A 70,996-nucleotide genomic window follows, 5' to 3' on the forward strand; every position below is an offset into this window, starting at 1 on the left:
GGCCTCACCCTCGACCTCGCGTTGCCTAGGCGAGGTCGAGGATTATAGTGGTCGAGCCTCTAGTGAGCTCGCGGGACCTTGTCTTGACTTGGTAAGGCTTAGGGTAAGGTCCGATGAGCCTGCCAAATGAAGGCCAACGACCGGCCACAAAGGAGGAAGAGGAAGAGAAAATGAAAAAGAAAAAAGAAAAAAGAGAAAAAAAAGAAAAATCTAATAAAAGTACTAAAAAATTAAAAGAAATAATAAAATTTAAGAGTTTTACCAAACACATTTCTATTCAAGCAATAAAAGTTTTGGACAGTTATCAAGTGTCTTTCAAAACTCATAAATTATTTCTAGGAATAAAATAAAAAAATTATTTCTGAGCAAAAATTATTTTCAAAAACAAAATGGCTACTAAACATGTCCTTAGTTTGCTGTACAATAGATTTATTATTTTTAAATAATATTCTCTGATTTTTATATATCGTAATTTTCCTCGGGCAACGGTAAGTTTTATTTATTTATTTGGTCGGCAGCGATAAGATTTTTGGTTTTTTTTTTGGGTCCAATACAGCAATAAGAATTTGTTTTCTCTTAAATCAACGGCTCAGATCGAACGGGTGTCTTTGGTTTTTTAGTTCTTTTTAGGTTCGAAACCCGGGCTGGTTGACTTGACTATTCTTTACAAAACCAGGTCGAGCGAAAATGGGACGACGAGAGAGATTGAGGTAAAGGCGAAGATGAACCCTAAATATGATGTGTTCCTGAGTTCAAGAGGATCCGATGATACTTTTGCATTAGCCAACTACCTGTATCACTTCTTCCGAGCTGACGGACTTAGCGTTTTTAGAGATGACGGAACCCTAAATAGTCCCCAAGAGCTTCCATCATCGATCTACGACTCCAAGATCTACATGCCTATTTTTCGAGAAACTACGCTTATAGCCCTCGGTGCCTTGAGACGCTCGCCCTCATGGTAGAATTCACGTCCAGATCAGGTGGGATGGAAGTTATCCTGCCCGTTTTCTATGATGTGGATCGGTCTGAAGTGAAGCTGGAAACCAGATCAAACTACACAGACCTGCTGGACGGCTACTATGTGAGCTTTAGCAGTGAGAAAGTCGAGCGGTGGAAGAAGGCTCTTGTGGAGGCTGGTCAAGCCAACAGATGGGATAGAAGCTCATATGGGGGGTATATTACGTTTATCTTCTTCTCTGGTATTTTTATTCTGATTTATTTGTTAAATCGATCGAGGTAGTGTCCAGAATGTCGGAGAAGGGAACGCAACAACCTTTTTCCAGCAGAAAATGCAAATATCAATCGACTCCACTGTACCCTTTTTTTTCTTTTTTTGCGCCAAATCCTTCTCACGAATTGACAGCGTTTACTCAACATATCTCAGTTTGTGATTCAATCCCTGCTTAAGTGATATTTACCCCAAAGGCCAACTGTGAAAATAAAATCCACTGCTTTACCTAAATACTTTCTGCAATGGCCTTGTCTCTTGTTCATACAATTACTAAAGATCAGTGTAGTATGTTTAATATATCCTTGCATCGTAAATCTTGTTAAGGGTCAGTGATCTTTTAGCATGATTCAATTTTCGTTTCATTAAGTAGTGCGTTGGGTGCTAGGTTCTCAGATTAAATCTGTTAATGGTTTGGAACTGAAATTTTTCTGCCATGGCAGTGAACATGAACTTGTGAAATTGATCGTTGGAGAAGTTTTTGCTATGCTGAAGAAAAAGCATAGTTATGTACCTGAAGATCTATATATTGGTGCTGAGCCACATATGTACGTTAAAAAGCATAAATATCTACGCGCTGGTGCTAGTTCACTCAAAGCCGACATAGAGCATAAAGTGCCTAAAGATCTATATACTGGAGCTAAGCCATTCAAAACCGATAAAGAGCATGAAGATGTATTCACTGGTGCTGGTCCACTCAAATCCAAAATAGAGCATAATTATGTGCCTGAAGATCCATATACCGGTGCTGATCCATTTGATGCTGAAGGGAAGAGAATCAATGTTCATACGAGTCATTTGCAAATGGTTATCTTCGACTACCTGTCTAATTTAACCTTAATAGCAAGTCTATAACTGACAAGGAATCTGATTGACTTTACCAGGCTCATGCTAAGGCCCGGTTCCAGGGACCCATGTTATCGTGCGTGACCTCGGTATATTTCTTTGCACCTATTCTCCTCTCTTCTTGAGTACTTTCTCCTAAAAATTGTACCTATTGATGAAGGTAGTTTCAGCTTAAGTGTGTTCACGTCAAAAGGATAAGAAGTCAAATCAGCACAAAATATTTTTACATGATTATACATTTGTCCTAAAGTTAGAATATAATGGAAAAATGAAGGCAAACACGTGATTTACAACTATGAGAGAATGCAAGTCATCGTCCAAACTCTGAAGTAGCTTGCATATACTTCAATTTTTCGGTAGCTAATTACCTTTGCAAGAATAAAATCCACAAAGAATCAAGGGACAATTCCGCACTTCATAATTATCAGTTGTTCATATCATAAAAGATCATATCTAGGATCACCGGTTTGATGGTTGATTTGAGTAGAATAGCTAGATTTATAGTAATTCTTTTAGACTGCCACACCAAAATGGTACTGCAGTGGTCCTTTTATTATACAAACTGATGGCAAAGTAGGTGTTAAGTTCACAATATTAGTGATTCAGAAATACCTCCTGCCTCTTATTTGTTAAGGAGCATTGATGCGTCAAAACTGACTTTACTAAAACTTTGCCATCAGAAGTTTTTGTATATTGTCTTTGTTGCTTTTGTATTTCTGGCAAAGAATAACTGACCTGTTTAGTCATGGAAGCATTGTTTGAAATGCGACTATATGGTAGTAACCAAAATCCTGTAATTGCGTTCTGAAACAATGAAGCCACTTTTTTCCTTTATCACCAGAGTCTTATGCAACTTCTAGGGTTGACCCAATTGCACAACATGTGCATGTTACCTTGGTAAGTGTGTTCAGGTTAAACTTAATTGCATTTGTATAATGTATTGGTCAAGCAGTCTATAAAAGTATTGTGTCATGAACTGGTTGATCTCTTTTGATTTGTTTATTACAAACTTAAACTAGACATGCTTAATTAAATGGGTTAACAAATGAGTGTAAGTCGACATATTTACAAACATCTAAACACATATTTGACCAAAAAAAAAAAGAAGGACTTTCCTACGTGAGAGCTGATATCTTAAACATGTTAAACATTTCTTGTTGCGTAAGAGTCTTAATAATTATACCGTATTTGGACTTCGATGTTGGGACTGAATACTGATCTTCTAATGTTTGACTTGGACATGGATTTGACATGATTCATTATGATAATGGCACTATTAAGATAAGAAAACATGTAATATTAGCCCTAGTGGCTGTCACCTTAAGCTTATGTTCTATCAGCTTGTTTACCACTTCTTATAGTTCATTATATTGGAGTACTCTGGTGTTCCAATTTTTTCTTTCTTGGCTGAGCTCTGTACTATGAGATGATTATGTAACACTCTTCAAAGACGTGTGGTGTCTCCATCAAAGGGCAGCTGGGAGCATAGCAGTCATGCACACCTTATTTGTGTAGCTAGAGTTGAGGGCTGTGGGGGTGATGCAGTTTAGTTTGCTGTAACTCATGAATTTGGTTTATCAGAAAACACTTTTACATGGGGTGTGAGAGATTGTCAATTGTTCAATCTTAGTTTGCTTCAGTGCTTTGTTTAAGCCAGGGTCGATGTTGCGTAAGGTACATCTTACGTATCTGACTTCGTATTAAATCTGGTTGGCTGTATCCATGCTTATATGTAATGAATGTGCTCCTTAGTTGCAAGTTGGATGCTCTAACTCAAAGGAGAGTGTTGAGGTATAATTAGTGATATTAGGAAAGAGCTACCTTAAGTAAATGTTAAATAAGACAATTAGGGTTTTGGAGTGTCTGTCAACTCTCAATGCTCTATAATTGGAGCTCTTATGTAATTTTTATGGATTTTGTCCCAGAGCATTTGTTGAGCATTGATTATCAAAGCGTCAATTGTTCATATTATAGGACTGTCAATGTGATGGAAATTGAAATATTCTTATTGGGCTGCTTAACAAATGCCTGGGGAGCACTTTGAACAAAATCTACTATTTATAATTTTTTGAATAAAGATATAGTCTTTGAGTAATGTCTCTGTTCCTCTCTTGAGATCCTAAAATATTTAGTTGTGATGGATGGATAACTAATGTGCAAAGAGGCAATATTGTTATGAGCCCTTGGAGATGATATGTTGAGACCAGAAGCACTTTATAGCTTTAAGCATATTCGAAGTGGCAGTGGGGTATACGAATTTTTTTTGGAAAGATAAATGACATGGAGATCAACCTTTAATTGTCTCCTTTACTGACGTCCTTCAATTGGCAAGACAGAAAGATGCTCCAGTGAAGGAAAATTATAGAATAGCAAATGGAGGACTGGTATGACACATTGACTTCTATAAGAATGCTCAAGATTAAAAGAAAACTTTTTCTTGATGTTTGGCAATGCTTTGTGCCTTTCATGGTTATAATGGGGAAGATAATGCTGTGTTACGGCAGCACAGTAGAACGGTGTGTTCACAGTTACATCAGCACATAGGAGCTATTTCCATGGTCAGAGCTGAAGTTGGGGGCCCTCCTTTTCCACTGAGGACTTTCAGTGAGACTAAAGCAATTGCTAGGTTAAGCTTTCCAATATGGAAGTGCGCTTCTCAGTAAGGAAAATTTGAAGAGAAAAGATTGGATTTTAGCAGTAAGTGGTTTCTTTGCAAGCAGAATGCAGAATTTGTTTCTCTGCTTCTCCTTCATTGCCTAGAGTTTTAAAGACTCTGGAATACTACTTTATTGCTCTTGCACATTAGTTAGGTTGTGGCAGGAACTCTTAGCTTGGTCTAGGCTAAAAATGCTTCTAAGATAGGAAAAGTATTTTGCCTCAATACCATTTTTTCGGTTATTTGAAAGGAAGATAGGTGGGCTTTTAAGAATGAGGAAAGTTCCATAGGCGCTGAAAAGGATAGTTGGCTTTCTACCTTACTCTTTTGGAATAGAAGTGGCAGCTCTTAATTTGCCTAGTTTTTTCTGAATTTTGTCAAAACAAAGTATAAATATTGTGAGAATAGCCATATTACTTTGAATGTTGGCGTTGATATGATTTTGAGGATAGGAGGTATGCAATTCTAAATAAGAATCAATTATGAGCTACCAAAGAAACATCAAATTTTAAATGGTAAAAGTAAAAAGTAGAAGTCCAATTAAGTAAAAGACTACCCCATATAGACATTAAAATTGTCTCTTGGAGTGCTGGGACGTTAAAAGTAGAAGTATAATTAACTAAAATCTTTCTAACAGAATCAAGAAGGGATGTAGTTTGATCACTCCAGAAACAAAACTTGAAGAGTTATTACTTAATATTTAATAAGAAATGGTGGGTGTGAAAACTTAGATTAGAGGATGAGATAAAAAAGTTTTGTTAAATGCTAGCTAAGAAGTGCTATAATATTTTGGCTTAATTCCCTAAAAAACCTAACTATAGGTCCAATTCCAGTTCTATTTCGAATATTTTTGTCTAAAAAAACCCCAAATTGGAGGTCTAATCCCAATTATTCCCCAAATTATTTTTGTCTGAAAAAAAAAAAAAAAAAAACCAACTTTAGGCCCGATCCCAATTCTATCTGAAAAGGAAAAAAAAAACCACTTCTAGGTCCAATCAAAATTCTTCCTCGGACTTGTTTTGTCTTGAAAAAGAACCCCCTTTTTACTCTAGTTTGTAATCTTCGCTGAACTGTTGTTTTTTTCATGGTTTCGAAAAGGGTCACCAACTTTCAATCTAGTCTCAGTCGTCATTAGTTGTTTGAGGTGGCATTTCCATGTTGGTAACAAATTCACATTAGCAAGGTGACGTGGAAAATCATCTTCAAAATGAAACTAATTTTTGATTTGAAAATTAAGGAAATTAGGGACGACTAATGGTTTTTTTGGACGGAGGGCTAATGGGGGAAGATTGGGGATAAAAGTTAAAGTTCGTGATTCTTTTGGAGAAAAAAGGGGAAAATTTGGACTGGTCCTAAAGTTGGGTTCTTTTTATTTACTTGGAATTAGGCCACATAATATTTTCATGAAATTTCATAGACTTTTGTAAAAATTTATTTGGTTTTTGTTATCTGAAGCTTTCTTTTGGCTACTAATATGATAAGATGGAGTAATTAGATTTTATGTAATCATTTCATACTTGGGAGTATGATAATGAATGTACTATTCGATAGATAAGGTTTCTTATCATTTTGTTTTCAAGGATTATGTTGAATAATTGCTTAATTTTTTAAACTAGGACTATGCAAAATGAAATGTATATCTAGACTTATAAATTAACAAAGAAAAACAGAAGCTTAATTGGGGCTTGCATTACTCTGGTGATTGTTATCAACATGGCTAAAGCACCATATTAGATATCAACTTTTTCGATAATGTTAAGAATGTTAATTGCTTTCTAGTTAAATTCTTTATGTGTGAATACATGATAAATAATTCTAAAATATGAGATGCAACTGCACATTTTGTACAATTAGCATTTTGCAACTATATGCGACAAGTAAATGAGAAAACCAAATAAAAATTGGATGGGCAGATTAGCTTGTTGACTGCTTTTATTAATTAGATTGAAGTTGACAACCTTGATAAATTAGTGTAGGAATATTGTTTATATTAAATCAATGTTAGAGTAAGTGGGACTATTAGTCCTTTTCTTTTTTTCATTAATAACGAGAGTAGCAGGAGGGAAAGGAGCTTTGTGATGATATGGATCAACGATAAAGCTCCATTCGATCCACTTTCTGTGTATAGTAGATTCATTTGTTTTTTCATTTCTTCAAAGATCATATCCAGCATGGTTTATTGGAGTATAAATAGCTTGCTGTTTGGTGATCGTGTTTTTACACCACCATAATGGTGATTCTGATTTGTTCTTTTGCTTATACGAAGTAATGGAGATAGTTGTAAATCTCATGATGTCAGTGATTGAGAGTGTCTGTAGCTTTATGTTAAGTGGAGCAGTAAAGCATCAAACTTGACATTTTAATACAGCAATACCTCTAAATATATTCGTCTATTATCATTGTCTCGCCTATATTTACCTGCCAAATGATCATCTTGATGTATTGTAAAACCATCTCTTGAAAATGCAACTATACTTGAGTAGCCCGAATCCTATTATTTCTTCTGAAACAATTAAGTCACCTTTCTGCATCCCCATCACCAGAGACTTATGGGGCTGCCACCTTCGGCTTATGTTCTATCAGCTTCTTTGCCACTTCTAATAGTTCAGCATATTAGAAGACCAGGAAATTTCTCATGCTTCTTCACTTTCTTTTCTTGTTTGGTGGACTCTGGTGTTGAGCTGATTATTCACAATTGTTGATAAAGTGTTGAATTCTTAATAGTAGTCTCAATTCATTGCTTCCAAGACACATAATAGTTGTGGTGCCATGAAGCATATAATCCAGAAAAGAAAACAACAGGTAAGATGATCCAACTCTTATGCTTTGCACTTTGTTTTACGAAGGATTGTTGGTATTAGGTGAAAAACTAAACAAGTAAAATGCTTCAACGAATTACTACAAATGAAGATAGAAATAGCAGGATTGGAGAATCGATAGAGAAATGTTGTCTAAGCAATAAAACCACAAAGAGATGACATGCCAGATTAGAAACTCTCTCTGAAGGACAGGAACCTTGCAAAAGAGCATTTATAACTCATTAGGAATATTGTGGCTCTTGTGTTTCCTTGAAAGTGAAAACTTCTGATTAACTGTCGTGATCGATAGTTTGCACATTGAGAAGGAACTTTGACATATTCACTTCTATTTTCACAGAAAATCTAAAGGATCCCTCTTAACTTCTGGATACTATCTTTAAGTGTTTTAGTGCTTTTACTGTTTACAATAGGCCTGTCATTGATGGGTCAAAAATGTTGACCTGTGGATGGCTGATGATTTTTTGTGCTGGTGTTTTGCAAAAGCAGTGTGAGATGGGATCATTCATATTATGGTTGCGCTTCTTCCTCGTGCTGTGGGACTTTTATGTATTATAGATCTTGCACCTTTAAGGAAGATCTCAAGGGAACCTCTTACTTAATTAATTACTGCAGGCAACATGGAGATGGTCCCTGTTAAGGTCGGTAATTACCTGTCTGCGCTTCCTTGTCAGACTTAAAAGGTTAAGAAAGAGGGTATGTTAGTCAGTAAAGCCTTATGGATGGCTGATGATTTTTGTGCTGGTGTTTTGCAAAAGCAGTGTGAGATGGGATCATTCATATTATGGTTGCGTTTCTTCCTCGTGCTGTGGGACTTTTATGTATTATAGATCTTGCACCTTTAAGGAAGATCTCAAGGGAACCTCTTACTTAATTAATTACTGCAGGTAACATGGAGATGGTCCCTGTTAAGGTCGGTAATTACCTGTCTGCACTTCCTTGTCAGACTTAAAAGGTTGAGAAAGAGGGTATGTTAGTCAGTAAAGCCTTATGGATGGCTGATGATTTTTTGTGCTGGTGTTTTGCAAAAGCAGTGTGAGATGGGATCATTCATATTATGGTTGCGTTTCTTCCTCGTGCTGTGGGACTTTTATGTATTATAGATCTTGCACCTTTAAGGAAGATCTCAAGGGAACCTCTTACTTAATTAATTACTGCAGGCAACATGGAGATGGTCCCTGTTAAGGTCGGTAATTACCTGTCTGCGCTTCCTTGTCAGACTTAAAAGGTTAAGAAAGAGGGTATGTTAGTCAGTAAAGCCTTATGGTGGCACTAACTTTTATTTATTATAGATCTTGCATATTTAAATGAGATCTCCAGGTAAACTGTTAACTGGATTTATTCCTGCAGGCGACTAGCAAATGGTCCCTGATAAGGCCGGTAGTTACCTTTCTGTGCTACCTTTTCAGACTACAAAGGATAAGAAACTGGGTATGTTAGTCAGTTTAGGCTTTTTGATAGCTTAGTAAGCCAGATTTTATGGATTTTTTTCATAATGGAGACAGCAGGTTTACCATCGTGTCTTTAGCTTAGATAGGATGCATGGAGTGAATGATTGCTCTGTCAGCTAAAGATAAGTTACAACATTTCAACTAACGAGGCATGATTGATTGGCAGGCATATCCAAAGCGCATGTTTCACAGAAGGGTGCTATCATCAGAAACTTGCAATACCTCTGTATATTTCTTCACATCTCTTCCCCCCTCTACTAAAGTTACATTCTCCTGAACTTAATTAACTTCATAGGAGCTTGAAGAGGGTCAAGTGTTGCAAATCATTAGGTTATTGGACACAGAAGTAAACGACGTACGAATTGTTGGAATCCTTGGGAGGGATGGCATTGGAAAGACTGCTCTTGCGAAGATCATATACAACAAAATCTCCCTTCACTTTGATGCTTGCAGTTTCCTTGCGGAGATTGAAGAAACGACGCAGCAACCTGGTGGTGTTCAGTGTCTTCAAACCAAGTTGATCTTTGATATTTTGAAAAGAGAGCATGAGGCTGCCTTTGCTTTCAAAGGAGTACGGTTTTTGAAAAAAGTATTTAGAAACATGAAAGTTCTCCTTGTTCTTGACGGTGTGGAAAGTGGATCCCTCCTCGAGGTGTTTGTAGGACCTAGGCTTGATTGGTTTGGTTTGGGAAGTAGAATAATAGTCACCTCAAAACAAGGAAGCGTTCTTCAAGGGTATGTTGATCGAGGGTTGGCTTATACTTACTATGTTAGTCCAATGGATGATAATCGAGCTTTCGACCTTTTCTGGCAGTATGCGATGGGGAAGAGTAATAAATTACATCCTTATGTTGAAATTGCAGACAAAATAGTCAAGGCTGCAGAGGGACTTCCACTACTTGTCAAAGTTTTTGGTTCTTTTTTGCATGGTAAAGGAAAAAATGTATGGATTGAGTTCAAAGATCATGTACAAGAATTTCAGGAAGATTACCAGAAGATTCTGAGCGTAACTTATGAAGCATTAGATCAAAAGCAGAAGCAAATGTATCTTGATATTGCTTGTTTTCTCCCGGATGTGGATTGCAGGATTGCTTCATATATGTGGCATGATTATGATCGTCCTCATGATGAGATCGAGGTCCTTCGTCGTATGTCCCTAATAACAATGGAAAAAAATAAAATAGGCATGCACAGCATCCTTAGGTGTCTTGCCAGGAAGATTATTTCTGTAGGATTTCATGATCCAGGAACATGGCGTAGATTCTACATTCCTGCCATAGCCCAGGAATCAAGGAAGAGGAAAATGGTATGTCTGGGAAAAATAAAGTAGCATACAGGCCCTAATTTGTTTTTCCATTTTCTTTGCATAAGTTTGTGGCTGAAGCTTTTCTTTACCTTGTGGGAGTTTAGGCATTCATACTAATTATTTCATTGTCTGAAGACTTCCTTATGTTTCTCTTCTTGACTTTTGTGGTCCATTGTACAGGGAACTGACCACCTTGACACTGAAGTGGGAGGATTTCATATCCCGCCGAGCACGAAATTTCTCAGCTTGGGTCGCACCAATATTGGTGTAAAATTTGCAGATGCCTTACTGAATGTTCGGTGGCTTCATTGGCAAGGGTGCCCTCGAGATTTTGAAGCAATTGGCATTGATTTAGAGAACCTAGTTATTCTTGATCTTCCATGGAGTAAGGTTACAGAATCCTGGGGTGGTTGGAAAGGAATTAAGGTAATTTATAGCTCAGTTGTTGTTATACATTGAGATTTCTACGCCATCTGAAATTTTTCCTTTTGTTTTGCAGATGGAGCGTTTGAAAGTCTTGAATCTTACAGGTTGTGCAGACTTAATAGTTACTCCCAGCTTCTCTTGTTGCCCAAATTTGGAGATCCTGATTCTTGAGCAATGTTCTCGATTGGTTCATTTAGATCCTTCAATTAATGATCTGAAGCTTTTGGTTACCCTGAATTTGAAGTTTTGCTCCGAACTAAGCGTTTTGCCAGTGGAAATGGATGGGATGAATGCTTTGAGGGAGCTCCTGATTGATGGCACTTTCGTACGAGAACTTCCTGCGTCAATAGGCAAATTGGTTCAACTGCAAATTCTTAGTGCCGCTAATTGCTTCTCATTGGTTCGTGTTCCTGGTTCCGTTTGTGAACTTAAAGCTCTTTCAGTGCTAGCCTTGGATGATGCGAAAATTCTTGAACTCCCGGAGTCAATTGGAGACTTGGGGGAACTCAGATGCTTGTTATTGAGGGATTGTCATGGGCTGGGAGAGCTTCGGAATCCATTGGAAAACTGGAAGAATCTTTAGAAGAGTTGGATATTTCAGGTACGGGTATTTCAGAGCTGCCTGATTCAACTAAAAACCTGCAGAGTTTGAAAGTGCTGAAAATGGATTCTTGTTTTATAAGAGAATTTCCTCGATACATTGGAGAGTTGATAAACCTGGAAGAGGTACATGCGTCCCGGTGTAGGAGCTTGGGGGGAGTGATTCCGAGTGATATTTCGAAACTACATCGTCTCAGAGAACTGAGGCTTCAATGTACTCGTATATCCAGCCTTCCATCAGAAATCCAGTTCATGTCAAGTCTTCAGACTCTGGATTTGCTGCACTGCGACCTTCTCAAAGAGTTGCCTCCCCCCTTCCCTCTAACCTAATTAACCTCTATGTCAATCCCAACTTAATAAAAAAAATGTAAGAATTTTCAAAATTCCGCTGTCGGTGGCATTTATCGTGACATGGCAGGATCATGGGCTAGATTCTGCCCAAATTGACCGCATTTGTACAACATAGCTCAGTTTCGCTCAGTGAACTATCTTTAAAAGGTAATTCCGTTCATCCATGTGATATCGTCATTCTGTAATACAATCTGTGGTTGAACGGTATTTCTATCCGAATGGCCAACTGTGACAATATTATCCATTGGTCAGGCTAAATAGTTGCTGCAATGGCCTTATTTCACGTTCATACAGTCGCTAAGCATCAGTGTAGTAAGCTAAATATATCTTTGCATCCCAATCATCGTTTCTTTATGAAATGCGTTTACCGTTGAGTGGCAGGTACTCAGATTACATCCGTTGATGGTTTGGAACCGATAATTTTTCTGCCGTGGCGGTCCAGTGGAACTTATGGAATGGATCGCTTTCCTACCTTAATTTGGACAACCGATATAGTTATTTATTGCATAAAAGACATTAGGAATAAGCCCTGACCCTTACCAACAAATCAGTAGTTGCATTTGCATATTAATTACATTTTTATGCATTATTAAACCCATAGTATGTATAACTGTTGGACTGGCAATGAATGGACTTAAGTGAGGGAGGTTTTGAGATTAATTGAGTTAATTGGACCTGCAAACATGAAAATTTGGCCAAACCTATTAATTATTTTTTATCAAACTTGGTGAAAATAGAAAATATGAGGGCAGTGCTGTTTTCATTCCCATTTTGGCTGAGACACTCCTTTTTTCGGATGAGCTTACCAAAATACCCTCCTCTTTCCCTCTCTCTCTTCAATTTATCGTTTCTTCTTTGATCAAGCTAACCCATTTCTTTTCTTATTGGGCTAATCCACAAAGCTTCATTTTGATTGAGATTAGATCAATATTCTGACCAATTGTTAATGGGGTGTACACGTGGCCAATTTTTTAGATAGAGCATCCTTGTCACGTAGCAAGTCATAGAATCACTCCGAAATGAGCTAGACTTCCATTAAGATTCACCCATTAAAACGAAAAGTCAGGAGCTTAGAGCATTAGATAATCGATATAATAGATTTCATGTCGATTGTAACTTTGTTCAAATGAAATATTTGAAATATTTGATAATCTGCATCATTATGAATGTCTCATTTAAATTATAATTACAATACATTGAGTTGATGTTTCGAGCGAGGCCAAGTATTGAGTTGAGTCTCATGGAAGGACCAGATCTCAGTGCAAACCCTTTTATGAACTGATATAAATAACTTTGGGCGTGTTTGAATTGACTTTTATCTTTTTAAAGTTTTCGCATAATTTCAACTTGTTAAGTAGCATAATGAATTTTTTCTTTCTTCGATTTTTTAGAATTTGGATTACATTTCAAATTTTGAAGGGAGAGAAGATACTACTTTTAGAGGACAAAAAGGCCATTGCTTAACGCAAAAAAACTTGGCTTGGACGGACATGATCATAGGCAACAAAAAATTTCCACAAACCGTGTGATACTTCCATCGTTCAAATCGAGACTAACGTGTACGTGTAAGATGCAGGAAAAGAAAGAAGAAAGTGAATTGAGAATTCAGAAAAGGCCCTTATAAAAGGAAGATCAGTTGACATGCTTTCTTCTTCTTCTTCTTCTTCTTTTTTTTTATCAGAAGTTGACGTGCTTGATCTGTCACAAATTTCCTTCTGTCTGACCGCCAACTTGATTCGGTTTCTGAATCATCCTCGGCATGCCGATGTGACGTCCGTCAACCTGCAACTGTGTCCTACGCTAGCATCGTTGAACCGATACCGTGCTCCTGCAGTAGTTTTAATTTCTAAGATGGTAACTCCGTCATCTAGTCTGAGGCGTTAGAGATCAGAGCATAGACAATCCATCACGATCGGCCGAGAAATACCGCAGGAAGGAGGATTGGCACTAAGGTGCATGCGTGTGCCAGTGTCAGCGTCTTCCACGCCTCCCAAACGAATTTTTTTTCTGACATATAGGGGTGAGGTTGGAGATGACATGGTCAACATGGAACGTGTGGCTTTTCAAACAAGACAAATTCCATCAGATTTGGCATAGATGCACGCGGTTCTTATTCCTATAGTTCAATTACTACGGACCAATCAGTTTGTGTAATGCGTCCCAAAAGATCATCTCGAAAGGTGCAAGAAAATAGGATTCGGACCGATTCTCAATCAGATTCTGTGTCCTTTCCAAAGTTGGTTCATCATTAGTCAGCATGCTTTTCGCGAAAGCAATTTTTGTGAGGATTCTTTGGCTAAAGCTAGAACATGCACTGAGAGATCGCCATGTTTGGGAAGTTCCTTTGACGGGTCCCTGCCTACTTTTGCAAGCTGGTTTAGTGGGAGTGTGCTATCTTTGCTGATTCATTTTTTATTTTCTTTTTCCTTCTTCAGATGTACATTAAAAAAAAAAATGTACTTAAAAAGGACAAAAAAAAAAAAAAAAAAACAATCGCGAATAAAGCGCAATGAAAAACAAACAAGGGCCGGTGTGGGTATAGCCGAATTTTCCTCTAGCAAAGATTCCCGGTTTGGTGCTTCATGGTAGACAGTGAGTCTTTCCCCCTTCTTAAAAAAATGGGAAAATTACAAAAAATAAAAATAAAAATCCTAAACCTATTCTAACAAACATAACAACTCTAGATAGAGTGTATAGGTGTAACAAATATAACCTATCTTAAATCTTGTTTTTTTTTACTCATTCAATCATAAACTTTTTACAATTATGTTAATTCAGTCAATTCAGCTAATTTTGGCTGGCCAGTGTTGATGTGGATGTGACCGATTTGATGTGGCAATTTTTATATAATTTTTTTATTTTTCCTTTCTTCCTACTTTTCCTCTTCTCTTCCCCCATAGTGGCCGACGAGACTCGTTGCCCACTAGTTGAGGGCCACGGCCCTTGTAGATGATCGGCAGCCCTCACCCAGATTTGGGCAAGGCTTGAGGGCCGTAGGCGACGCGGCTTCGCCCGGATCTGGGCAAGGCCAAGCAAGGGTTGTTGGTTGCTGGCAAGGGCTTCGCAATCCTTGCCCGGTGGTTGGCAAGCCTTGTTAGCCAATGTGGGGGAGAGAAGAAGAAAAGTAGGAAGAAAAGAAAAAATAAAAATAAAAGAAATGAATAAAAAAATTTAAAATTTGAAAAAATATTATTAATAAATTTTTACTTAGCGTTGATCGATTGGTTGGCGTTTACGTTAGCACCAGCTGGCCAAAATTAGTTGAATGGACTGAATTGGTACAATTATAAAATGTTTATGACTTAATGGTTAAAAAAATGGTTTAAGACTAATTTAGAAAAATTGCATTAGGTTTAGGATTTTTCTGGTAATTTTCTCTTAAAAAAACAGCTATGGATAACAAATTTTTAAATGAGAAACCTGTTGTAAAATATTGTGTTGCAAATATATACTAGAGAAGAGATTGAGAAGAGAAAGCAAATAAACACTAGAGATAGTAGAGAAAGCCATATATTTCATTGTATTGTGATTGTTGTTCGATAGTTGTTCTAGTTGTTTTGTACATCAAAACTAAACTCCTATTTATAGGAGAACAAGAATGTACTTATCATTAATATCAATGTATCGATGATAAATGTACTGGATAAGGGAAATGAACGTTCATTGTATAGGGAGATGTACTTAGAATATATGATACAAATGTACCATAATAAGTACATTAAGTAAGATGAATATAATGAATATTCATTCATGTATTCTATTCATTCATGCATTTCATAACACTTCCCCTTGAATATTCATCATATTCATTACGAATGTGCATCGAATGATACTGCTTCATTAAAAACCTTAAGTCGGAAAAACCCAGTGGGATAAAAACCGGACAAAAGGAAAAAAGAGTGCAGAGCACAAATGTTATGATTTCTCCCTTTTATAGATGCATTAATTGCCTTGTTAAAAACTTTAAGCCAGAAAAAACCCTATGGGAAAAAAACTGGACATAAATAAAAAAGAGTGCAATGCATATATAGTTACTCCTGGGGCTAATCATTATTGCATCTTGTGAACTCGCTACATATCAATGCTGCAATGCATAGTTCATAATATCTCCCCCTCAATTGAGCCACATAGCCACTTTTGGGGCTAATCAATCTTGCATCTTATAAACTCGCCGCATACCAATGCCATATATTAATTTCTCAAAACTTGATGTTGGCAATGATTTGGTAAAAAAGATTTGCAAGATTATTTATGGATCGAATCTGTTTAACATCAATTTGTCGACTTTCTTGAAGTTTATGAGTATAGAAAAATTTCGGCGAGATATGCTTGGTCCTATCACCTTTGATATATCCTCCCCTGACTTGTGCAACACAAGTAGCATTATCTTCATAAATTATAATGGGAGAATTTGTAACCGGTATTAAGCAACAAAAATTATGAATATGTGTTATAACGGATCCTAACCAAACACACTCTCTTCCAGCTTCATATAAAGCAATAATCTCAGAGTGGTTAGAAGATGTAGCTACTAGCGATTGCTTCGTAGAACGCCAAGAAATAGCGGTGCCGTTATAACAAAATAAATACCCGGTTGAGCGAGCCTTATGTGGATCGGATCTATATTCAGCATCAGCATATCCAACTAAACCAGAGTTAGTGGAATCCTTGGAATAATATAATCCTAAATCTATGGTTCCTCGGAGATAACGGAAAATATGTTTAACTCCATTCCAATGTCTCCGAGTTGGCTCAGAACTAAAACGTGCCAATAAATTTACCGCAAAAGCGATATCTGGTCTCGTACATTGTGCCAAGTACATCAAAGCCCCAATTGCATTGAGATATGGTACTTCAGGACCAAGTATCTCTTAATCAGATTCTCTAGGATGAAATGGGTCCTTTTGGGAATCTAGAGACCTTACAACCATAGGGGTGCTTAATGGGTGAGCTTTGTTCAAGTTGAAATGTTTAAGTAATCTTTCAACGTATGCTGATTGATGGACGATTATTCCATTTGCTTTATGCTTAAGCTCTAGACCAAGACAAAGTTTGGTTTCACCCAAATCTTTAACTTCAAACTCCCTTTTCAAATATTCAGCAGTTTCAGCTAACTCTTCGGAGTTCCAATTAAATTTATATCGATATAAAGCTTTGCTATAATAGCAAAATCCGGTTTCTGATTTCTTAATAAACACACATGGGCAGATATGATCATTCTTGTACCTTTCCTTAATTAGGTACTCACTTAGGCGTTGATACCACATGCGACTGGATTGCTTTAACCCATTGAGAATAAATTGCGGGGAGTGCATGTTTCAGGCATTTTGAATCCCTCAGGAATTTTCATATAAATATCAGAGTCTAATGAGTCATATAGATATGCCGTCACAACATCCATAAGACGCATTTCCAATCTTTCAAAGATTGCTAGGCTAATGAGAAAACGAAATGTAATCATATCCATCACAGGGCGAATATGTCTCATTATAATCAATCACGGGTCTCTAGGAGAATCATTGGGCAACGAGTCGAGCTTTATACATGACAACCTCGTTTTTTTCATTTTGTTTTCGGATAAATACCTATTTATATCCAACGGGCTTTACATTATCGGGGATACGAGTTACAGGTCTAAAAACCTCTCGTTTAGTTAGAGAAGCTAATTCAGCTTTAATTGCTTCCTCCCACTTAGGCCGATCTTGCCTTTGACGACATTCAATAATAGATTGCGGCTCACAATCATCATCCATAATTTTATGAGCAATTGAGAATGCAAAAGCATCATCAATGATGATTTCATTTCGATCCCAAATTTCATTACAATATGTAATGGAATTCTCAGTATTCCCAGGGCTAGTGCTCCTTTCATGGATTTGCGTCTCTTTAGGGGCAATAAGTTCTTTAGGAGCAAGTACAACGCCAGATTCTTCTGGAGCATATTCTTGATTCTTTCCCCTTTATTTTCGAGGAGTAATATCTTTTGATCCTATGGGTATACCACACTTCAAGTGCGCAAATAAACGTGCAAATGCGATATTGCGGGTAGATAATAGGCAAACATGGGACCATCTACAGGATGCGTCCACTAATACCATAAAATATCGAAATGGTCCACTTGGTGGTTGTATTGGTCTACAAATATCACCATGAATTCTTTGCAAGGATAAAGGAGATTCAAAATTAACTTTTGTTATAGAAGGTTTGATAATTTTTGTGAGCAAGCCTCACAATTATAATTTTTGGACAACAATATCTTTATATCCTTTAAAGGGTGCCTTTTTGTATTTTGAATTATCCTACGCATCATTGAAGCGCCAGGATGACCAAGGCGATCATGCCATAGTCCAAACTGATCAGGGCTTACCAATCTCCAGGATGTGGTAGCGTAGGTTTCAACAACTTTAATCATGACCCAATACAAACCCATAGAAGAAGCTTCTAGCTTCTCATGGATGGTCTTCAAGCCCATCTTATAAGAGGAAATGCCAATATATTCATTATCTTGTTCATAAATAGTCTCAATATGGTATCCATTACGGCGTACATCTTTGAAATTGAGTAGATTCCTTTTTGATCTAATGCTCAGAAACGCATTCTCAATATGTAGGATTGTGCCATTTGGCAAAATAATTGTGGCATTCCCAAAACCATCAATAATCGGAACATGACCTAATATTGTATGGATTTGTGCCTTACGCAATGTCATACTCGAGAAAAAGTGTCTACTACAAAATATAGTATGTGTTGTTGCATTATCAAGCAAACAAACATCTTCTTTTTTCTCGGTATTTTCCATTTGCATTTATATTGACAACTTCAGGTGTCAAGTATCATAAAATTTGCATATAATCCTTGCAAAATCAAATCCTTAAATTAATTAAAAGGATTTCCAAATATCCGTTGCCACTTTAGGAGCAGAAGGATACTTTTAGATTTGAAATTTGGCTTCGGGCCAAGAAAAATAAAAATGAAGAATTGATAGAAGAAGATGAAGTATAAGTTGATTAATAAAAAGAATACTCACCTTGCAAAAATTACTTACTCAATCGGTAGATTCTCGTGCTTGCAAAAATTACTTACTCAGTTGGTAGATCTTCGTACTTGCAAAAGTTACTTACTCAATCGGTAGATCCTCGTGCTGATAACGTGTTGTAAAATATTGTGTTGCGAATATATAATAGAGAAGAGATTGAGAAGAGAAAGCAAATGAACACTAGAGATAGTAGATAAAGCCATATATTTCACTGTATTGTGATTGTTGTTCTGATAGTTGTTCTAGTTGTTTTTGTACATCAAAACTAAACTCCTATTTATAGGAGAACAAGAATGTACTTATCATTAATATCAATGTATCGAATAATAAATGTATTGGATGAGGGAGATAAACGTTCATTGTATAGGGAGATGTACTTAGAATATATGATACAAATGTACCATAATAAGTACATTCAGTAAGATGAATATAATGAATATTCATTCATGTATTCTATTCATTCATGCATTTCATAACAAAACCATGTGCCATGCACTAGATATTATTACATAAATAAAGTCATAAGTTTTCATAATTTTAAAATAGATGTAAATTATATGAAGGATGAATAAATAAGAAGTACATTTACACTTCCAAATAAAGTCGGTTTTTTTATTCAATTTTATATCACTGTAAAGCAATATAAAAAAATGAGGCTACATCAATTGAACGTGGAATTGCTTAGGTCACATGAATCTAAATAACTTACCCATACTATTTCACGCCTAAAAGTATTGGATATATTTATATATTATGTTTTTTTTGTGAAAAATGAATAATTTGAAAAATATTTTTCTAAAAATAATTGCTTATATTGTTTAAAAACATAAACAATTTTTTTTTTTTTCGTTGTCCACAAAAATGTTTAAATATAAATTATTGTCAATAATGGAAACATTTTTTATTGACTTATTATTTTAAGTGATAAAAGCAATCATTTTTAGAAAAATGTTTTCCAAATTTTTCATTTTTTGTGAAAAATGGAGCCTTAGTTGATAAAATTTTCTTTTAAAATACATTTCTTTTTTACTAGTGTTGTAAAATTACCCCTGAAATTGCTAGCGTCTTGTAATTAAGTCAATGCAACATTATTAGAGAAATACACTAGTAACAATAAAGGACACCGTAGATTTACATGATGTGGTTCGAGTGTTAGTATCTACTTCATGTGGAGCGTAGTATCAAATAATCCACTATTAATTTGAGAGTCATAATTATAATTACTCACAAGCTCAAGTATTACACATACTTAGATAAGTCCAAACACATAATGTTTATACATAAATAACTCAATTGAAGTGAAAACCCACTACAAATTAATTTCCGTGTCTTTCTCCTGCGCGTGGCCGAAGAACAAATCTTTCGTGTGTCTAAGAAAGCGTCGTCTGTTCGGCTCGTTGTTAATCCTTCTTAGAGTCCACTGTGCGCCTTAAACAAGAGCTGCCTTTTTCTTTTTTTCTTTCTTGTGCGACTTTTACATTGAACAAGGGAAGAGACGTCCCCTTCTTGGTCAAATACTCAAAACTTGGATAAAAGAAGAAACCAACGAACGTCTTGTGCTGAACCTCGGATTTATATATAATCCACTATAATCCAAGATTATTATTTGTAAAAGACAACATCAGATTTTGAACAAATCGAAATCTTCCAAAATATATGGATGTCGTGTATGACACAAACTTGAGACATGATTTAACAGCCAGTGTTTGAGGATCCCACAGCTAGATAATGATAATATGTCATGCATATATGTGACTCATAATATCACAAGATATGGTCCTAAAATATCTCGTTAAGAAAGGTTAAAAATGTCTTAAAAAGCCAGCATATTAATCATATAGTTGATATTTTCATTGATTATCAGCATTATTAAGGACATTCGTTATAAATCTTGGAGATCAAATAAACTAGTATTTTGTTAGTTAAGTTGGTCACAATACTCTGTCAGAATCAGAAAGTTTTCTCAGTTCTATTGCGCATGTAAGCACAATTTTTCATGTGAGATATTCTTTCGAATGACACAATGTATGTTGAATAGTGAGATTGTAACATATATAGTTTTCATACTATTTAAATTAAATCAATTATTAAGAGAACCAAGCAATAATCATTTTCAATTTTATTTGAAAAAACAATCATCTCCAATTTTTGGTAATATAGGTGCGACAACATTCCCAAACATATTGTACCTTTGAAGAATTTTTGTTCGATGGTCGGATGCATCATCAAATTTTTCGTTCTAGTTTTAAAATTGACAAAAAAAGAACAAGATTTCATTCTTTACTGTTGATTGTTAGGGAAATCCCTTATGATGTTTTGAAGATGACAAAATAAATCAAAGGCTACTAACATGTTTGATGGTTGAGTAATAGACCATGCAGATGTTAGAACATGTAGAGGATATTATCAAAGTCAAGACGGCCGGAAGACTGAACGTAACATGTCCAAAATATATTCTGAAGATTTCCAGACTTCTCGTGTCAAAGTCTGAAGATCGCGACTCAAGACTCAAAGTCCCAAGACCGCCGACTCAAGACTCAAAGTCTGGAAGACTGCTAGACTTTAGTGTCAAAGTCGTTTCTACATCGTAAGTCTGCTCTCTCGATAAATTCCTGCATCAACGTGAAAGCCGAACCAAAAGACAGACTCTATCTTTGAGAAGCCGAACCCAGGTACAGACCCAGATTGTAAAGTCTAGAGACCCAGTTTGTAAAGTCTCAAGACTCATATCGTAAAGTCTCAAGACTTAGACTTTACATCCAGATTCGATGAATCGTAACTCAAGCCCAATCATACAACGGCTAGTGATCTGGTTTGGATTCCACATCAAGATTGATTTGATTGACTCAATCTATTTGATTGACGATTGGATCTTGAAGACAAGAATTTTCTATACGAAGAAGCTTTACTTATGGAAACCAAGATTTCGTTTGTATGGGCGATCGGAATCAATTTGGGATTTTACCTTTGTCACTCAACGGCTACCAAATCTTCTAAGATGAGCTGTCCAATGGGTATATTGGAAGACGATTCTCGGGATGCTGTCCAACGGTAGTTTGGAAGTGGAGGAGTATTTAAGGAGATCATGGACCGATGAGCAAGTAAGAGACGGAGCGTAGAATTTATAATTCCAAAGTCTAAGCGACTTTAGATCATATACTTGTCTCTTGAGAGCTTAAACGTTTGTAATCGTGAGAGAAATACCAAGAGAGTGACTTAGTGAGATAGTGTGATCTACTAAGTGTTTGCACTCGGAGTTGTAATCTCTTGTTGATTGCATAGTGGAATCCAGCCAAGAAGGCTGTTATCGTGGGAGAGTGGACGTAGGCTTGGATTAAACTAACCACTATAAATCTCGTGTTCTTATTCTCTTCCTTAACTCCTTTATTTTGTTCATACTAGCACTCTCATTGATCAGGGAGAGTACTAATGATATGAACAATCAAGAAAGGAACTAAAACTCATGCTTTGACGACCATGCAGTTATCTTGCAGATCAATCAAATAAACCAAGTAATACTTACATTGAGTTATATCCAAAGCTAACATGTAAGCACAAAATTGCAGGAAATTGACATGCGTGCAAGACAATAAAGAGTGCGAGTGTGAAGGCCAAGAAAATTGAAGAAGAATGTAAATCGAAAATTCAAAGTAGAGGCGACAATTCGAATTTGGCTATGCCCCTAACAACCCTTATTGCACGAGGATCAGTTGACATGATTGATGAATTACAAATTTGAATTAACGGGATAGGAGCGCTAACTTCCTCCTTCGCCAAACCTCATCCACCGATGACTCCCTTGCTTCTGTCTGACCGCCACATTGCTACGGTCTCTGACTCATCATCGCATGCTGATATGATGTCCGTCAGCTTTGAACTGTGGTCTAGTCTCACATCTGTTGAACCAATGCCATGCCCTTGGATAGTTCCAATTATCGAGATGGGGACATCGCCATCTAGTTTGAGGTTTTGGGGATTATAGGATTGGCGATCCGTCACAATCAGCCCAGAAATATTAGTGTATTCTAGAAGTAACACCCGCAAAGACGATAATCCCGTAATGTTGCACTCCCCTCCCAAATTTCTGCAGCCCGAGAAATCTATCTCTTCTAAACTCTCTCGATTCTTAATGCCTCCAGGAAATTCTCTTAGATGAGTGCCAGCCATCTTTAGTTCTTTCAAGTTTTGCAAATCCTCGACGGAGGAAGGTATTTCGTCGACTATTGTGGTTGAAAGATCCATGACTTGCAGCTTTTTAAGGTCTCCAATGGAATCTGGCAATTTCCACAAGCTCCTGCAGTTTCTTAGAGATAGCGTCTGGAGACTCTCCAACAATCCGATAGAACAAGGGAGCTCACTCAGTTCAGTCTCGTCCAATGCTAGGTACGAAAGAGATTTCAAGTTACCAATTGAATTGGGTAGAGACAAGGATTTACAGTTGCAAGCACTCAGAATTTTAAGCTTCCCATAGGAACCCTCGGGGATATCAATGGCTTTAATGGAAGTTCCATCGATGTAGAGCTCTTTCAAAGCTTCCAAGGAACCTAGATCTTCTGGCAGCTCTTGAAGAAGCTACAGAACTTGATATTCAAAGAAACTAAATTCCTTAGCTTGCTAATGGACCTCACAACACATGTAGGTAACGTTGAGCAACGCTCCAGGTTTAGTCTCTCTAAGTTTACCGGAGCATGGGAAAATGGAGATTTAGTTAGCCAATGACAATCTCTTAGGATCAAAACTTTCAAGTTTTTGGCCCTCTGCAAAACAAAAGAATAATATAAAAGCCTTGTTTCTGCAAGCCATTGTCAAACTGGATGCAAAAGAAAATGCATAGGTATGTCATCGTACCTTCATAATTTGTTTCCAGCATTGCCAATTGGTGGAGGTACTCCCAGACAAATCAAGAATGATCAATTTTGACATATCTAAAGCAAGTAGATTGGAGATATCGTTGCACCCTTGCCATTCAAGCCACTTTAACCTTCGAAGGAAAAAATCCTCTCTGGAGCTCTTTGCACTCTGCTTATATGCTTTGACAATAGCGTGGTTCATTTTAAGATACCTAAACTTCGAGAAATCACAAAAGAATCTACATTTAGGAAATAAATGGGGTTTGTCGAATGTGGCACTAAGGGCTTCAACTGCAACGTCCTGCCAATCCTGGAAAAATGGTAAAATGAGAAAGTGAAATAGAAGTGCATTCACAATCATCTTTGAAAATAGAATGAGTATTCAAAAGATGCACTTTAATTTAGACTAAAAAAGACACCTTCTTGCCTTCAAAATTTACCTTCCTTTCGTTCAATACTGGTTCGATATCCTCCTGATTCCATAGCCTGCTCCGCTTGAAAGGTTCACTTGGATTTTCCTCCCTGACTATGTCCCTCCCAAGGACTTTTAGTTGATTATTCATCCACAATGTATTGTTTTCTCTAGTTTTGACCAAAGACAAGTCATGAAGCTCGTCAATTCCTCTATAAGGATCATATTTACAAGCTTCCCACATGTAAGAGGGTATTGTTTTGTCTTTTCCCACAAAAAAACACGCTATATCAAGAAATATCTCTCGGGCATTTTTATCTAAATCTTCATATCTACTCTTCAGAATTCTTTTCACTTCCTTAGTGTAAGGCTCTCGGTTCAATCTATCCAATGCCTCCTTCCAAAACTTTATGTCCTTTCCACGTAAAATTGAACCAACAACCTCAATAACCAGAGGAATTCTTCCAGCAGCCAAAATAATTTCACATGCCAAAGAGGAGAATTCCTTTTTAAGAGGTTTTTCTCTAAGAACACTACAAAATAGCTGAAAAGCATGGTCACTATTCATTTGTTTTAGCTCGTATTTTTCAATGATGATGTCATCACAATTGTTAACAGTACTGTTGCTTGTAGAGGTCATAGGCACAAGATTACAGTCGTCAACAAGATTACTTCTCCTAGAGATCACGATGATCCTACTTCCCGGACCGAACCAACTTAGATCTCCAGCTAGTGAATTGACTTGTTTAAAATCACTAACATCATCAAGAATAATAAGAACTCTTAGATCTCCAAATTTGTACTTGATAAAATCGGTACCTTCAGCAGGAGATTTGAATGTGTATGCTCTCTTTTGGAGGCCACCGACTAAATTTTCTTGGAGAGACAGGAGTCTCGTTTGCTCAACCTCTCTAAGGAAACTCTTACCTTCGAAGAGATGATGGATTTTGTTGTAGACAACCGTGGCAAGAGTCGACTTACCAATTCCTGGAAGGCCCGATATCTCAACCACACGTTTTCCTTTCACCGTTTGCCCTCTAATTACTTCTCCATTTTCATGGCCAACACCAAGTTTTCTCATCACCTCTTGCACAGGTTGATCCATCCCCACTAAATGTGCCGTCACATGTAAGTCATCCTTCCTCAACAACCGGCGGACCGTGGAAACAACCTCATTTATAAGTACACGCTGCCTGCCAAAGGGAAAAGAAGGAAGGAGTAAGATGTGAAAAGTAACAACTGCTCGGATAATACACCAGGCAAAAGAACAGATTCATTGACTTTTTTCTTTCTTTAATTTCACACTCGATGACCACTGTTGGAAAAGTCGAAAGAAGCATAGAAATCTTGATTTCGTTTTACCTGTCCTGGAATTTCTCCAATTCCCATCCTCGTCTTCTTGAAACAATCTGCAGAGCCTTCTTCCAGTTGTTTATAGTCGTTAACGGCACCCCCTTGGCCACATGGTCGCGGAAGGACTGCTGATAACTCTCCTTTTGCTCGCCGACCACTGAAGGGGAGACGTCGTAGAAAATGGGCATGATTGTCCTGTCACACTTCACCATTTTCTCTACCTCCTTCAGACAACTCTTACTGGAAGCGAAATCTTTGGAGAAGATGGGAATGCAGATCTGCGTGTGCCCAATCACTTTTAAGATCATACGCATGATATTTTCTCCGATCTCGATCCCACGATGATCGATGAATGCAATTATCCCTGAATCAGCGAGGCCTTCGTAGAGAAATTCAACGAAGCCCCCCCGAACATCTCCTCCTCTGAAACTGAGAAAGGCTTCGTAGCGGCAAACACTGGGCCATTTAGTTGATGGAAGCCCCAAGTGGTTATTGTGGATATCCATGAGTGAGAAGCTCAAGAAAAGGCGTACAGACCAGGTATTTCCTCGGGCGGGGGGACAACTGAAAGATCGCTCGAGGAAGAGAAGAAGCTAACAGACCCGCTCCGGTCGAAGAAGCTTAGGGTGCGCATGGTTTCATTTCTGTTCCTTTTCTGTTCCCAGGAACAGAAACAAAAAAAAGTGTTTCTGTTCCGGGGAACAGTTTCTGAACAAAAGAACGCGTTTGGTAAGTGTAAAAAAAAACTGTTCTTGGAATAAAAAAAGAACAGAAACATGTTTAGTAGCTATCGGTCAATTTCTGTTCTTAGAATAGAAAAAGAACAGAAACACGTTTGGTAAACGACAAAACAATTTGTCTACATTTCGTTTGATTTGTTCATAAGTTGCATTTTCTGCTACAACAAGTACATAATAATGCTACATATAGAATGCACCATGAAATTCAGCCAACACAAGGCAGTATTACCCTTGGTTATACCTTCTTACGATGCCGCACAACCACGCTGCACCCCGACTTCAGCTAAATCTCCCCCTTGGTGGTGAAATCGTCCTTCAACGCCCTCGCCACGTGCTTCACCAGCCTGTCCATTCCACATCACCATGAGCAACAAAATAACAATCGAAGGAAACCACATCACCAGCCTATTCATTCAAAATCACCAGCCCCTGTCCACCTCGCTAGAGCTGCGGCGGCGGCTGGCGCACGAGCAGCTCGAGCGAGCTGCTGCAGCGGCTGCTGCTCGAGCTGCTGCGATTCCGGAGTCGAGCCGCAGCTCGCTCGAGCTCTTGCTCCAGCAGCTGCAACTCGAGCTCGCTCGCCTCGAGGCAAGAACTCGGAGCTCGCAGCGCTCGAGCGAGCGAAGGGAGGCAATGACGAGCTGCAGCTCGAGCGAGCGTTGCTCCCCTTCGGCGCGGCATCTACGAGCAACCCTCACTCAAGCCTTGAGCGAGCAATGCTCGCCAATGCTCGCCCGGATCTGCAATGCGGCGAGATGCAGGCGAGCATGCTCGCAATCTGCGCGATGCGCGGCTGCCGAGCAACGCGCTCCGAGGGACGGCTCGCCGCGCCGAAGGGGGAGCGTGCCGGAGAAGGAGCGCCGAAGGGGGAGCGGCTGACCGGAGGAGGAGGGCCGAACGGAGAGCAACGCTCACCGAAACGTACTGGAGTCGCCGGAGTGAGGAGTCGCGGAGAGTTAGCCGAGTGGGAGCCGGCGGAGAGATGGAAGACACGCCGGAAACGGAAGAAACGAAGCTTCACCGAGAGGAGCGACGATGAGCACGCACAAAGAGTTCTTCTTCGCTTTGTTCCGAATTTGTTCTTTTGTTTCTTTCGTTTTTGTTCTTTTGTTCCGTCGAAAAGTGTTTCTTTTCAAAAGAAACAACTTTTTGTTTCTTTTTTTCTGTTCCTATTTCGTTCCGAAACAAAAAAAAAAAAGGAACAAAAACGCAACCAAACGCGTTTTTCCTTTTTGTTCAGGGAACACTTTCCGTACGAAGTGTTAAACACTTTTTGGAGTGTTACCATGCACGCCCTTACGTTCCAAAGTTATGGAATCTTTCAAAGACAAAGCGAGCTATATGTATTCATTGTCAAATTCATGATATTTAACTAATTTTCTCGATCTTCTTGTAAAATAAGGAAAAGTTGCATTATAATGAAAATAAAAAGAAAAATAAAGAAAATAAATTAAATTAAATTAAAATAAAAAGAAAAAGGAAAAATAATTAAAAAACTCAATTTTAAAAAAAAAAGAAAAAACTAAAAAATGAAAAGAAAAATAAAATGAAAGAAAAAAGTGTTTGGTGAAAGAAAATATGAAAAATATTTTCCTACTTGAAAAAGTGGAATTTTTTTTTTTCCATTAAAGGAAAATATTTTCCTTCCTTGATCAATTCATTTTCCGTAGACTGAATGTTGGAAAATTCACAAAATATTTTGCTAGAAGTTATTTTTTTTTGTGAAATGAATGAAGTAATAACAAGTGATTTACCTCTTGTGTGCTAGAATTTCCTAACTTTTGTGACTTTCTATGGGATACCGTCAACAACTTGAATTTATTATAAATTATTTATTCTTAGTAACTTTACGTCCATCATCGTACCATTGCTCCGTTGTTCGTAAATATGTCGTGTACAGTAATTTTACCCGGGCGACATCTGGTAATGAGTTATTTCTCTTGAATTTTCGTAAATAATTACTTTTTTTTTTGGTGGAATTTGTCTTCTTAAGCAGGGATGGAACGACCGTTAAGGCAAACCCGAACGGTTCACTTGGCCATTCTCTGAAAAACCCAGTTCAGTGAAAACTGGACGACGACAGATTGAGTTGAAGTCGGAATCGAGTATGGCTGATTCCCGAAGCAGAAAACGGAGAGAAGTCGCGCCCAGTTTTGGAGGACAACCATCGCCCCCACATCGAGTAATTTCATCTGACCTCGTCGAAGATAAACCAGCGAGGCTGAATCAAGATGATGTGATCCTGAGTTACCTTGAATACGGTAGTCCCATTGGATTCGTTGGTTCCCTCTGTCGCTGCTTGGAAGCTGACGGAATTCGCGTTTTCAGAGTTTTCGACATCCCATCTTTTCTACCCGAAGAGCTTCGGCTGTCGGTCTCCGGCTCCAACATCTACATACCTATTTTTTCACCAGCCTATGCTTATAGCCCCGGGTGCCTTGAGACGCTCGCACTCATGGCAGAACACACGTCTAGATCAGGAGGGAAGAAAGAGATCCTGCCCTTTTTCTACAATGTGGGACGGTCTGATGTGCAGCTGGACCAAAAATCACGCTACAGAGGCGCCCTGGACGAGCACAAGCAGAGATTCGGCGATGAGAAAGTCAAGCTGTGGGAGAAGGCTATTGTGGGGGCTGGTAAAGTCAAGGGATGGGAACTAAGCTCATATAGAAGGTATGTTGCATTACATCTGTCTTCTTTTCTTGTAGGTTTCTTCTGATTTATTTGCTCAATCGACGGAGCTAATGTCGAGAATGTCAGGAAAAGGAAACTCAACGACACTTTCCCAGCAAAAAAAGCAAATATAGGTCGACTCTGCTGTACTCTAAATTGTTTCGTTCACTTGCTTGGGTTTATGATCGTTACCGAGCCTGTTTCAAAGCTTTATGGGGACAAAACTATAGAAGAAAAGAGGAAATTATTGATGGGAATTGACTGGGTTAGCATTTTCAATTCCCTCTTCTTCCTTTTTCAGGCCAAATCCTTCTCTCGAATTGTCCCCGTTTACACAACACATCTGAGTTTGGCTCAGTGAACTATCTTTAAAACTTCATTCTAATCAGCCACATGATCGTGTAATTCTGTAATTCAACCCGTGGTTGAGTGGTATTTTCACTCGATGGCAAACTGTGAGAATATAATCCATTGTTTGGACCAAATACTTGCTGCAATGGCATTATGCAACGTTCACACAATTACTAAACATCAGTGTGTATGTTTATATCTTTGCATCAGGTAAATTATGTTCTGCATAAAGTTTCAGTGATCTTTTAGCACATTGATTGCCGTTTCATTATGTAGTGCGTTGGGTTAACATTTTTATGAGCCATTTGAAGTTTCAGTGATCTTTTAATGGTTTGGAACTGAGATTTTTTCTGCCTTGGCAGTGAAAAGGAACTTATCACAGCCATCGTTGGAGAAATTTTGTTTAACCTGATGATAGCACACAATCATGTGTCTGAGGATCTATCCACTGGTGATAATCCCATGTTATCTGACAGGACCTCGGTATATTTCTTTGCTCCCATTCTCCTCTCTTCTCGAGTACTCTCCCCTAAAGACTGTAACTGTTGATGAAGTTAGTTTCAGCTTGAGTGTGTTTTACATCAAATAGATAAAAAGTCTAATTACTACAAAATATTTTTACGTCATTTTTACAATCGTTGTAAAGTTAGAATATGATATAAAAAGGAAGGCAAACGCATGAACTGAACCTCCAAGATAATGCAAGTCATCGTCTGAACTCTGAAGTAGCTTGCATATACTTCAATTTTTCAGTAGCTAATTACCCTTGATTTTAGCCATTATGGATCTTGAACATCTAAATGAGATCTCATGGTAAACTCCTGCTTAATTTATCACTGTGGCAACTCGGAGATGCTCTCTGATAAGGCTGGTCATCACCTTTCTGTGCTTCCTTTTGCAAAGGACAAGGGTGTGTGTTAAGCCAGATTAGGCTTTTTTATGTGTAGGAAGCCAGTTTGCTTACTAGATTTTTCCATAATAGAGACAGCACGTATCTTTAGCTTAAATGAGATGCATGTAGTAAATGATTGTGTGGAGGAACTTCAGAGGAGTTTATCTTCAACAACCTGTCTTCTGTGTCAGCTAAATATTAGTTACAACATCTCAACTAGTAAGGCATATAATTGATTGGCAGGCACAATCAAAGCACATGTCTCAGAGAATGGCATTTTCATCTGGAACTTACAGTGCCACATCTGTATATTTCTTCACTTCTCTTCTTATCTAACATTCTCCTAAACTTAAGTACCTTTATAGGAGCTTGAAGACAGTCAAGAATCGATAATAATGGAATTATTGGCACTGGAAGTAGCGACGTGCAATTGTTGGAATCCATGGGAGAGATGGCATCGGAAAGACTGCTCTTGCCAAGATCATATATGATAAAATATCCCTTCGCTTTGATGCTTGCAGTTTTCTTGCTGAGATTGAAGAAACAACGCGGCAACCTGGAGGTGTTCACTATCTTTCAAACCAAGTTGATCCATAATATTTTAAAAAGAGAGCATGAGGTTGCTTCTGCTTTCGAAGGAGTACGATTTTTGAAAAAGATATTTAGGAGTATGAAAGTTCTTATTGTTCTTGATGACGTGGAGAAGGCATCCCTCCTCAAGGAGTTTGTAGGAGCTAAGCTTGATTGGTTTGGTTGTGGAAGTAGAGTAATTGTCACCTCAAAAGAAAGCAGAGTTCTTCAAGGGTTTGTTGCTCAAGGGTTGGCTCATACTTACAATGTTAATCCGATGGATGATAATCGAGCTTTCAACTTTTTCTGGCAGTATGCTGCAAGCGGAAAGAGTGATGAACTACGATCTTATGTTAAAATTGCAATCGAAATAGTGAAGGCTGCGAAGGGACTTCCACTACTTGTCAAAGTTTTTGGTTCTTTTTGCAATATAAAGGACTGGAAGAATGGATTAAATTCAAAGATCTCATGCAACAATTTCAGGAAGATTACCAGAAGATTCTGAGTATAATTTACGATACTTTAGATGAAGATCTAAAGCTGATGTATCTTACTCTTGCAAGTTTTCCCCCGGATGTGGATTGTCGGATTGCCTCACTTGTCTGGTATTGGCTTCCTCTTCCTCCTCCTCGTCTTCGTCTTCATCCTCCTCATTCTCTTCTTTCTCATCTGATCATTTGGCCTCATCATTGTAATCGTCGTGATGAAGTCAGTGTCCTTTGTCGAATGTCCCTAATAGAAATGGACAAAAATAAATTAGGCATGCACAGCATGCTAAGGTGCCTTGCCAGGGAGATTGTCCACGAACGTTTCCACAATCCAGGAACAGGTGCTGGATTGTACGGTCCTGCCATAGCCCAGGACAGGAAGAAGGGGAAAAGGGTACGTTGGGGGAAAAAAAGTAGCATTTGAGCTTCTATATGTTTTTCGATTTTCTTTACCTCATGGGAATTTAGGCATCCATAGTAACTATTTCATTGTCTGATGACTTTCACGTTTCTTTTGTTGACTTTTTGGTCCTTCATACAGAAAAGAGACCACCTGGAAACTAAAGAGGCAGGCTGTGAGATCCTGCCGAGCACGACTTTTCTCAGCTTGGGTCGTGCCAATATTGGTAGACAATTTGCAGGTGCCTTGTTGAACGTCTGGTGGCTTCAGTGGCAAGGGTGCCCTCAAGATGCGATCAGCATGCATTTAGAGAAGAATGAGAACCTAATTATTCTTGATCTTTCCTGGAGTAAGGTTACAGAGTCCTGGGGAGGTTGGAATAGAATAAAGGTGGGTTTATAGCTCATTTGTTGTTGTGTTCGTGTTCTACGTCATATGAACTTTTTTTCCCCTGTTTTGCAGATGGAGCGTTTGAAAGTCTTGAATCTTACAGGTTGTGGGGACTTAGGCGCGTTTGTTTGTGTTTCTTTTTTTTTGTTTTTAAACACTTTTTTCTGTTTTTTGTTCCGGGAACAAAAAAGAAACAGAAACAAGAAACACTTTGAGAAACACTTTTTTTTTTCTTTTTTCTTATTTTCTTGTTCTTTTTCTTTTTTGGCCGGTCGCCGGCCTCGGCCATGGCCGGCGACCGGCCGACGAGGGACGACGGCCTCGCCCAGCCACGGCGAGGCCGAGCTCGCAGTCCCTCGGCGAGGCCGACCTCGCCCGGCGGCCGGCGAGCCTCGGCCTCGCCGGATCTGGGGCGAGTCGGCGGCTCGCCCGCGGTGGCCCGGCGGGCCGCGCCTCGCCCGCCGCTGGGCGGCTCGGCCTCGCCGGATCAAGGCGAGCCGACCCTCGCCCGGGCCGGTCGCCCGGCCAAGGCCTTGGCGGCGGCAGAAAAAAGAAGAAAAAAAAATGAAAAAGAAAAAAAGAAAAAAGGAAAAAATAAGAAAAAATAGAAAAAATAAAAGAAATAAAAAATTATCCAAATTTACCAAACATGTTTCTGTTTATTTTTATTTCCGGAACAAGTTTACCAACGCGTTGTTTTGTTCAAAAATTGTTCTCGGGAGCAAAACACTTTTCTATTTGTTCCAGGAACAATTTTTAAACAAAACACAACCAAAACGCGCTATAATTAGTACCCAGCTTCTCCTGTTGCCCAAATTTGGAGATACTGATTTTTGAGCTGTGTTCTCGTTTGGTTCATTTAGATCCTTCAATTAATTCTCTGAAGTGTTTGGTTACCTTGAATTTGAAGTTCTGCTCTGAACTTAGCATGTTGCCAGCGGAAATGGGTGGGATGAATGCTTTGGAAGAGCTCCTGATTGATGGCACTTCCATACGAGAACTTCCTGCATCGATAGGCAAACTGGTTCAACTGCAAATTCTTAGTGCCACTAATTGCTTGTCATTGGTTCGTTTTCCTAGTTCAGTTTGTGAACTTAAAGCTCTTTCAGAGCTAGCCTTGGATAACACGAAAATTCTTGAACTCCCTGAGTCAATAGGAGACTTGAAACATCTTAGACGCTTGTCTTTGAAGGACTGTCGTGGTTTTGGAAAGCTTCCGGAATCCATTGGCAAATCGGGGCACTCATTAAAAGAGTTGGATATTTCAGGTACAGGTATTTCGAATTTGCCCGATTCAACTAAAAAGCTGTGGAGATTGAAAGTGCTGAAAATGGATTCTTGTTTCGTAAGAGAATTTCCTCGTTATATTGGAACGTTGATTTCCCTGGAAGAAATACATGCCTCCTGGTGCAGGAGTTTGGAGGGATTCTTTGCAAGTGATGTTGTGAGACTATATTCTCTCAGAGAACTGAGGCTTCGAGGTACTCATATATCCGGTCTTCCATCAAATCTCCAGTCCATGCCAAAGCTTCAGACTCTGGATTTGCTACACTGCGACATTCTCAAAGAGTTGCCTCCCCTTCCCCCTAACCTAAGTAGCCTCGATGTCAATCCCGACTTGAAGCAAAAAATGTTAGAATCTTCAAATTTCAGCCGTTGGTGGCATTTATTGCAATAAGTAAGACAGTGTTAGTTTCAGATTGTCGAGCGTTGTCATTTGACGTAGTTCGTAAGATTGATTACTTTATGCTCCTGGCAATTATAGAGTTGTGTCGATCTACTCTTCTCAATTGAATATATTTCCCTCCTGCTTATATTTCTGGTATTCATTTCAATGTGGTGTATATGCATCGACTTAGCATAGTCATCAATTTCTATGACTGTCGGTAATATTTTCATGGCAACTTCGATAATCTAACTATACACATGCATTGAATAAGAGAAAACACTCATGTCATTGCAAATTAACCATAGAGGAATGCTTTGTGCCGTTGGAAATAAGCCGCATTGTATATATTAGTTGTAAATTACTTTCCCAAACTATGACCGCGTTGCCGAATGGCACCGAATTTCGAGAGTTACATATTATCCTCTTGAGATTTGATTTTTGTTTTTGTCACTATTTTCCCCCTCTGCACGGCAAATTAAACGTTCCCTGAATAGGGACTTGCTCATTTTTCTTGACTAGAATAATCTCTACCACATGGTGAATGAAGTTAAGAAAATAGAAATGATGTATGACTAATGAAGTTAACAATAATACGGTTAAGTTTGTGAAGAAAAATAATATAATCCATGCTCAATTAACACACTTAACGGAGATGTAGATTAAAAAAATTAGCCATTGCAGCAAAAATCAAAATTCTAGAGTTAACTTGTAATTTTTCAGAGTCGGGATTTATTGTGCAACGGTATCAGAGTTCCGGTACATTTTCTAATTTGGTAGCTATTGTGAAATAATGCCTAATTATCCCTGATATTATGATTGCTTGGGCCACTAGAAATGGTTCGCCTGTACAAATGTCAGATTGTACATAATACTCCTCGGATCATCATCAAGATGAAAAGTACAAAAATCCAAATGGGTTGGATCTATAAACCTCTTAAACAATAAAGTCAGCGGTAGTTATCTGTCAGAATACTTACCATTAAAGTACTTCTACATTCAACACTTCAAATTTTAGATGAGTTGACAATTACCTCCCTATTATATATTTAGTTCGAACGTATTTCGACTTCAGCTTCTTATCTTTTCTTCAGCTGTCCATCAACAATTGTTGCAATCTTCCGTATGGAAAAATTATGTCGTTGAAAATTAACTGTAGAGACTATGCTTTATGCCGTTGAAAATTAGCCCTATTGTTCATATTAGTTGCTGAAGAAAAGCAATGAACCTTGTGAACGACCATCATTTTCATAATGAAATATTTCATTTATAAATCTTTTGTGTTTGAAGCCTGAACTGGGACTACACATCCAAGTTACACTAGCTGCATGTTCTTTTACATGCAGCTCACCTGTTGGAGTGTAGACCATCTATGCGTATTTTTTGGTCAAAGTTCCAATTTGAACTAAGAGTGATTGATTTCCGGATGGTTCGGTTCTTGACCTAGTGATGCCAGACTTCCTAGAGTAAATCTTGGCCTAAAAGATAAAAATCTGCCCAAACTTATAAACCACATTACATCTCAGCATGAAGGGGCTGGTCTTGCTTCCTTTAGCAGGTTAAAACACCTCATATGAATCTTGTCTACTCCTAGGACCGCATCAGGTTATAAACCATTACTAGGTAGTTTAGTGTAGGAATTAGGATACGAATTTTAGAGGAAAGAACATAGTCCAAGTCAAAATTTGTTTGGGTTTAAGGTAATTAATTTGGGGGGAAAATGAATTTAAGGTAAATAAGTTGTAATTTCCATAAAAGCATATGCCGTTGGATTTAACTTGATAGAGGAAATAAAGTTTTCTCACTCTGGCCACCAAGAGTAAAAAAAATCACATTTTGCATTGTGATTCTTGATTAGATTGCTTTTTTGTCCTGAATCTCTACTTACCCTCAGAAACGTACATGCGGGGTATGGTTAAACTTATGTGTTGAATAATTGATTCATTTCCTTCAATTGGGTTGCACCAATTTTGATGTTGGAGAAAACATTGTCCCGCATCATCCAATATATATCTTGCTAATGCTTCAATAAGTTATGAGAATCTCAATTTAATATATAAGTATTGACTGAGATAGGATAAGTGATGGTGTAAATCATTCGATGATTTCTCACTATTGAATTATTTTCCTTTTTATTTTTTGGACGTAACAAATAGGTGATATCTTGGGTCATTGCATGCAGCTCACTGGTATGGTCAGAGATAGACCATCTACATGATTTCTATTAATTAATTAATGTTTTAAAAAAATTTCATGATTTTCTTTTTATGAGTTTTAATATTGGTAAAAGAATTCGGACCGGGTCTCTTTGGTCCGACCCGGACCCTATAGGTCCGGGTTGGATCAAGAAATCGGACCAGCCCCGAGGCTCGGCCCGAATAAACCTATTTCGTCAGACCAAATATACCCGGCCCGGCCACCTCTTCTAATTGCACTAACCACACTGCACAGCAATTTAAGCCCAAATTTTCTGAAGCCAGACTAAAGCAAATCAGGCCCGAAGATCACCAGTCCAAATATAGCTCGAAATCGACCCGAACTTAACCCATGAAAACAGAAGAGACGAACAGCCATGAGCCGGCTCGTATCTGCCCCTGGCTCAATCAAAGGACCGTCCGCCGGGATGCAACACGCAAAAGAACAGCGCACGACTCCACAGACGACAGTGAAAGTCCACAAACATGTCAGATAACCAACAAACGCTTAGAACCAGACCAAAATTATGGAAAATCTACATAACTCGGTTCGGGCATTTTCACAAACACATGACGGGCGTCGATTGAAGGGAGACTATTGAATTAACTGGGAGTCAAACCGTGCCGAGACGCTTAGCAATCGATAAGCAGAGATCGAAATGCAGCTTAACACGACATAGATGGGGGTTGGGACTCGCACGAATCGTACCACGATGAAGCCCGGTCCGACGAGCCGAAACAGGGCACAAAGCAGGGCAAATGGGGGCCGTTGGTGGTGCTCTCTACCCGGCTCGGCGGCGGCGAATGGTGGGCGAGATCCATAGATCGGGCCACGTCCGTTCGCCTCGCGCGCCTCCGAGCCGGGATCCTCGAGGAATCGACCCAAACCGGAAAAATAAGAAAAAAGAGCAGCCGGGTCTTACCACTTTTTCGAGGCGGAGGAGGGGTAGAAGTTGGCCGGGACTCTAGTTCTCCCTCCCTTTCACTCACGGCTCTCTCTCTCTCTCTCTCTTCTCTCTTCAAGCCCCGTGTCGCCAGCCCGTCCTGACCGCGTCGCGCGCGACATTCCTCGTTGTCCTTTGACGTACGCTGTCCTTCGTTGCGTCGTCCTTCTGCCCTTGTCGCCGAGCTACCGTCCAAGCCCAGCAGGGAAGAGAGAAGGAGAAGAGAAGGGGGCCGGGCTGGCAAAAGGAATAGGTGGGCCGGCCCGCGGGGGAAGAATGAGGGAAAGATGAAAAAGGAAGAGGGCGGCCCAGCCCAGGCCCGGCCCTCTTCCGCTTTTTTTTTTTTTTTTAATTAAAGTTTTAACTGATACTAGTTATGCATTGTAGTTGAATGAAAATTATTTGCTAGGGGTTAATATCAATCTCTAATTTTCTATGTAATTTAAAACCTAAATGAATAGTGTCAACAATTCTCTCTATCTAATTCCAAGTCTCATACACGTCTCGAAAGTACACAATCAGACTCGTGTGTGAGGCGTGGCCCCATTTGACCTGCCACATTATTCAAGAATCATGTTTGCATTACAAAAACATGTGTCTAACAAAAAGTAGTTTGTGAATGGCATGTGTCATCGATTGCCTTTCAATGAAATGAAATCTATGACTTATTTCTTTATTTTCGGCTACTTCCAAGAAATCATATTTATCTTGTTAGAAGATTGAGTAAAAGGGAAATTTAGGTGTCAATTAGGTTGTTAGATTGTTGACATCTAAATTTTAGTAACTTATTTAGCTATTTAGGTTGCATAAGAAAATTGGGAGTTGACCCGACTCCTAAAAACAATAAAAATGTCACTTGCATCATTAACATTTGCATTCTTTTTGCTTAAGTCATCATGTGACTTCCCTTCGATGCTACCATGGACTGATGCATGGACAAGCGCACGTAGGATCATCTCCCATAAATAGCCGGCCATGACGACCTCTTTATCTCGGTCAATAATTCGAAAGGAGAGAAAGGCAATCGTGATCGGCAAAGCGAGAAATATCCACAGCTTGAGAGGAAACATCGGAATTTGAAACGCTAAAGAGATCAACTCGGTGGGAATCTGATAATGGGCTGGCAAAACGGAAGAGATTTTTTAGATGGGATGAAGACTTGGATTTCGGTGTTTGATCAAGATAAGACAATATATATATATACTAGAGATTGAGCCATTGAATTTTTCCCGAAGGAAGATGATAAAAATCAGCTGATGTGATCTCTTTTTCCACAATTGACGTCCGGGCTGTTGGGAAATTTTTCCATAGAAATGCGATATCATCGCCCGGTTGTTAAAGAGCTTTGAATGAAAAAGTTGTGATCAGCATCTAACGTCCGTGGGTATCATCATTTCAAGAGCAAATCTTCATTTGCGGCTGCTCTCCTCCGCACTCCGCCGCCCACCACCACTCCGTAAGCCAAGCCACCATATCCTACTCTCCATCCGCGACGTTGCCCTGACGTGGACATTCATCTCATCAATGCCGACGTCAGCTCTGCCGCGCCTCCGCCTTGCTCAGCCGCGACTTCCAGGCGCAGTGACTGACATGATGTCGGGTCGCCGACGAGCCTCACTATCACGCACAGCAGCTAGGCCGAGAAGTCCAGCGAATCCATCCACGGCCGGTTATCCCAGTAGGTCTTCTAGACCTCCTTGCAAGCTTTCAGGTTTCCTGGCAAAGCAGCTCGGCACCGGTGGTCATTTAGCGATATTGGTAATTGTCTGTGGCGTTTCTAGCTAACATCCGTCCTTGCCATTACGTTCAAGAGTCGCTAGTTCCCCCGGCAAGCCCCTTTTGCAAACTCCGGCATTGAACAACGGTCGTCAATCCTCGCTGCCGTAGCTTCACCGGCTACACTCTCTCGCCAATACCCATCAGAAGGCGTCGCACCTTTCCTCGCTTCGATTGTCTTAGGTTAATCTTTGCTCAAGGTAAGCTGGGTCTGCCTAAATTCATTTTAGTATATGGTTTTTAAATGCATGTTATTAGTTAATTGAAGCTTATGCTATCACGATTTGATCCGATCCTTTCCTTTTGGACCTTTAGGCACTAAGATCGAACTCCAATCAATGATGTGATTAATTCTAACCATAACGTGTATTTCAATACATCGACATTGCTTGTCATTGTCTCGTACATATTTAGAGTTTTGCGTAAGTTCATAATTTCTTATCTAGGGCAATGCAATTTAGTGTTAAGAGTATCCGTAGATTTAGGGTAGTTTATGGTTTTTACTAATCGAAAACAAAAGAGAAAAAGGAATGTTACTTGTGTTTTATATCACGTAATTCACATCATCCAGAAAATCACATTAAAATCACATTTTTGATAATTATGTGTTGAATATTGGAATAATTAGTCATTGCATTTCATGCATTATTCATATTGCACATCGTAAAAAGAAAAATAAGAAAAAAGTCAGCATTGCCTCACTAAGTTGATATTCGTTGAGCAAAAGTCAGTATGTCACATATAGGGTCCTAGGATATAATTTGCTGTTTTCGTTAACATAAATATAATACAAAGAAAAAGCATTTCATATAACTTGCATCCTAGGATTAGTCCGTGATTAATTCTATCTTATGTCATAGCATTCTCAGCATATCATATCGCTAGCTTTAGGAATTGATCCCGTATCACTGCATATAGTTAATTCATTATAGCATAGCAAGCATGACATTTAGGACTTTATGTTACTTCATCGATGCATGTTAGATCAGTGCATATAATCATAGCATTATCTGAGTCGTGTCCATATTGCATTTAGGGAGTTCATCTCATTAAAAAGAAAACACAACAAAGAATGAATCAACATTACATCTTAGTTATCTCAAAATAGCTTAGGTCATGCATTAGTCAAATTCATCAACATTTTCATTAATAAATGCATTTGTCATCGCATGTTTGTTTTCTAAGTCTAAATTTGCAGAATCCTTGTCTCAGTTGAGTGTCAAATACACATTCATTCCTGCTTGCTCATGCATTTCAGGTTCTTCAATCTTCTGAGTAATTTATTTACTATTTTGATTATTGAATTTTCCACTTTTAGGAGTTAAACCTCACATGTACATGTGCATGTTTTTGTATCTTTCTACCCTCACTATCCCTGTAAGTGTTCTATCTTCTTTGTCATTCTTATATATCACATCGTCTCCCAATCATGATCAAGCAATACTTGTCAGATTGCGTGGAAGAAATGACCAAGAAGTTGGCGCTCGAAGGAGAGAGCGAGGGGATGACAGCCCTCGGACGTCGAATGAACGAGTTGAACAATGTAGTGCAACGTTTGTCAGATCGCGTGGATAAGCTGGAGAAGGTATTTGCGACTCTACGTCCTCCTCCAAGGTCAAACCCAATGAACCGGGTAAAGCCCACCAATGTTAATTCGATCGGCAAAGCTCAAGGTGATAAAAATGTCCAAGCAACCAATGATACTGCCATTGTCATTGATGAGGATTTGGATGATAGAATGAGTTCGAATTGCCCAGAGTAGGGGCATGTTTAATTATCTGCATATTCCTCTACATAAGAATCTTTCCTACTTTCTCGGATTTCGGTTTCCCGTTTTCAATAACGTAACTCTTTTTTTTTTTCAATAAATTGCAAGTTCATGAGAATTTTTCATGTTTTGAGAGCATGTGAAAGCACATTAAATTGGCCCTATGATCAAGTCTCTTTGCTGGGCTTTTGCACAATCCCTCCAAAATTTGTCGAAGTCAAAATTTTCAATACATCTCAAAAAATAAAAAATAAAAACTTGTGACTTCGGAATGCACATGAAGTGGCAAGACAAATCCTGATGATCTAATGGAGGAATAAAGCCTTGAATTTTATAGATGCTTAGAGAAGCCATTTTCTGTGCAAACTGAGTCGAAAGACTGCCTTGAAATATTCACACCTTCGAGATATGATTTAATAAGGGAGGATTGCCATCAGGTCCCATTTGTTCTAACTCCGCACTATTCATTCACATGCTAACGTATGATGTTGTACTTAATGTAGATTACATAAACCCAATAGCATGGCAAAGACCAATCACCTCCACACGTGCCCTTGAGAAAGAAAATTACAGAGGTAGACAGAGTCAATGTGGGGGCTAATCTTATATCGATCGGGCACGATGTCATCTCCAAGAGTGTTAAGGAGTGTTTGCTCTTAAAACTTCATGCACGCCACTGACAGGTAACAAAGTGGGGCAAGCCATCGGCAAACGAGGATATATAAAGGAACTGAGACAAAATGATCACCTGACTTTTGAAGAAAATGGTGTATCTCATGCCTGAACATAGCTTGATTAATACCACTCTTTTCCTTTGTAGGTGACAAGATGCTTAGCAAGGACGATCGCAGTTTCCCGAATCCTACAAGTCAGCTAGATTTGACAGGATTTGCTAAAAAAGCTTGATTACAAAATTTGTGAAACTAGAAAGACTCGATTAGATAAATTAAAAATACAAGGATTTAATCATGAAAAGCATGAAAGTACCATATGTATTGTTAATGTGGTGAAGAAACGTGGCAAAGTCCGCTAGGAGGAAAGGCGCCGCCACCCCCCTACTCCCGTCACTTTGATGTGACGAAGGAACCGTGGCCAGTTAAAGAAGACATACACGAGGAAGAAGATAGAGAAGAAACGGAAGAGGACTAAGAGAACATGGAGGGATAGACCCATGCAGAAAACAACGAAGGTGACGATGAAGAGAGCGAGTATGAAGACTAGCGAGCTTGATTGCCCTCTCTCTCCATTACCCGCGGTTCCTCAATGAGCCGCATTCATTATGTGTCGAAACAAATCTGCAGCAGCATTGTCCTGGAAATTTTCGACTTAAATGAGTATATGCAGAGATCGTTCCTAGTTATTAAACCTGTCTAATGGCCAAATTGAGATTGCGTCCATCGGCAAAATTCGCAAAATTCATTTTCGTAAACGGTCCAAGCGATTATTCTGAATAAAAAATGAAAGCAAGGGAGGGACTCATATTGGGAGTATGTAGATTACTTGTGCTATCAGTTCAAAAGAATGACTATTGGCTCTGCTATGAACCATGTTTGACGCCAGTTCTAAAACTTTGAGCCTGGATACTGCCCTCTAAGTTCTGAATCAAATGAAAGCTAGTGCTCAAGAACTACAGGATGATAAACAATACAAGGACACTATTACTTATAGAAAGCATTTTCATAAACAAAATTAGTTATATGTATTCATAATTACAAGGACACTATTATTGACTCAATTGAGCCGATTAACAATCGTGATTGTGTTCTCCATGAAAAGGTAGCAAAAGCTTTGAATTATTATCGAATAAAATGATTAAAGTTTGAAAAGCAACAACAAAAGTTGAGTACATGTACTAGAAGACGTATACTTTTCTCTCCTCGTCAGCCGAATTAAGCTCTTGCCCAGCCTAGACAGCACTAATTTCTATCTGGTAAGGAATAAAGTGAAGATGGATAAACAAAACTTTATCGAAACTAAGAGGCACGACATTGACTCGATTGAGCTAGTGAGCAATAAAGGTCCTACTCTCCAAGAAAGAATGGGAAATAACTGAATTATTTTGAAAATAATGATTAAACTTTGAACATCAACATCAAATATTGAGAGTATGTACTAAAATGTGTATGTTTTTCTCTCTACATTAGATGAATTAAGCTCCTCCCCAGCTTAGACGGCACTAATTTCCATCTCATGAGGAATAAAGTAAAGACGGATAAAGAAATCGTGATTAAAATGAGGAGTCACGTCACTGACTTGATTGAGCTAGTAAGCGATCGTGGTCCTGTCTTTCCAAGAAATAATAGGAAAATATTTGAATTATTATCGGAAAAAAAGGATTAAAGTTCGAAAATCAACATCAAACGTCAAGAGTATGTACTACAAGGTGCATAGTTTTCTCTCTTTTTTGGCGATATTAAGCGCTTGCCTAGCCTGGACAACAGAAATTTCCTTTTCACAAGGAATAAAGCAAAGATGTATAAAGAAACCTTTTGCCGAATGTGAGAGTCATGACAACAACTCGATTGAGCTGGTGAGAGACTCTGGTCCTGCTCACCAAGAAACAATAAGACAATATTTGGATTATTATAAAAAAACAAAAGATCAAAGCTTGCACATCAACTTCGAATGTCAAGAGTATGCCTTAAAAGTTGCATACTTTTCTCTTTTCATCGGCCAAATTAAGTTCTTGCGTAGCTTGGACAACACTATTTTTCATCTGACAAGGAATAAAGTGAAGATGGTTAAAAAAATGTTTTGTTGATATTGAGAGTCGCGACATTGACTCAATTGAGCTGGTTAGCAATCGTGATTGAGTTCTCTATCAAAAGGTAGGAAAAGCTTTGAATTATTATGGAATAAAATGATTAAAGTTTGAAAAGCAACAACAAAAGTTGAGTACACGTACTAGAAGACGTATACTTTTCTCTCCTCGTCAGCCGAATTAAGCTCTTGCCCAGCCTAGACAGCACTAATTTCTATCTTGTAAGGAATAAAGTGAAGATGGATAAACAAAACTTTATCGAAACTGAGTGGCACGACATTGACTCGATTGAGCTAGTGAGCAATAGAGGTCCTACTCTCCAAGAACGAATGGGAAATAACTGAATTATTTTGAAAATAATGATTAAAATTTGAACATCAACATCAAATATTGAGAGTATGTACTAAAATGTGTATCTTTTCCTCTCTTCATTAGCTGAATTAAGCTCTTCCCCAGCCTAGACGGCACTAATTCCCATCTGATGAGGAATAAAGTAAAGACGGATAAAGAAATCGTGATTAAAATGAAGAGTCACGTCATTGACTTGATTGAGCTAGTAAGCGATCGTGGTTCTGTCTTTCCAAGAAATAATAGGAAAATATTTGAATTATTATTGGAAAAAAAGGACTAAAGTTCGAAAATCAACATCAAACGTCAAGAGTATGCACTACAAGGTGCATAGTTTTCTCTCTTTTTTCGCCAAATTAAGCTCTTGCCTAGCCTGGACAACAGAAATTTCCTTTTCACAAGGAATAAAGCAAAGATGTATAAAGAAACCTTTTGCCGAATGTGAGAGTCATGACAACAACTCGATTGAGCTGGTGAGAGACTCTGGTCCTGCTCACCAAGAAACAATAAGACAATATTTGGATTATTATAAAAACAAAAGATCAAAGCTTGCACATCAACTTCGAATGTCAAGAGTATGCCTTAAAAGTTGCATACTTTTCTCTTTTCATCGGCCAAATTAAGTTCTTGCGTAGCTTGGACAACACTATTTTTCATCTGACAAGGAATAAAGTGAAGATGGTTAAAAAAATGTTTTGTTGATATTGAGATTCGCGACATTGACTCAATTGAGCTGGTTAGTAATCGTGATTGTGTTCTCTATCAAAAGGTAGGAAAAGCTTCGAATTATTATCAAATAAAATGATTCAAGTTTTAAAAGCAACAACAAAAGTTGAGTACATGTACTAGAAGACGTATACTTTTCTCTCTTCGTTAGCCGAATTAAGCTCTTGCCCAGCCTAGACAGCACTAATTTCTATCTTGTAAGGAATAAAGTGAAGATGGATAAACAAAACTTTATCAAAACTGAGAGGCACGACATTGACTCTATTGAGCTAGTGAGCAATAGAGGTCCTACTCTCCAAGAAAGAATGGGAAATAGCTGAATTATTTTGAAAATAATGATTAAAGTTTGAACATCAACATCAAATATTGACAGTATGTACTAAAATGTGTATCTTTTCCTCTCTTCATTAGCTGAATTAAGCTCTTCCCCAGCCTAGACGGCACTAATTTCCATCTGATGATGAATAAAGTAAAGACGGATAAAGAAATCGTGGTTAAAATCAAGAGTCACTCCATTGACTTGATTGAGCTAGTAAGCGATCGTGGTCCCGTCTTTCCAAGAAATAATAGCAAAATATTTGAATTATTATAGGAAAAAAAAGGACTAAAGTTCGAAAATCAACATCAAACGTCAAGAGTATGCACTAAATAGTGCATAGTTTTCTCTCTTTTTGGCCAAATTAAGCTTGCCCAGCCTGGACAGCACTAATTTCCATTTGACAAGGAATAAAGTAAAGATGTATAAAGAAACCTTTGCTGAATGCGAGAGTCATGACAACAACTCGATTAAGCTGGTGAGAGATTGTGGTCCTGCTCCCCCAAGAAACAATAAGACAAGATTTGAATTATTATAAAAAAACAAAAGATCAAAGCTTGAACATCAACTTTGAATGTCAAGAGTATGCCTTAAAAGTTGCATACTTTTCTCTTCGTGGCCCAAATTAAGTTCTTGCGTAGCTTGGACAACACTATTTTCATCTGACAAGGAATAAAGAAAAGATGGTTAAAAAAAATGTTTTGTTGATATTGAGAGTCGCGACATTGACTCAATTGAGCTGGTTAGTAATCGTGATTGTGTTCTCTATCAAAAGGTAGGAAAAGCTTTGAATTATTACCGAATAAAATTATTAAAGTTTGAAAAGCAACAACAAAAGTTGAGTACATGTACTAGAAGACGTATACTTTTCTCTCCTCGTCAGCCGAATTAAGCTCTTGCCCAGCCTAGACAACACTAATTTCTATCTTGTAAGGAATAAAGTGAAGATGGATAAACAAAACTTTATCAAAACTGAGAGGCACGACATTGACTCTATTGAGCTAGTGAGCAATAGAGGTCCTACTCTCCAAGAAAGAATGGGAAATAGCTGAATTATTTTGAAAATAATGATTAAAATTTGAACATCAACATCAAATATTGACAGTATGTACTAAAATGTGTATGTTTTCTCTCTTCATTAGCTGAGTTAAGCTCTTCCCGGCCTAGACGGCACTAATTTCCATCGATGAGGAATAAAGTAAAGACGGATAAAGAAATCGTGGTTAAAATCAAGAGTCACTCCATTGACTTGATTGAGCTAGTAAGCGATCGTGGTCCTGTCTTTCCAAGAAATAATAGCAAAATATTTGAATTATTATAGGAAAAAAGGATTAAAGTTCGAAAATCAACATCAAACGTCAAGAGTATGCACTAAATGGTGCATAGTTTTCTCTCTTTTGGCCAAATTAGCTCTTGCCCAGCCTGGACAGCACTAATTTCCATTTGACATGGAATAAAGTAAAGATGTATAAAGAAACCTTTGCTAAATGCGAGAGTCATGACAACAACTCGATTAAGCTGGTGAGAGATTGTGGTCCTGCTCCCAAGAAACAATAAGACAAGATTTGAATTATTATAAAAAAACAAAAGATCAAAGCTTGAACATCAACTTTGAATGTCAAGAGTATGCCTTAAAAGTTGCATACTTTTCTCTCTTCGTGGCCCAAATTAAGTTCTTGCGTAGCTTGGACAACACTATTTTTCATCTGACAAGGAATAAAGAAAAGATGGTTAAAAAAATGTTTTGTTGATATTGAGAGTCGCGACATTGACTCAATTGAGCTGGTTAGTAATCGTGATTGTGTTCTCTATCAAAAGGTAGGAAAAGCTTTGAATTATTACCGAATAAAATTATTAAAGTTTGAAAAGCAACAACAAAAGTTGAGTACATGTACTAGAAGACGTATACTTTTCTCTCCTCGTCAGCCGAATTAAGCTCTTGCCCAGCCTAGACAACATTAATTTCTATCTGGTAAGGAATAAAGTGAAGATGGATAAACAAAACTTTGTCGAAACTGAGAGGCGCGACATTGACTCGATTGAGCTAGTGAGCAATAGAGGCCCTACTCTCAAAGAAAGAATGGGAAATAATTGAATTATTTTGAAAATAAAGACTAAAGTTTGAACATCAACATCAAATATTGAGAGTATGTACTAAAATGTGTATGTTTTTCTCTCTTCATTAGCTGAATTAAGCACTTCCCCAGCCTAGACGTCACTAATTTCCATCTGATGAGGAATAAAGTATAGACGGATAAAGAAATCGTCGTTAAAATCAAGAGTGACATCATTGACTTCATTGAGCTAGTAAGCAATCGTGGTGTTGTATTTCCAAGAAATAATAGGAAAATATTTTAATTTTTATCGGAAAAAAGGATTAAAGTTTGAAAATCAACATCAAACGTCAAGAGTATTTACTAAAATGTGCATACTTTTCTCTATTTTTTGGCCAAATTAAGCTCTTGCCCAGCTTGGACAGCACTAATTTCCATTTGACAAGGAATAAAGCAAAGATGTATAAAGAAAGCTTAGTCGAATTTGAGAGTCATGACAACAACTCAATTGAGCTGGTGAGAGACCGTGGTCCTGCTCACCACGAAAAAATAAGACATGATTTGAATTATTATAAAAAAACAAAAGATGAAAGTTTGAACATCAACGTCGAATCTCAAGAGTATGCCTTAAAAGTTGCATACTTTTCTCTCTTCGTCGGCCAAATTAAGTTCTAGCGCAGCTTAGACAACACTAATTTTCATCTGATAAAGAATAAAGGGAAGATGGTTAAAAAAATGTTTTGTCGATATTGAGAGTCACGATATTGACTCAATTGAGCTAGTTAGCAATCGTGATTGTGTTCTTCATGAGAAGGTAGGAAAAGCTTTGAATTATTATCGAATAAAATGATTAAAGTTTGAAAAGCAACAACAAAAGTTGAGTACATGTACTAGAAGACGTATACTTTTCTCTCCTCGTCAGCTGAATTAAGCTCTTGCCCAGCCTAGACAGCACTAATTTCTATCGGTAAGGAATAAAGTGAAGATGAATAAACAAAACTTTGTCGAAACTAAGAGGCACGACATTGACTCGATTGAGCTAGTGAGCAATAGAGGTCCTACTCTCCAAGAAAGAATGGGAAATAATTGAATTATTTTGAAAATAATTGTTAAAGTTTGAACATCAACGTCAAATATTAAGAGTATGTACTAAAATGTGTATGTTTTTCTCTCTTCATTAGCTGAATTAAGCTCTTTCCCAGCCTAGACGGCACTAATTTCCATCTGATGAGTAATAAAGTAAAGACAGATAAAGAAATCTTGGTTAAAATCAAGAGTCACATCATTGACTTGATTGAGCTAGTAAGCGATCGTGGTCCTGTCTTTCCAAGAAATAATAGAAAAATATTTGAATTATTATCGGAAAAAAAGGATTAAAGTTTGAAAATCAACATCAAACGTCAAGAGTATGCACTAAATGGTGCATAGTTTTCTCTCTTTTTGGCCAAATTAAGCTCTTGCCCAGCCTGGACAGCACTAATTTCCATTTGACAAGGAATAAAGTAAAGATGTATAAAGAAACCTTTGCTGAATGCGAGAGTCATGACAACAACTCGATTAAGCTGGTGAGAGATTGTGGTCCTGCTCCCCAAGAAACAATAAGACAAGATTTGAATTATTATAAAAAAACAAAAGATCAAAGCTTGAACATCAACTTTGAATGTCAAGAGTATGCCTTAAAAGTTGCATACTTTTCTCTCTTCGTGGCCCAAATTAAGTTCTTGCGTAGCTTGGACAACACTATTTTTCATCTGACAAGGAATAAAGTGAAGATGGTTAAAAAAATGTTTTGTTGATATTGAGAGTCGCGACATTGACTCAATTGAGCTGGTTAGTAATCGTGATTGTGTTCTCTATCAAAAGGTAGGAAAAGCTTTGAATTATTACCGAATAAAATTATTAAAGTTTGAAAAGCAACAACAAAAGTTGAGTACATGTACTAGAAGACGTATACTTTTCTCTCCTCGTCAGCCGAATTAAGCTCTTGCCCAGCCTAGACAACACTAATTTCTATCTTGTAAGTAATAAAGTGAAGATGGATAAACAAAACTTTATCAAAACGAGAGGCACGACATTGACTCTATTGAGCTAGTGAGCAATAGAGGTCCTACTCTCCAAGAAAGAATGGGAAATAGCTGAATTATTTTGAAAATAATGATTAAAATTTGAACATCAACATCAAATATTGACAGTATGTACTAAAATGTGTATGTTTTTCTCTCTTCATTAGCTGAGTTAAGCTCTTCCCCAGCCTAGACGGCACTAATTTCCATCTGATGAGGAATAAAGTAAAGACGGATAAAGAAATCTTGGTTAAAATCAAGAGTCACTCCATTGACTTGATTGAGCTAGTAAGCGATCGTGGTCCTGTCTTTCCAAGAAATAATAGAAAAATATTTGAATTATTATCGGAAAAAAAGGATTAAAGTTCGAAAATCAACATCAAACGTCAAGAGTATGTACTAAAAGGTGCATAGCTTTCTCTCTTTTTTCGCCAAATTAAGCTCTTGCCCAGCGTGGATAGCACTAATTTCCATTTGACAAGGAATAAAGCAAAGATGTATAAAGAAAGCTTTCTCGAATGCGAGACTCATGACAACAACTCGATTAAGCTGGTGAGAGACTGTGGTCCTTTTCACCAAGAAACAGTAGGACAATATTTGAATTGTTATAAAAACAAAAGATGAAAGTTTGAATATCAACGTCGAATGTCAAGAGTATGCCTTAAAAAGTTGCATACTTTTCTCTCTTCGTCAGCCAAATTAAGTTCTTGCGCAGCTTGGACAACACTATTTTTCATCTGATAGGGAATAAAGGGAAGATTGTTAAAAAAAATGTTTTATTGATATTGAGAGTCATGACATTGACTCAATTGAGCTGGTTAGCAATCGTGATTGTGTTCTCCATGAAAAGGTAGTAAAAGCTTTGAATTATTATCAAATAAAATGATTAAAGTTTGAAAAACAACAACAAAAGTTGAGTACATGTACTAGAAGACATATAATTTTCTCTCATCGTAAGCCGAATTAAGCTCTTGCCCAGCCTAGACAACATTAATTTCTATCTGGTAAGGAATAAAGTGAAGATGGATAAACAAAACATTATCGAAACTGAGAGGCACGACATTGACTCGATTGAGCAAGTGAGCAATAGAGGTCCTGCTTTCCAAGAAAGAATAGGAAATAATTGAATTATTTTGAAAATAATGATTAAAGTTTGAACATCAACATCAAATATTGAGAGTATGTGCTAAAATGTGTATGTTTTTCTCTCTTCATTAGCTGAATTAAGCTCTTCCCCAGCCTAGACGGCACTAATTTTCATCTGATGAGGAATAAAGTAAAGAAGGATAAAGAAATCGTGGTTAAAATCAAGAGTCACTCCATTGACTTGATTGAGCTAGTAGGCGATCGTGGTCCTCTCTTTCCAAGAAATAATAGAGAATTAGTTGAATTATTATTGGAAAAAAGGATTAAAGTTCGAAAATCAACATCAAACGTCAAGAGTATGCACTAAAAGGCCCATAGTTTTCTCTCTTTTTTGGCCAAATTAAGCTATTGCCCAACCTGGACAACACTAATTTCAATTTGACAAGGAATAAAGCAAAGATGTATAAAGAAAGCTTTGCCAAATGCGAGATTCATGACAACAACTCGATTGAGCTGGTGAGAGACTGTGGTCCTACTCACCAAGAAACAATAAAACAAGAATTGAATTATTATAAAAAACAAAAGATGAAAGCTTGCACATCAACTTCAAATGTCAAGTGTATGCCTTAAAAGTTGCAAACTTTTCTCTCTTCGTCAGCCAAATTAAGTTCTTGCGCAGCTTGGACAACACTATTTTTCATCTGACAAGGAATAAAGTGAAGATGGTTAAAAAAATGTTTTGTTGATATTGAGAGTCCCGACATTGACTCAATTGAGCTGGTTAGCAATCGTGATTGTGTTCTCTATCAAAAGATAGGAAAAGCTTTGAATTATTATCGAATAAAATTATTAAAGTTTGAAAAGCAACACCAAAAGTTGAGTACATGTACTAGGAGACGTATACTTTTCTCTCCTCGTCATCCGAATTATGCTCTTGCCCAGCCTAGACAGCACTAAGTTCTATCTGGTAAGGATTGAAGTGAAGATGGATAAACAAAACATTATCGAAACTGAGAGGCAAGACATTAACTTGATTGAGCTAGTGAGCAAAAGAGGTCCTACTCTCCAAGAAAGAATCGGAAATAATTGAATTATTTTGAAAATAATGATTAAAGTTTGAACTTCAACATCAAATATTGAGAGTATGTACTAAAATGTGTATGTTTTTCTCGCTTCAGCACTAAAAGGTGTATGTTTTTCTCTCTTCATTAGCTAAATTAAGCTCTTCCCTAGCCTAAACGGCACTAACTTCCATCTGATGAGAAATAAAGTAAAGACGGATAAAGAAATCTTGGTTAAAATCGAGAGTCACATCATTGGCTTGATTGAGCTAGTAAGCGATCGTGGTCCTATCTTTCCAAGAAATAATAGGAAAATATTTGAATTATTATCGAAGAAAAAGGATTAAAGTTCGAAAATCAACATCAAACGTCAAGAGTATGTACTAAAAGGTGCATAGTTTTCTCTCTTTTTTGGCCAAATTAAGCTCTTCCCCAGCTTGGACAGCACTAATTTCCATTTGACAAGGAATAAAGCGAAGATGTATAAAGAAAGCTTTGTTGAATGCGAGACTCATGACAACAACTCGATTGAGCTTGCGAGAGACTGTGGTCCTGCTCACCAAGAAACAGTAGGACAAGATTTGAATTATTATAAAAAAAACAAAAGATGAAAGTTTGAACATCAACATTGAATGTCAAGAGTATGCCTTGAAAGTTGCATACTTTTCTCTCTTCGTCGGCCAAATTAAGTTCTTGCGCTGCTTGGACAACACTATTTTTCATCGACAAGGAATAAAGGGAAGATTGTTAAAAAAATGTTTTGTTGATATTAAGAGTCACGACATTGACTCAATTGAGCTGGTTAGCAATCGTGATTGTGTTCTCCATGAAAAGGCAGGAAAAGCTTTGAATTATTATGGAATAAAATGATTAAATTTTGAAAAGCAACAACAAAAGTTGAGCACATGTACTAGAAGACGTATACTTTTCTCTCCTTGTCAGCCGAACTAAGCTCTTACCCAGCCTTGACAGCACTAATTTCTATCTGGTAAGTAATAAAGTGAATATGGATAAACAAAAGTTTGTCGAAACGAGAGGCACGACATTGACTCGATTGAGCTAGTGAGCAATAAAGGTCCTACTCTCCAAGAAAGAATGGGAAATAATTGAATTATTTTGAAAAAAATTATCGAAATTTGAACATCAACATAAAATAGTGAGAGTATGTACTAAAATGTGTATGTTTTTCTCTCTACATTAGCTGAATTAAGCTCTTCCCCAGCCTAGACGGCACTAATTTCCATCTGATGGGGAATAAAGTAAAGACAGATAAAGAAATCGTGGTTAAAATCAAGAGTCACATCATTGACTTGATTGAGCTAGTAAGCGATTGTGGTTCTGTCTTTCGAAGAAATAATAGGAAAATATTTGAATTATTACCGGAAAAAAGGATTAATGTTTGAAAATTAACATCAAGTGTCAAGAGTATGCACTAAAAGGTGCATAGTTTTCTCTCTTTTTTGGCCAAATTAAGCTCTTGCCCAGCCTGGACAGCACTAATTTCCATTTGACAAGGAATAAAGCAAAGATGTATAAAGAAAGCTTTGTCGAATGCGAGAGTCATGACAACAACTCGATTAAGCTGGTGAGAGACTATGGTCCTGCTCACCAAGAAACAGTAGGACAAGATTTGAATTATTATAAAAAAATAAAAGATGAAATTTTGAACATCAATGTCGAATGTCAAGAGTATGCCTTAAAAGTTGCATAATTTTCTCTCTTCGTTGGCCAAATTAAGTTATTGCACAGCTTGGACAACACTATTTTTATCTGACAAGGAATAAAGGGAAGATTGTAAAAAAATGTTTTGTTGATATTGAGAGTCACGACATTGACTCAATTGAGCTGGTTAGCAATCGTTATTGTGTTCTCCATGAAAAGGTAGTAAAAGCTTTGAATTATTATCAAATAAAATGATTAAAGTTTGAAAGCAACAACAAAAGTTGAGTACATGTACTAGAAGACGTATACTTTTCTCTTCTCGTCAGCCGAATTAAGCTCTTGCCCAGCCTAGACAGCACTGATTTCTATTTGGTAAGGAATAAAGTGAAAATGGATAAACAAAATATTTTCGAAACTGAGAGGCACGACGTTGACTTGATTGAGCTAGTGAGCAATAGAGGTCCTACTCTCAAAGAAAGAATGGGAAATAGTTGAATTATTTTGAAAAAAATTACTAAAGTTTGAACATCAACATCAAATATTGAGAGTATGTACTAAAATGTATATGTTTTTCTCTCTTCATTAGCTGAATTAAGCTCTTCCCCAGCCTAGACGGCACTAATTTCCATATAATGAGGAATAAAGTAAAGACGGATAAAGAAATCTTGGTTAAAATCAAGAGTCACATCATTGACTTGATTGAGCTAGTAAGCGATTGTGGTTCTGTCTTTCGAAGAAATAATAGGAAAATATTTGAATTATTACCGGAAAAAAAGGATTAATGTTTGAAAATTAACATCAAATGTCAAGAGTATGCACTAAAAGGTGCATAGTTTTCTCTCTTTTGGCCAAATTAAGCTCTTGCCCAGCTTGGACAGCACTAATTTCCATTTTACAATGAAGAAAGCAAAGATGTAAAAAGAAAGTTTTGTCGAATCCGAGAGTGATGACAACAACTTGATTGAGCTGGTGAGAGACTGTGGTCCTGCTCACCAAGAAACTATAGGACAAGATTTGAATTATTATAAAAAAATAAAAGATGAAAGTTTGAACATCAACGTCAAATGTCAAGAGTATGCCTTAAAAGTTGCATACTTTTCTCTCTTCGTCGACCAAATTAAGTTCTTGCCCAGCTTGGACAACACTATTTTTCATCTGACAAGGAATAAAGTGAAGATGGATAAAAAAAAGTTTTGTTGAAACTGAGAGTCAAGACCTTGACTTGATTGAGCTGGTTAGCAATCGTGATTGTGTTTTCCAAGAAATAGTATGAAAAGCTTTGAATTGTTATCGTATAATAGGATTAAAGTTTGAAAAGCAACAACAAAAGTTGAGTGCATGTACTGGAAGGCGTATACTTTTCTGTCCTCGTCGGCCGAATTAAGCTCTTGCCCAGCCTAAACATCATTAATTTCTATCTAATAAGGAGTAAAGTGAAGAAGGATAAAGAAAACTTTGTCAAAACTGAGCGGCATGACATTGACTCAATTGAGCTAGTGAGCAATAGAGGTCCTACTCTTCAAGAAAGAATGGGAAAGATTTGAATTATTTGGAAAAAATTATTAAAGTTTGAACGTCAACATCAAACGTTGAGAGTGTGTACTAAAAGGTGTATGTTTTTCTCTCTTCAACACTAATGGTGTATGTATTTCTCTTTTCATCAGCTAAATTAAGATCTTCCCCAGCCTAAATAACACTAATTTCCTTCTGATGAGGAATAAAGTAAAGATGGATAAAGAAATCTTTGTTATAATCGAGAGTCACATCATTGATTTAATTGAGCTATTAAGCGATCGCGGTCCTATTTTCCAAGAAATAATAGAAAAATATTTGAATTATTATCGGAAAAAAGGATTTAAGTTTGAAAATCAACATCTAACGTCAAGAGTATGTACTAAAAGGTGCATACTTTTCTCTCTTTTTCGGCCAAATTAAACTATTGCCCAGCCTGGACAGCAGTAATTTCCATTTAACAAGGTATGAAGCGAAGATGTATAAAGAAAGTTTTGTCAAATGCGAGAGTCATGACAATGACTCGATTGAGCTGGTGGGCAATCGTGGTCCTGCTCACCAAGAAACAATAGGACAAGATTTTAATTATTATAAAATAAACAAAACAAAAGATGAAAATTTGAACATCAACGTCGAATGTCAAGAGTATGTCCTAAAAGTTCCATACTTTTCTCTCTTCATTGGCTAAATTAAGTTGTTGCGCAGCTTGGATAACACTATTTTTCATCCGACAAGGAATAAAGTGAAGATGGATAAAAAAAAGTTTTGTTCAAACTGAGAGTCACGACATTAACTTGATTGAGCTGGTGAGAAATCATGATTGTGTTCTCCAAGAAATAGTAGGGAAAGCTTTAAATTTTTATCTAATAAAAGAATCAAAGTTTGGAAAGCAACAACAAAAGTTGAGTGTATGTACTAGAAGATGTATACTTTTCTCTCCTCGTTGGTCGAATTAAGTTCTTCCCCAGCCTAAACAGCACTAATTTCCATTTGATAAGGAATAAAATGAAGATAAATAAAGAAAACTTTTGTCGAAACTGAGAGTCACAACATGGAGTCGATTGAGCTAGAAAGCGCTCGTGGTCCTACTCTCCAAGAAACAATAGGAAAGATTTGAATTATTGTGAAAAAAAAAAGGATTAAAGATTGAATATCAATATCAAATGTCGAGAGTATGTACAAAAATGTGTATCTTTTTCTCTCTTCGTCAACTGAATTAAGCTTTTCCCTAGCCTAAACAACACTAATTTCCATCTGATAAGGAATAAAGTGAAGATAGATAAAGAAAGCTTTGTCGAAATCGAGAGTCATGCCTTTGATTTGATTGAGTTGGTGAGCAATCGTGAGCCTGTTTTCAAAGAAATAATAGGAAACATTTGAATTATTATTGAGAAAAAGGATTGAAGTTAGAAAATCAACATCAAAGTCGAGAGTTTGTACCAAGAGGTGAATACTTTTCTCTCTTCGTCGGTCGAATGAAGCTCTTGCCCAGATTTGGTGACACTAATTTTCATATGATAAGAAATAAAGTAAAGATGGATAATGAAAGCTTTGTCAAAACCGAGAGTCACGACATTGACTTGATTGAGCTGATGAACGATTGTGGTCATGTTATAAAAAAAACGGTAGAAGAAGATTTGAATTATTATGAAAAAAGGATTATAGTTTGAAAATCAACATCAAACGTTGAGTGCATGTACTGAAAGGTGTATACTTTTCCTTCCTCGTCGGCCGAATTAAGCTCTTGCCGAGCTTGAGCAACACTAATTTCCATCTAACAAGGAATAAAATAAAGATGGATAAAGAAAGCTTTGTCAAAATTGAGAGTTGCACCATTGACTTGATTGAGCCGGTGAGGGATCGTGGTCCTATTCTTCAAGAGACAATAGGAGAAGATTTGAATTATTATAAACAAAAAGGATTAAAGTTTGAAAATCAACATCAATTGTCAAGGGTATGTACTAATGTTGTATACTTTTCTCTCTTCATTAGATGAATTACACTCTTGCCCAGCCTAGTCAGCATTAATTTCCATCCGACAAGGGATACAGTGAAGATGGATAAAGAAAGCCTTGTGGAAACCAAGAGTTACGACATTGACTCGATTGAGTTAGTTAGTGACCATGAGTTGGGTCGTTGCTATGTGGAACTGATCGTGTTCTCCAAAAAACACAAGGATAAGATTTGAATTATGATCAGAAAAAAAAAAGATTTAAGTTTGAACATCGACACCAAACATTGAGAGTATGTCCTAAAAGGTGTATGTCTTTCACTCTCTCCTGCTGTTGTCAGCTGAGCTAAGCTCTTGCCCAACTTGCGAAGCACAAATTTCCATCTTGGCAAGAAATAAAGCGAAGATGGATAAAAAAAACTTTGTCGAATCAAGAGTCACGACATTGACTCGATCGAGCTGGTGACTGAGCGTGAGTTGGGTCGTAGCCGCTGGTTGCTGAGGCCCTTCAGTCATTCCTCAGCTTTCTTCCGCGCGTCCCGTAGTGTTTACGCTGTTCGCGAAAGCCGGCCCCAACGCGTCCATCACATTGTGCAGATCCAAAGGCCAACAATGCCACTAACCTTTCGTTCACTCTCAGTGATATAACTCCACGTGCATGCAATTATTCTTATCTCGAGTATTCGATTACAATGTATGATTTGATTTCTCGTGCACACGCCCCATTTTGAATTCTGGCGAGTTTGGAAGAAAAACGAGATACACGAGCTCACCACAGGCAACTTAACAACTGCAAGTTGAGATGGTGTCGTCTTATTTGTCGGCTTAGTTCGCGTAAGATTTTCGGCGCAGCCGCTAGTTTATCGCAGAGAAAACAAGATATATGTTGTGGTGAACCTTCCATGACCCATGTGCATTAAACAAAACTTTAACTCGTGGTCCAAAAGATGTAGACAAACAAATGTCTATTGAGCATCTAAAGATTAGGAAATGCAGAGTCTTCTCCCCTGCCTGCAACGCAAGGTGGAGGGCTAAGGGGAAAAGCTGGCAGCGATGCGTTCAAGCACCGTATGACGATGAACGCACACAGCTGGGCCAACCTTTTTTGGCCTTTTCTCCATAGATGAAAGTGGAATTGCTTAGGTCACATGAATCTAAGGGTACGCATGACAAAGTTTCTGGAACAGAAATTGATTTTTGGTCATAAATTGATTTCTCAATTTCTATTTCAGAAACTGAGAAGCTAAAAATTTTAGCTTCTGATTTATTCTTCAAATCTATTTCTGAAATAGAAATATGTTTCAGAAATAGAGAAATCAAATTGCGTTACCAAATGAATTTCTGTTCCAAACCTGTTCCGGGGAACAGAGAAACAGAGAAATCAAGAAATAAAATTTTTATCATGCACAGCCTAAGTAACCTATACCATTTCACACTTTGAAAGACTTAGAAGTAATTAGTTGATCAAAAATTTTCTACAAAATACATTTCTTTTTCCGTAGTATTGTAAAATTAATGTGAAAATTGATAGGATCTTACAATTTAGTCAATGCATAATTACTCGTGATATAAATTAGGAACAATAAATGACACCAAATATCATGATTTGGTCTGATAATTGATACCTACTCTATTGAAAGAACCATCAACAAATAATCTACTAATAATCAAAGAGTCAAAGTTACAAATGCTTACAGGCTCAAGTATTTTCCATACTTAGATTAAGTACAAACTCACAGTTTTTATAAATAAATAATTCAATTGAATGTAAAACTCACAATGTAAATTGATTTACATGTGTCTTGCTCCAATGCCTGGCCGAAGAACAAACTCTTTCGTGCCTCCAGATAAAGTCGTCTGTTCGGCTCATTGTTAATCTTTCTTGTGCGACTTTTATATTGAACTGGGAAGAGACGTCCACTTCTTGGTCAAAAACTCAAAACTTGGATAAAAAAGTAATGAAGGAATATCTTGTGCTGAACCTTGGATTTATGTATATCCACTATAATCCAAGATTATTATTCGTAAAAGGCAACATCAGATTTTGAACAAATCAAAATGTTCCAACAAATGTGGGTTTTGTACACGACACAAACTCGAGACATGATTTAATAGCTAGTGCTTAAGAATCCGATAGTTAGATAATGATAATATATCATACGTGTATATTTGAGTCATAATATCACGAGATATAGTCCTAAAAATCTCGTTAAGAAAGATTAAAAATGTCTAAAAAAAGTCAGCATATCAATCATACAGTAGATATTTTCATTGATTATAAGTGTCATTAAGGACATTACATTATAAATCCTGGAAATAAAATACACTAATTTTTTGTTAGTTAGATTGATCACAATACTAGAAAGTTTTCTCTTTTCTATTGTGCATGTAAGCAATTTTCATGCGAGATATTCTTTTGAATGACAGAAAGTATGTTGACTATAGTTAGATTAAAACATATATATTTTTCATAATAGTTAAATAAAATCAATGAAAGAGAACCAACCAATAATCATTTTCAATTTTATTTAATAAAGCAATCACTTCCAATTTTGGGTAATATAGGTGCGACAACATTCACAAACATATTGTACCTTTGAAGAATATTTGTTAGATGGACGAACGCAGAATCGAATTTTCGTTTTAGTTTTAAAATTGCCAAAAAGGAACAATAACAAGATTTCATTCTCTACTATTGACCATATTCTTAACCTGGACAATTCCTGCTTGGTGAGCAAACTTTTCGCGGTCAAATTACCGATATTCGAAACTGATAAACAAGCGTCAATTCGGCAGTAGTTGACTTCGGCATCCTGGAGAACAGAATCCAGTGGCAATGCTTATGCCATGAATAATCATCAGCACGTACGCACTAAATTGTAGGAAATTGACAAGCATACAGGACAATAAAAAGTGAATGAGCGTGATGGCCAAGAAAACGAAAGAAGAATGGAGATTGGAAATTTAGAATAGAAGCGAAAATTGGTTTTCGGGTATGCCTCTAATGGCCTTTATTGCAGGAAGATCAGTTGACATGCTCGACCAGTTACAAAATTAGAATTAAAGAGACACGGGCGCGAACCCTTCCTCTTTAGCCAAGCCTCATCCCCTCCGAACTTTCTTGCTTTTGTCTGACCACCGCCTTGCTTGGGTCACTGATCATCATCTGCATGCTGCGATGTCCATCAGCCTGGAGCGGTGTCATAGTCTCACATCCGTTGATCCCATGCGGTGCTCCTTCTGTAGTTCCAATTGTCAAGATGCAAACTTTGCCATCTATTCTGAGGTCTTGGAGACTAGGGTATCGACGATCCATCACAATCAGCTCAGAAATATCAGTATTTTCCAGAACTAAGACCCCTAAAGACGATAATCCCCTAATGTTGCATTCCCCTTTCAAACTTCTGCAGTCCAAGAAATCTATCTCTTCTAAACTCTCTAGATTCTTAATGCCTCCAGGAAATTCTCTAATAAAAGTGTGAACCATCTTTAATACTTTCAAGTTTCTCAAATCCTTGACAGACGAAGGTAGTTCGTCGACTAATGTGTACGAAAGATCCATGACTTGCAGCTCCTTGAGGTTCCCGATGGAATCTGGCAGTTTCCACAAGCTCCTGCAATTTTTGAGAGAGAGTGTCTGAAGATTCTCCAGTAAGCCGATGGAATAAGGGAGCTCACTGAGTTTAGTGTCGTCCAAAGCTAGGTACGAAAGAGATTTCAAGTTGCCAATTCTATCGGGTAGAGACAAGATTTTAGTGTTGCAAGCACTCAGAGTTTCAAGCTTCCCATACGAACCCTCAGGGATATCGATGGCTCTTATGGCAGTTCCATCGATATAAAGCTCTTTTAGAGTTTCCAAGTAACCTATACCTTCTGGCAACTCTTGCACGAAGCTGCAGGACTTGATATCCAAAGAAACTAAGTTCCTTAGCTTGCTAATTGACCTCATAACAAGATGAGGTAATATAGCACAACGTTCCAGGTTTAGTCTCTCTAAGTTTACAGGAGCATGGGAAACTGGAGATTTAGCTAGCCAACGACAATCTTTTAGGATCAAAACTTTTAAGTTTTTGGCCTTCTGCAAAACAAGCGAATGTAAACGCCTTGCTTACTTCAAGCTATTGGTAAACAGGATGACAGAAATGTACAGGGATGTCGTCATACCTTTATAATTTGCTTCCAACACCGCCAATTTGTGGAGGAACTCCCAGACAGATTAAGATAGACCAAGTTGGATAGATCTAAAGCAAGTAGAATGGAGATATTGAGGCACCTTTGCCATTCAAGCCACTTTAACCATGGAAGGAAAAGCTCCTCTCTGAAGTTCCTTGCAGTCTGCCTGTGTCCCTTAAGAATAGGGCAGTTCATTTCAAGATACCTAAGATTTGAGAAATTATGGAAAAATCTACGTTTACCAAATAAACGGGGGTTGTCGAACGAGGCAATGAGGGCTTCTACCGTAGCGACCTGCCAATAAAGAAAAAATGGTAAACGGACAAAGTGAAATAGAAGCGCATCACAATCGTCTTTGGATATAGAAAAGTATTTAAAAGAAGTAATCTAATTCAAACTAAAAGAGAGACTTTCTTGTCTTCAAAATTTACCTTATCTTCTATCAGTACTCGTCCAGTATCCTCCTGATTCCAAAGCCTACTACGCTCAGAAGGTTTACTTGGATTTTCATCCTTGACAAGCTCCTCCCGAGGAATTTTACTTGATTATGCATCCGAAATTCATTATTGTCGGTGGTTGTTACCAAAGACTTGTCTTGAAGCTCGGCAATCCGTGTAGAAGGATGGTATTTACAAGCTTCCCACAGGTAAGAGGATATTGTCTTGTCCTTACCCATAAAAAAACATGCTATATCAAGAAAAATCTGTCGAGCACTGTACTCTAAAGCTTCATATCTTGCCTTCAGAATTCGTTTGACTTCCTTAGAGAAAGTCTCTTGCTTCAATCGATCCAATGCCTCCTTCCAAAACGTTATGGGCTTTCCATATAAAGAGGAACCGACAATCTTAATAAGGAAAGGAAGCCCTTCGGCAGCCAAACTAATGTCCCGTGCCACAAAGGAGATTTCCTCTCGAAGAGGTCCTCCTTTAAGAGCATACATACAGAACATTTGAAAAGCATGGACGTCATTCATTCGCTTTAGCTCGAATTTTTCAATGACGAAGTCATCGCATATGTTAACAGAACTGTTTCTGCTGGAGGTGACAATCCTCTGGCTTCCATGACCAAGCACGCTCAGCTCAGCAGTTTCAATCGGTGCCCAACTATACTCGTCAACAAGATTGCGTCTCTTAGAAATCACGATGATCCTGCTTCCTGGACCGAACCAACTTGGATCTCCAGCTAATGAATTGGTTTGTTCAAAATCACTAACATCGTCTAGGATTATGAGAACCCTCAGATTTGCAATTCTGTACCGGATAAATTTGGTACCTTCAGCAGGAGATCTGAGTGTACATCTTTTATTTCGGAGGAGATCGCTAATTAAATCTTCTTGGAGAGATAAGATTCTCTTTTGCTCAACTGCTCCATGGATATCTTTAAGGAAGCTTTTACCTTCAAAGAGATGATGGATTTTATTGTAGACAACCGTAGCAAGAGTCGACTTACCAATTCCTGGAAGGCCCGATATCTCAACCACACGTTTTCCCATCAGCATTTGCCGTTCAACCACTTGGTCATTTTCATAGAGAACGCCGAGTTTTTTCATCATCTCTCGCACATGGTGATCCATCCCTACTAAATTTTCTGTCACATCTAAATCATCCTCCTTCAACAGCTGGCGGACCTCGGAAACAACCTCGTTTATAAGTTCATGCTCCCTGCCAGACGGGAAAAGAAGGAAACAGTAAGATGTGAAAAGGGACAACCGGTCATATAATACACCCGCCAAAAGAAAAGATGCATTGATCTTTTGCTTTATCTAATTTCATAGTAGATCACTAGTGTTGGAGAAGTCATAAGAAGCATAGAAATCTTAATTTCGTTTTACCCGTGCTGGAATTTCTCCAATTCCCATCCTCGTTTTCCTGAAACAGTCTGCAGAGCCCTCTTCCAGTTGTCTAGAGTCGTTGATGTCACCCTCTTGGCTGCATGGTTGCTGAAGGACTGCTGATAATTCTCCTGCTGTTTGCCGACGACTTCAGGGCTGACGTCATAGAAAATGGGCATGATTGTCCTGTCACACGCCACCATTTCCGCCACCTCCCTCAGACAACTCTTACTGGAAGCGAAATCTTTGGAGAAGACAGGAATGCATATCTGTGTGCGCCTGATCACTTGTAAGATCTTAGGCATGATCTCTTCTCCGATCTCGATCCCACTATGATCGATAAATGCACTGATCCCTGCATCTTCAAGGCCGTTGAAGAGAAATTCAATGAAGCCTCTCCGAACATCTCCTCCTCGGAAACTGAGAAAGACTTGGTAGTGGCTAACATTCGGCCATCTAGTAGATGGAAGCGACGAGTGGTTATTGCGGACATCCATGAGTGAGAAGCTCGAGAAAAAGTTCAGAGGCCTGATCTTTCTTAGGACAGGGGACAACTGGGAGATCACTCGTGGAGGAGAAGAAGCTAACAGACCTGCTCCGGTCTAAGAAGCTTACAGACCAAAGCTACGGAATCTCGACTTCTAGTAAGGGTATTCCAATGAGCAATAGAAAAGACATCACTCGAATATATTACAATCAAGCTTTACCGTCCATTTTTTAAACTGTCGATCAGATTACCATTACTCCAAGTAAAGTTTACTAAAACATATACTAAACATAAGTATTTTCTCATTTGCAGTAGACCAATTGATGTGCAATAAAAACTCTCATTTTTATATAAACATGTTATTTCTAGTAATCTCATTTTGATGAGTGAAATATTGATGGAAATCGACCAAACCAAATAAGAGTTAGCTAGCATCCTAAGAAAAGATAGATACAAGAGAAAAAAAAATTAAAAAGAGAAGTTTTAAAAATAAATCAGACAATATAGTTTTTAAAATTGAAAATTAGAAGGGAAAAAAAAAACAAAAGGAGTGGCTGGGCAGTGGCAATCACCGCCAACTCCGGCGGGGAATTTGACCCTTGCTTAAGATGCATGTAAGTAGTTTCAACAAGTTTTTAGGACTTTTAACTCAGTGAGATGAGTTCCATAGCTAATTCAACTCAACCCGACTCAAGTAAAATGATTAAGTGAGTCAGATAGGACTGGAACCGGGACAATACCACCAGATCAACATGTTCTTGGCTTGTTTCGTCTTCAAGTACCGTAAGGCAATAACATAAGGTGTCTTGCCTAAGATAAAGCTGCAAAATATTGGTTTTCAAAAGTGCAATAATGAATTTGGACAAAAAAAAGGTGCAATAATGAAGAGAATAATTTATCCAATCTCTGAGGCGGACTTCATTTGGTCAATTTAAAACATTATTTCTCGGGTAGTAGTAATTTTTGTTCAATTACTTTTCTCTTTTATGACCGATATCTTATTAATTCATAAATAATTCGTCCATTTTTGACATAGACTTCTTTTGTCATTTTCTAGAATTTATCTTCGTGGTGATATTTTTATTAATTTACGTGTCGCACACCTCATGGTAATATTTTATCTTATTTCTCAAATTTCGGAAGAAAATATTACATATAAGTTATATGGTATAACTATAGTGCCATGTCATTCATGCAATCGTCCGCTCACTTGTGACTCGTACCAATACAACCCCTCCTATTTTAAAATCTCCCCTTCCCTATCACTTCACTCTTCATGATCCCTCACCCCTCCTCCTCTCTCTCTCTGGGTTGATTTTTTATTTTTTCCTGCAGAATCTCCAATTCCTTGCTTAAGAAACCTTATGTCCTGCCCTTCAACTCAAATCCGAAGATAGCTTCGCCCTCGATTGATTTCCCCAGAAATTTCCCTCCTTTTCCTTCAATCTCTGAGATCGACCTGCCAGATCATTCATTTCCCACACCAAAGTTCCCCTTTTTCTGTTCCAGTTCCATTGTCCTCCTCCTCCTTGCCCTCAATCTCTCCTCTTCCCTTCGTTTGCTGGCACAATGTCGTATCTTTGACGCCTTCGCTAGGGTTTTCCTCGTGCCAGTTGATGGGTATTTCTCAAGCTTTCTCTTTGATGATTGTTATTCGTCGGTGTCCGATATTGGGGATCCTGCATTAATTTGTTGGGTTCTTTTGGAAATTTTCAGAGAAAATACTGGAGAAAGCGGAACGTAGTAGTCCAAGGCGGAGGCTCCGACGTGGTTCGTAAGACGAGAGAGAGGAGAGTTAGGGCTTCTCGTTTTTGAGTCAGGAGGGAGAGAGAGAGAGCAAAATCGTGAGTCGGTCGGGAGGGAGAGACAACGGAGCATGAAGAGTGGAGAGAGAGAGAGGGACTTGAAAAATAGGTGGGCCTTATTGCACGTGTTGCATGGTGAGTGGACGAATCAAGAGCGTCCTGGGGAAAGAGGGCTGGTAGCTGTCACTTCGTCTTCTTTCTTTTGTGCGCTCCGGAGCAAGTGAGCGAATGATGACATTGGCATATCATGCATCAATCGACTGGCTACGCTTGGCCATCGTGTCCATGGGTTTTATTTTCCTTTGAAAGTTTCCTTTACCAGGATCGTAAGTTTTCTCTAACAGAGACTTCTTTTGATCTTTTAAAATATATTATGTTCGGTAATGGTAATTTTTTATTAATTCTCATGTCGCCCAACTCATAAATACCATGAAATTGTCAATCTTTGGTAATTTGCTTTTATAATCTATCTCGGCTTATTTTATAAGCAAGACCGAGAAAATGGGGTCTATTAAATCACCAAGGCTAAATGGTTTTCAAGCAATATTCCACAAGTTGTGCGATGTGGTTGGAGCCGACATACTCATGTTTAAAAATTTGTCATAATATTACTTGAAATAGTAGTGATAATGTACTTGAAATCATTGTAATGTTTGTCACGCCTTTACATTGTAATTTAACTTTATCAAATGTGATTTAATAATAGTTGTTGTTAGGGATGTAATGATTCAGTTTGGTTCATTTTCTTATAAACTCGAATTGAACCGAACTAATATGGTGCAGAATTTTGATCCGAACTGAATATGACCCGAACCAAAAACTTGATTCGGATCGGTTTGGCTTGGCTTGGTTTTTGATATTTTTTTTTTTTTTTTTTGCTTTTATCCTCCACAAACTTTGAACGACATTCCAGTGTCTGATTCAATCTTGAGACGTCCAACAAGACAGTGCAAATCAGCTTCGAGTCAACCATCCCAATCCTCTGACAAAACAAAAACATCCAAATCAACCCAATTTCTGTCCCCGATTTTCTCACAGCTTGACTAAAACCATCACCTATTCTTCCTTCCTCATCAGATTTTCCCGAGAAAATCAAAGAGAGAGAAACGCCTCAACACCGAGAGAGAGAGAGAGAGAGAGAGAGAGAGAGAGAGAGAGAGAGAGAGAGAGAGAGAGAGAGTGAGAGAGAGAGAGAGAGTGAGAGAGAGTGGGCAGATTAAATAAGGATCTAAAGCTCAGAAACGGAGAGACGTCGTACCCTTTTCACCCTTTTCTCAAGGTGCATGATCGTCCTCACCGCTGTTGTCTCCTCCATCATCATCCTCAACGCCCCATCAATGACCTCCTCTGCGGAAATTCCGGCATCATGTTCATCCCCATTTATTTTCGTTAAATGCTGCTCTCTGCTGGTTTTTCTGGGGAGAGAGAGAGAGAGAGAGAGAGAGAGAGAGAGAGAATGGACCAACGAGCAAGAGCAAGCAACAGCAATGGCTGTCTGAGAAGAGAGGAAGCGGCTTTCTGTTTTCCTTTTGGATATTTGAAAAGAAGAAGAGAGACAAAATTTTCTCAGAGCGATTTTGAAAGAAGAGAGAGGAGCAGTTTTTGTTGAAAATTTCAGTTCGGTTTAATTAATTAAACCGAACTGAAATAACCCAAACCGAAAATAAAGAACAGTTTTTTTTTTTTAAATTAAAAAACAAACCGAAACTGTACAAAATTTCGGTTCGGTTTCGGTTTGGTTTCGGTTCTTGACACCCCTTGTTGTAACTCATCTTTACATACAATTAGTAGTTTACCTTTTGATCTATAACTTAACCATATGGTCCGTGACTAGAATGTTGTAGCACTTAGTAATTGACCAATAGAGAGTAAAATACTGCAAAATTGTGGTAAGCGATGGCTACTTTACTTGATAATTTTCTACAATGTTTATAATCTTTATATGAGTCCTTGTACATGACAAGTTATCATCTTTTAAATATAGTGATTTACCCCCGGGCCTTGTAAAGTTGAATTTCTCAATGTTTGTAACATTTCATCGAATATTGTGAACAACTTGAATTTATTGTAGATTACTTCTTCAATACTCTTAGTTACTTACATCAATAATTCTTACATCACTCCGCAATTTGTAAAATGGTTAATAATCATCGTATATTTTAATTTCCTCGAACAACAGTAATTTGGGGACAAGTAGTTTTTCTTGAATGTTCGTAAGTAAATTTTTTTTTTTGGGGAACTTATTTTCTCTTAAATTAACATCTCACATGTTATTGAACGACTGGTAAGGCAAACTCGGACCGTTTGACATGACTATCGTTTAAAAACCCAGGTAGAGTATGATTTGGAGGACGAGAGATTGAGGTGAAGGCGGAATCAAGTGTGGCTGAATCCGCTGGCAGAAAACTGAGAAGAGGCGGAAGATGGACCAGCAAGGCTGAATCAAAATACGATAAAGTTAGAGGTTGAATAAGTATGGCTGAACACGCTGGCGATAATCGGAAAATAAGCGACGATGAACCAGCGAGGCTGGATCAAAGTAAAGGGAAAAGTAGTAGGAAAGATAAACCAGCGAGGCTGAATCAAGATTGATAAAGTTAGAGGCAGGATTAAGTACGGCTGCATACGCTGGCACAAAACAAAGAAGAGTCGAAGTTGAACAAGCAAGGCGGAAGCCAGATATGACAAAATTAGATGCTGAACCAACGTATGATGTGTTCCTGAGTTCAGCAGTTGAAGATCATAGATTCGCCACTAGCCTCTATGACCGCTTGACAGGTGAGGGAATTCGTTTTTTTCAGAGATAATGGAATCAAATTTACTCCCGAAGAGCTTCCGCTAATGATCTACAGCTCCAAGATCTACATACCTATCTTTTCCAAGCTATACGCTCGTAGCCCTTGGTGCCTTGACTCGCTCACACTCATGGTAGAACACACGTCTAGATCAGGTGGGAAGGAAGAGATCCTGCCCGTTTTCTACAATGTGGAACGGTCTGATGTGAAGCTGGAAACTTCACTCTACAGACGCGCTCTGGACACTCACGAGAAGAGCTTTGGCAATGAGAAAGTCGAGCGGTGCAAGAAGGCTCTTGTGGTGGCTGGTAATGTCAAGGGATGGGAACGAAGCTCATATGAAAGGTATATTACATCCGTCTTCTTCTTTTCTCGTCGGTTTCTTCTGATTTGTTTGCTCAATTGACCACAAAACAGTCGAGAATGTCAGGAAAAGGAAACTCGACAACCTTTTTCCTGCAGAAAATGCAAACGTTGGTCGACTCCGCTGTACTCTTAATTGACCCCGTTTCCACAACATATCTCAGCTTGGCTCAGTGAACTCTCTTTAAAAGTTCGTTCTATTTCATCCACATGATCGTGTCATTCTGTAGTTCAATCCATGATTGAGTGATATTTTTAATCCAATGGCAAACTGTGACAATATAATCCATTGGTCAGACTAAATACTTGCTGTGGTGGCATTATCCCTCGTTCATCCAATTACTAAACATCAGCGTAGTATGTTTAATATATATCTGCATGAGCTAAATCTTATTCTGCAGTTAAGGATCAGTGATCTTTTAGCACATCCAAGTCGTCGTTTTATTATGTAGGGCGTCGGGTGGTAGATTTTTAGAGTGCACCTGCCAATGGTTTGGAACTGAGATTTTTTCTATCTTGGCAGTGAAAATGAACTTTTCACATCCATCGTTGGAAATATTTTGTATAAGCAGATGATAGAGCTGAATTGTGTTTTTGAAGGTCAACGCATTGGTCATAATCCCAAGTTATCTTACAGGACCTCGGTATATTTCTTTGCTCCTATTCTCCTCTCTTTTCCAGTACTCTCCTAAAGGTTGTTACTGTTGATGAAGTTTGTTTCAGCTGAAGTGTGTTTTACATCCAAATGACAAAAAGTCTAATCATCGTGAAATATTTTTACATGATTATGCAGTCGTCGTAAAGTTAGAATATAATAGAAAAAAGAAGGCAAAGCATGAACTGAAACTAGAAGAGAATTGATGCAAGCCTAGGGTAGGCTTTCTCAAACAGCAGGATCGGGAGAGTGACTTGCGCACAAGAAACGGGACGAACAGAAATTTCAGCACTGCGCAAGCTCAGGAGAACAGTCGTATCTTTGTTGATACATATCGGATCGACCTGATTCCAAATCCAAATGAACAAAGACTTCTGGATCTACAATTTCTCAGTTTTGGGTTTTCTGAAATAAGCACTGTAGGATGGTCGAAATTGGGTTGGAAATAACGAACAGAATAGGAAAAGATAAAAACTCCATTGGTTGCTCTTCTAGGCCTCCAAGGAAGTTGAGGGGCACCGATTCTTCTAGATCGATGACTGCAACTCTTCAAGGATGCAGATTTTAAAAGCTCCAACTCTTCAAGGACGGAGTGAAAACTCTTCTAGGTTTTCAAGGATATGAACTCTACAAGGTTCACAATGCTTGCTTCAAGCAAAGCTTTTCATTTATCAAAATTCATCAAAAGTTATCTGTCTTCTACAAGAAATTGGGCTTATATATCATCAAAGAAATAAAGATAGAGCAATGAAACTAGGAGAAATAAAGGAGCATTGAAACTAGGAGATATAGTAAAGGGCATGGAAACTATAAACTAGTAAAAGTGTCACGCGAGCTTCCAAGGTGTCTTTCAAGCTTCCGGGATGGACTTACGATGTCGATACAGCTTCTCGGTTTCGTCAAGCTTGAATGCGGGCTGATCTTTTTGGTCGAGAGAGCTGGTCTTTAATGCGGGCTGCATCATCCTCCCCATCTTTAAAAGAATTCGTCCTCGAATTCTCACCATCATCATCAGAAGAATCTCCCACCCTACTAGGTGCCAACGTAATCTTCTTGCCTCCTTCAAAAGAATATGTATTTCGATAACCATCATGTATAGTCCTCTTATTGAATTGCCATGGTCGACCAAGAATAATGTGACTAGCATCTATCGGTAGAACATCACACCATATATTGTCATTATAAACAGAACCAATGGACAAATTAACTAGGCATCGTTTTGAAACAGTTACCTCAGCACCTATCTTCAACCACAACATTTTATAAGGCGTAGGGTGCGTTTTAATTCCAACTTCAGCTTGTTTGCTGCTACTTCAGAAATTATATTCTCACAACAACCAGAGTCAATAATTAATTGACACACCTTTCCCATGATTGTGCAAGCGGAATGAAAAATATTGGTATGCAACCACCTATCTCCAGTGTTGTCTCGAGGAGTAGGAAAATTTTTCCTCACCATAAGAAGTTCGCCAGTGTCAGTATGCACTATTTGTTCATCATCTGCAGCTTCTTCATCATTTTTCAACTCCTCTTCAAGTGGATTCTTAGCATTCTCATCAGAATCATCATCCACCAAAAAGGCTAAACCGGCTGGTCGATTCTTATTGATTCGACAATTGCTAACACGATGACCCAACTCCCCACAAGAATAGCAACGTATTTCGGACGTAGCAAGTTGCTTCGAAACATGGGGCTGAGTAGAAGGCTTACTAGCATATTGTTGTCTCTGAGAACGAGAGCGCTCTATTTTGAGTGCCCGTTGGTGTGCATCTCCTAAGTCCCAAATGTCGAGGACTTCCAAGGCGTCTTGAATGTAAAATTGAAGACCGTTCAAGTATTTGTTCACAAGCACCTCCTCCGGATCTTGGATATTGTTACGAATCACCAACTCATTGAATTCATTGGTGTATTGGTCCACCGTTCGTGTACCTTGTTTTAGATTTTGGTACCATTGGTAGAGCTCTCTCTTATATCCTTTGGGAAGAAAATATTTTTGAATCTTGCCCTCCATCTTTCTCCACGAAGTGACTGGTGCTTTGCCAACGCCTTGGCGAGTTTGTTTTTCACGTCTCCACCAAGCAATCGCCTTGCCTCGGAATCGCATAGCAATGATCCCAACGCGACAATTCTCCGGAACATTTCGATGCTCAAACACCTCATTCACAAGTGTTAGCCAATCAACAATTTCATCAGGAGACTCATTACCTGTAAATTCTGGAACATCTTTCTTGATTTCCTTTTCCCAATCTGGCTCACGAATATGTTGTAAACGATGTCGAACATGCCTCCGATCGTGCATAGATTGAACACTCTCCGAAGAGGAAGAGTCACCATGGGAATCTTCAGTCCTGGAACGGGGTGGAGAATTATTTGCTTCAACCCTCAAACGCTGAACTTCTTGCGTCAATTCATCAATTTGTTGTTGCATATTCTCAGCGAGTGTGTGCAATTCATTGAGGGGAACGGTTCTGCCGCCACGATGTCTAGCTTGTCTTGGAGGCATTGTCCTCTCCTCCAAAGCTCTGATACCAAATGATGCAAGCCTAGGGTAGGCTTTCTCAAACAGCAGGATCGGGAGAGTGACTTGCGCACAAGAAACGGGACGAACAGAAATTTCAGCACTGCGCAAGCTCAGGAGAACAGTCGTATCTTTGTTGATACATATCGGATCGACCTGATTCCAAATCCAAATGAACAAAGACTTCTGGATCTACAATTTCTCAGTTTTGGGTTTTCTGAAATAAGCACTGTAGGATGGTCGAAATTGGGTTGGAAATAACGAACAGAATAGGAAAAGATAGAAACTCCATTGGTTGCTCTTCTAGGCCTCCAAGGAAGTTGAGGGGCACCGATTCTTCTAGATTGATGACTGCAACTCTTCAAGGATGCAGATTTTAAAAGCTCCGACTCTTCAAGGACGGAGTGAAAACTCTTCTAGGTTTTCAAGGATATGAACTCTACAAGGTTCACGATGCTTGCTTCAAGCAAAGCTTTTCATTTATCAAAATTCATCAAAAGTTATCTGTCTTCTACAAGAAATTGGGCTTATATCATCAAAGAAATAAAGATAGAGCAATGAAACTAGGAGAAATAAAGGAGCATTGAAACTAGGAGATATAGTAAAGGGCATGGAAACTATAAACTAGTAAAAGTGTCACGCGAG

At 38.1% G+C, this 70,996-nt stretch overlaps 6 protein-coding genes across 8 annotated transcripts; 3 read left to right on the forward strand and 3 right to left on the reverse strand.

The window, feature by feature from the left end:
- The first annotated feature begins 656 nt into the window (after positions 1-656).
- On the forward strand, positions 657-11,924 carry LOC104452598 (disease resistance protein RUN1). 3 transcript variants are annotated; one of them, XM_039316482.1, is made up of 11 exons: positions 657-1,173; positions 1,672-2,035; positions 2,113-2,163; positions 8,162-8,242; positions 8,434-8,514; positions 8,707-8,787; positions 8,897-8,977; positions 9,164-9,223; positions 9,293-10,303; positions 10,484-10,729; positions 10,803-11,924. In XM_039316482.1, the coding sequence occupies exons 1-11, from the start codon at positions 956-958 to the stop codon at positions 11,310-11,312; spliced, it is 2,784 nt and encodes a 927-aa protein (XP_039172416.1). In that variant the 5' UTR covers positions 657-955; the 3' UTR covers positions 11,313-11,924. The 3 variants fall into 3 exon arrangements, with proteins under 3 accessions (XP_039172416.1, XP_039172417.1, XP_039172418.1); XM_039316483.1 differs by lacking the exon at positions 8,162-8,242; XM_039316484.1 differs by lacking the exons at positions 8,434-8,514; positions 8,707-8,787.
- An 11,581-nt stretch (positions 11,925-23,505) lies between these two features.
- On the reverse strand, positions 23,506-25,900 carry LOC120295630 (disease resistance protein RPV1-like). Its single transcript, XM_039316905.1, has 3 exons — positions 25,341-25,900; positions 24,007-25,171; positions 23,506-23,876 (listed from the first exon to the last, which is right to left on the reverse strand). The coding sequence occupies exons 1-3, from the start codon at positions 25,835-25,837 to the stop codon at positions 23,556-23,558; spliced, it is 1,983 nt and encodes a 660-aa protein (XP_039172839.1). The 5' UTR covers positions 25,838-25,900; the 3' UTR covers positions 23,506-23,555.
- A 2,278-nt stretch (positions 25,901-28,178) lies between these two features.
- LOC120295801 (TMV resistance protein N-like) lies at positions 28,179-31,062 on the forward strand. Its single transcript, XM_039317375.1, has 3 exons — positions 28,179-28,744; positions 29,458-29,633; positions 30,509-31,062. Exons 1-3 carry the CDS (start codon positions 28,179-28,181, stop codon positions 31,060-31,062), a joined length of 1,296 nt encoding a protein of 431 aa, XP_039173309.1.
- A 27,753-nt stretch (positions 31,063-58,815) lies between these two features.
- LOC120295802 (disease resistance protein RPV1-like) lies at positions 58,816-59,673 on the reverse strand. The gene has a single exon (XM_039317376.1). It carries the CDS (start codon positions 59,671-59,673, stop codon positions 58,816-58,818), a length of 858 nt encoding a protein of 285 aa, XP_039173310.1.
- A 666-nt stretch (positions 59,674-60,339) lies between these two features.
- LOC120295803 (disease resistance protein RUN1-like) lies at positions 60,340-62,225 on the reverse strand. Its single transcript, XM_039317377.1, has 2 exons — positions 61,729-62,225; positions 60,340-61,558 (listed from the first exon to the last, which is right to left on the reverse strand). Exons 1-2 carry the CDS (start codon positions 62,223-62,225, stop codon positions 60,340-60,342), a joined length of 1,716 nt encoding a protein of 571 aa, XP_039173311.1.
- Positions 62,226-66,861: 4,636 nt separating this feature from the next.
- LOC104454876 (disease resistance protein RPS6-like) lies at positions 66,862-67,980 on the forward strand. Its single transcript, XM_039317378.1, has 3 exons — positions 66,862-67,160; positions 67,702-67,822; positions 67,972-67,980. Exons 1-3 carry the CDS (start codon positions 66,862-66,864, stop codon positions 67,978-67,980), a joined length of 429 nt encoding a protein of 142 aa, XP_039173312.1.
- Positions 67,981-70,996: the final 3,016 nt, after the last annotated feature.

Source organism: Eucalyptus grandis, chromosome 7 (genome assembly GCF_016545825.1).
Source record: "Eucalyptus grandis isolate ANBG69807.140 chromosome 7, ASM1654582v1, whole genome shotgun sequence".
NCBI classification, from domain to species: Eukaryota; Viridiplantae; Streptophyta; class Magnoliopsida; order Myrtales; family Myrtaceae; genus Eucalyptus; species Eucalyptus grandis.

Excerpts from the sequence above, each read along its gene's own strand:
- LOC120295802 (XM_039317376.1), bottom strand. The coding sequence starts at position 59,673 with ATGAGGTCAATTAGCAAGCTAAGGAACTTAGTTTCTTTGGATATCAAG.
- LOC120295630 (XM_039316905.1), bottom strand. The coding sequence starts at position 25,837 with ATGGATATCCACAATAACCACTTGGGGCTTCCATCAACTAAATGGCCC. Across the intron at positions 25,172-25,340 it reads TTGGAGAAATTCCAGGACAG|GCAGCGTGTACTTATAAATG; the intron begins GTAAAACGAAAT and ends TCCCTTTGGCAG. Across the intron at positions 23,877-24,006 it reads CAGTATTGAACGAAAGGAAG|GATTGGCAGGACGTTGCAGT; the intron begins GTAAATTTTGAA and ends CCATTTTTCCAG.
- LOC120295801 (XM_039317375.1), top strand. The coding sequence starts at position 28,179 with ATGGCTGATTCCCGAAGCAGAAAACGGAGAGAAGTCGCGCCCAGTTTT. Across the intron at positions 28,745-29,457 it reads GAACTAAGCTCATATAGAAG|TGAAAAGGAACTTATCACAG; the intron begins GTATGTTGCATT and ends CTGCCTTGGCAG. Across the intron at positions 29,634-30,508 it reads AGTACTCTCCCCTAAAGACT|TTTTCTTGCTGAGATTGAAG; the intron begins GTAACTGTTGAT and ends TGATGCTTGCAG.
- LOC104452598 (XM_039316482.1), top strand. The coding sequence starts at position 956 with ATGGTAGAATTCACGTCCAGATCAGGTGGGATGGAAGTTATCCTGCCC. Across the intron at positions 2,164-8,161 it reads TGTTATCGTGCGTGACCTCG|GCAACATGGAGATGGTCCCT; the intron begins GTATATTTCTTT and ends TAATTACTGCAG. Across the intron at positions 10,304-10,483 it reads AATCAAGGAAGAGGAAAATG|GGAACTGACCACCTTGACAC; the intron begins GTATGTCTGGGA and ends TCCATTGTACAG.
- LOC104454876 (XM_039317378.1), top strand. The coding sequence starts at position 66,862 with ATGATCTACAGCTCCAAGATCTACATACCTATCTTTTCCAAGCTATAC. Across the intron at positions 67,161-67,701 it reads GAACGAAGCTCATATGAAAG|TGAAAATGAACTTTTCACAT; the intron begins GTATATTACATC and ends CTATCTTGGCAG.
- LOC120295803 (XM_039317377.1), bottom strand. The coding sequence starts at position 62,225 with ATGGATGTCCGCAATAACCACTCGTCGCTTCCATCTACTAGATGGCCG. Across the intron at positions 61,559-61,728 it reads TTGGAGAAATTCCAGCACGG|GGAGCATGAACTTATAAACG; the intron begins GTAAAACGAAAT and ends CCCGTCTGGCAG.